Source organism: Nelumbo nucifera, chromosome 7 (genome assembly GCF_055504915.1).
Source record: "Nelumbo nucifera cultivar China Antique chromosome 7, China Antique-T2T, whole genome shotgun sequence".
NCBI classification, from domain to species: domain Eukaryota; kingdom Viridiplantae; phylum Streptophyta; class Magnoliopsida; order Proteales; family Nelumbonaceae; genus Nelumbo; species Nelumbo nucifera.
In genome coordinates, this window is record NC_142655.1 from 49,296,422 (window position 1) to 49,368,510 (window position 72,089).

Consider the following 72,089-nt stretch of genomic DNA (forward strand, 5'->3'; position numbering starts at 1 on the left):
AAGGCAACAAAAACAGCATGAATGGGCTCTGCCTTGATCTAAGCCGAACTCGAAATATACCATAGGTTAGGACTTAGGACTGCACCCAGTCTACGTCAGCCAAAATCCTCACCACCCATAACGCCCTAGCCCTAGCCTAGTGACATTGGGTCTGGTCCGGTGGGATTTGACCGCGATTATCTGGTACAATCAGCCAGAGACCTTTACCAACTGGAACTTCACTACCTAAACCATAAGAAGTTTCTGATCTCCACACTAGACCTGTTTATGAAGGGAATGAGGGATCCATCGTATGGACGCCCAGATCTTGCGGAATAAGGTGGGCGAATTTCAAAAAAATTTCTCTCCCTTCAACTGGGAATCGCATTCTCTATTTTAGAAAAAACATTTTTCAAGGATCAATCTTGAACCATGAATCGAAAACAGTAGGAGATGATGATACAGAGAAATAATATCTCCCAACGAAGGTGTTTACGCCCAAAGAAGGATCCAAAGACTGCTCCCACTGAAGATGGCGCAGTGTAGGATGGAACAGAATCAGCAGTGTTCTCTCCAATAACCTAATCCTTCGCAAAAAATAGTAGGATGGCACGTGAACACAACTTCTTATCAATCCCTTCACAAGGAACTGATGTCAAGATCGAATCTTGATTTCTCCCACTGAACTGGAGGTTGAACTGGCAGGTGAGGCGGCAGTAGGAAGGAGGCGGCAAGAAAGAATTTCGCAGGGTTGCTGAATTCTTCCTTCTATGATTTCAGCTCTGAAGAGGATGTGAAAGTATATCTTCTAAAGATTGCCACCCCCTCCTTCTTTTGTAACCTTGAAGGGATCAACTCCTAATCCCATTAGGAGTTGCTGATCCAAATCATATTTGGATCAAACATCCCTTTAAGTGATAAGGGTAAACCCTTATCTTATCTGCAGATTGGATCAGCCTTCTCCTAATCTCATTAGAAGGTTTCCAGATCTGAATCACATTCAGATCTGAACTCTCTGAGTGGATAGGGTTAAAACCCTATCCTTTCTGCCTATCCAATCCCAGAATTCGCCCCTTATTTAACTGATCAAATCAGCCCAGTTCGAAATGGGCTTTAGGCTTATTAAGGTTATGCGCTCACTTAGCCTTCCTAACTGCTGCCCAGTTGGGCTTCCTTGTATGGCGTGGGACCCAAACATTGATCTACACATCAGCTACATGGGTTCAGCCCAGCCTTTGTTACAAGGCCTGGCCGAATACACTGTTATGGATAGTGCACCCCTTGAAACCCATCACATGGGCTCTATGGGCCCAACACTTACCCTAAGTGGTCCCTGGGCCAAGCCACCTTGTAACACCCAGGGATTGTGGGCAGATGTAAGATTAGCTCATCAGGTATTACCCTCAATGGTCTTACACTTAACCTCTCAGCCCATAATGATCAAACACTGCCCGACAAGAGAGGATCCCTCCCTCGGCTGCAAGGAACAATGTTGCACTCTCTTCTTATATAGATCCCGGGAATTAAAATCTTTTGCAAACATTTTGGAAATCATAATATATATACTTTTATATCTCATATAAAATATATTTTGCAAAAACAAATCTCAACGATTGAAATCGGCTGCCGACAGTCTTGGTTTCCATCAGAGAGAGTGCATCCCTGATCATTACCTTTGTCCGACAAAGAGTCTGATTCTGTCACTATGATCACCCACTCAGATGAATTCTCAGACTGTCCCAACATACCCAGGTTTTGACCCTCGCTAAGGATCTCATTGATTGGTACATCAAAGACAGCCCAATCCGACACCTAGTGCGGTATCATAATTGAGTCTAGGGGTCAGGTGTAACTTTCCAGTTTTGCCCATTAATCTCCAAGGTACAGAGCAATACTGGAAATCTGGTCCGGTTCAAAGATTCAATTAATCACACACTACATGTGCCTTGGGTCTCACCCTGGCGGCTGAGACAGGCCACCCCAACCGACTTGGTGGCACATCAGTGTCAACCTTATCAGGATAGGTCTCCTAGACCGACCCACTAGCTGTGAACATTATAAACTAACACGAGTCTCATTAAGTGTCCAGTTTAAGGGCATACAAAAACTGTCAAACAGTTTATGGGTCGGGCTGGGCTTTTACACTTCATAAGCAGGATTTTGTTAGGCCCGAGCCCGGCTTGATAACGAGCCTACAACTTGGGCTCGAGCTTGTTCCTAATAAAAAGCCCGAAGCCCGACCTAATAGAAAGATGGTCGCCGGTGCTGAGTTTGCGTGACTGTGTTCGTCGGTGTTGATAAAGTTGAGCTAAGATTTTGACAGTGAAAAGGAAAAGTGAGTTCATGTTAGAGAGAGAGAGAGAGAGAGAGAGAGAGAGGACTCACCGTCGCCGTCGGTCCTTGTGTTCGCCACCTCGTCGGTGCCTGAGTTTGCATATGAGATTCTGAGAAAGAAGGAGAATTGAGAAGAGGAACGAGAGAGGGAGAGGGAGAGAGAGAGACTCATCGCCGGTTCGTCGGAGTTCACTTGTAAATTCGAACCGGGCTTTTAGGCCCGAGGTCAAACCCGCAGGCTCAAATCTGTATTCAAACCCATTCGGGAGCCAGGCCGGGCCAGGTTGGCCCGTCGGGCTATCCGGCTCATGAACAGGTCTACTCCGCACTCTCACGAGTGTATCAAAAAACTCTCCTCCTAAAACCATCCCTTCAAGAAAATGGTCATGTGTGCATCACGTGATTTATTAAAATTTTACCCACCTTACACGTATTTGCTTTTATCTACTTCATTCAGAGTTCGGATCTACCTATCCGCAGGACATTACAGCTGTACATTGGGAACATCTTCCCTATTTATACGTTACAATGGGGAGATGTTCCTAATTACAACTGTATTGTCCTGTGTGGTAGGATTATTGTGAGTAGGATATCCGATTGCTTCATTTGACATTTCAAGAGGAGAAAATGACTTGTTTTTTATTGAATTCAAAAAACCATTTTCCCACATTATTTATATGTCACCCTACCTCCCATTTCAACATTGTAATAAAGGTGGAAACTTCCCAAACATTAAACGTATATGATAATTAAAATATCAATTTATTTTGATATTTTAATAATTCATTATACATAGAATACATAAGTGTTTGAAAATTAATTTATTCATATCAATATTATTGAATATTCAAAACTTAATATTTAAATATTAGTTTAATATTATATGAAATTGATAATTATTATATAAACATTTAGTAATTTAAATGTATTTATTTATTTTTAAAATTTCAAAACTTAATTTTTAGCAATTTTCAGGTAAATTCAGAAAATTATTCATTTTGAAATTTAATTTTGTTAATACAATTTATTTATTGATATTTTCATTTACATTGGTTTTTGGCAATTGTTAAATATTAAATTGAAAAATTATTGGAAAATTTTAACTATATTTATAATTTTCATAACTATTTAAAAAATTTAATACTTTTTTGAAAATAAATAAATTGAAAACTTTTAATAATTTCCATAATTAACTATTAGTAATTTACATTGGTTTTGGTACTTATTAAATTGAAAAATTATTGAGGAATTTTAGCATTGATAATTTATATTTGGTAATTATTAATAATTTCTATAATTATCAGTAATTTACATTGCTTTTTGGTATTTATTGGGGATTTTTTTTAGTGATTTTCATAAACTAGTTTTCATGTTTTTGGTAATTTAATTTAGTGAAGGTTAATTTAAAAATCTAAATTACTAAAGTTTTTGTATTTTTAGTAATAATTATTCATAAATTCAAAATTTTTTGAAGATTAATTTATTCAAATATACAAATTTTGAAAATATTATTCATATGAATTTGGAAATTTATTCATATTTTTTTGAAAAGTAATTTACTTATATCAATATTTGTACTAAGGATTTTTAAGATATTCATTTTTTTCTTTCTTTTTTTATATTTTCTATTATGCAAACAATAATAAATTATAAATAGAATTAAATCTCTATTGTCTTCAAGATTTAAGCTTCATAAGGATTTTGTCATCTAGGTAATTGACTTTACACATCTTCTTCTCAGATACCAGGATGAGGACGATTTCCTAACTATCTGGCTCCGTGAAACTCTTCACATCAAGGGCTTCCTCTTTAGATTTTTTCAAGTGGTCACCGAATTTTCGTACAGGCGAAGACCCCTCAGTTCTTCCAATCTAGATATCTTTTCCTAAGTTGCCAATCATTTTGTTTGGAGAATCCTTCATTCGCTCTATTGCTGTAAACGTTGGAAGGGTGCTTAAAGTTCCTTTGGCTACGATCCATTGTACTACTGCAAAGGAGGCTCGTGTCTATGTTGAGCTCGATATTACCAAGCCATGACTTGAAAACATTCCACCCCTCTGTGATTCATGTCATCAGATAGGTCATGACGCAAATGCCTATAAGAAGAACTCTAGGAAAAAAGAATCCCTGCTACTGGACCAAATCTAGTAAAGGCTACTCCCACCAATGCTTCTACGTTAAATGTTCAAGATGAGTCCAGGATGCAGCACCAAGTTGCTGAGCCTATAATTTCTTTAACATAACCAGTTATTGACTAAACGGTGAAAGCTGCATTTAGAAAACAATCCATTGTTCGACAGGAATGGAGAGCTATTGGAGGGGTTAGTCGCTTTGGTCAAATCTCGCCAAATCATAACAAGCCGATTGTTGAGGTAACTGCTTCTCCCTCTCTTGTAAATATTACTTGTGAGGATGAATTGGTGGCTGAAAACAGATCCATGCGGCGGTAGAAGATGCTATTGAGTAAAAGAAAGAGGTTTAGGAGTAAACAGGACTTTTTCAAGGGTACAAGACTCAGCAACAATAGATGCAAATGATTTCTTTAAGCCAGGACGTAAAGACTCTGGTTGGGGATCAGCAGCGTCCCCCTGGAGACTTCTTTCAATAGTTGATCTTTGGGAGGGGTTGACTGGATGGCAACTAGACGAAAATTATTTGAAGCATGGTTTCATTTGCAGTCCATTGAGGAATTAGGAAGGAATGGAACTAGAGGTGTAAATCGAGTCGTGCCGCTCGCGGCCCAGCACGACACAACAGCCCATGGACCGTGCCAAATCCACCACGATGGTCCATACCGTGTTGGGCAAGGGGTTTGCAGTCCACGAGCCGGCACAGCACGACACGATTGTGCGTGCCATGCCGTCGTGGCCCGCGCTCGGTCCATGGCTAGTTTTAGCTTTTTAGGAGGTTTTTTACATAAATACCCCCTAACAGCTATAAACAACTATATAGGGGGTATTTATGTATTTTGCTTATGGAGGGGAGAAAAAATGATACAAATGCCCCCCAACAGCTATATAACAACTAGTTTAGGGGGCTTTTTGGGTAAAGTAATAAATAACTTTACAATGACCAAAATACCCCTCCCAACAACTAAAAAAACTAGATTTTAAGGTATTTTGGGCAATTGAATTATTTTCAATTCCTATAAATAGCCCTATCCTCCACCATTTTCATCACATCAATTCAACAATTCTCTTAATGTCTTCTCTCTCTCTCATTATTCTCTATAATTTGAGTGAACTCTAATAGTCCGATTGGTTGATTGGCTGATTCTCCAAAATTAAACTTTATTAAAGTTTCAACAAGAAGAAGGCTTACTCAACCAGTTCAAGTATCTCAAGTTAGCAATTTGGGAGGCTTGAACGTTGAAAGACTTTAACCGTTGAAATCAAGTTTGGATTCTGAACCGGCAATCCAAGTAAGTCCAATTAAATTAAGTTTTATTTTTTAGAATTTAAAAAAATGTCTGGCTCTTCCCAAAATGTTCACTATTGACGATATTCAATCGCATCATGATAGTGTTAGCACTGATGCTATTGATATTGATAGAAGTCGAACTTTACCCCTAGTACGGATACTAGGGGAAAGAAAAAGAGGGCCTCTAAGTTGAGTAACCCAGCTTGGAAAATATTTAAAGTAGAGGATGTTGAGGGGAAGGGAAAAAGAGCAGTTTGTCAAAAAGAACAGTTTGCCAAAAATGTAGAAACAACACAAACACAAATTGGGAGGGGGGTTTTTGGTACATTTAAATATTCACAAGAAAAAATGATACAAGAATTAGCAAAATACATCGTACATGCAAAGCAACCATTTTTGTTAGCTAAAGATACTAAGCTTGAAAAATGGTTGTGTAATTCTATAAATCCACAATATAAAAAAATTATAGGAATACTATTAGATTAGATGCTTTAAAAATTTTTTATTCATATAAACAAAATTTAATTTATTCATTATTAAATCTTAATTCTAAAGTTGCAATTACTTCTGATGTTTGAACTTTTAAATTTAACATAAGTTATATTTGTGTTACCAGCCGTCTTATTGATGAAAATTGGCTTTTAAATAAAAGAATTTTGAATTTTACTAGGCTTGAATGGCCACATATTGGCCCAACTAATGCTACAAGAATTTTAAATACTTTACATGCTTATGAAATTTAAAATAAATTATTTTCTATTAGTTTTGATAATGCCAGCAATAATGATTCTGCAAGAAATATTTCAAAATCTCAATTAAAACCATGTTTAAATGGTAAATTATTTCATATTAGATGTGCATGTCACATCTTAATTTTATGTATTCAAGATGCTTTAAATATTATTTCTACTCATATTTCTTAAATTAGAAATTGTATTATATATATATATATATATATATATATATATATATATATATTAAAAGTTCAGGGGCAAGAAAACATGAATTTAAATATTTATGTCAAAATTATATTAGATGTAAAACATAGATGGAATTCTACCTATGTTATGTTAGAAAGTTGTATTTCTCATAAACAAATTTTTACTGATTTTTATAATGCAAAAATACCTAATGATATTATATTTGAGGAAGACTAAGAACTGACAGTTTGTATAAGAGACTTTTAAAACATTTTTATGATGCAACTAATGAATTATCAGGTATTTATTATCCAACTTGTAATTTACCTTATCAATTAATGGTGTTTAGTGATTGTTTTGCAAAATATAGAAATAATCCACAATTTAAATGTATTGTTGAAATAATGGAAAATAAATTAAAAAATATTGGGAGAACATTTCTCCCCTTTATTGTTTAGCTACAATATTAGATCCTAGGATTAGGAAAGATGGTTTAGATATTTTACTTGAAACATATTGTGAAAACATGAATATTGAAATTGGAAATAAAAAAGAAGAAATTAAATAATTTATTATTTGAAATGTACAATTTATATGAATCTGAAGCAGTAGAAAATAATCCTACAATTTATACAACATCTTCTACTTCTGATCTTGAGCCCAGTAGTAGAATAGAAAAACTTTTTTATTTAAAAAGTAGAAGGCAGAAATCTACTACTTCCACAACAAGTTTATTTACTGAATTTAATTTTTATTTACAAGCAAATTTTTCTAGTTTAGGTGAGGGAACAAATAATTTTGATATTTTAGCCTGGTGGAGTGAACATTCAAAAAATTATCCAGTTCTCGCCGCCATGGCACGTGATCTACTAACCCCTTTGGTGTCTACAGTTCCATTGGAGTCTTGTTTTAGTGCAAATACCAGGGTGTTGGACGACAAGAGAATTTACATGAACGATAAAAGTATAGAGATGTGCATCTGCTTTAAGGATTGGCTAGATGCAGAAGATAGATTACAAGATAAATGAGGGCATGATACTACACCAGATATTTCACCTGAAGCAGATGATGAAAGTCATGATTCATGAAGTTGATTACTTGTATAGAATTTTTTTTTTCAAATTATTGTAAATTTTGTTTTAATTTTATTTAATTTATTTGCTATTTTTAACAATGTAATTTTGTATTTTCAATTTGTAAATATATTGTATTTTTGTATTTTATTAATTTATTCCATTTTCATATTTCATTCATCCAAGTAGCCAACCATTGTATGCTTTGTAATTTGTATCATTCAAATTTTAATGAAATAAAATTCCTATTTTTCTTCCAATTTGTTATTCCATCATTCTTATTTGGTTAAGTATTTTTTTTTCATTTATGTGTTATATATTTCTCATTCCTTAATTTTTCAAATAGTTCTCAAAGTTTAAAAGAAAGTTAAATATTTTAGTTTTAAACTTTTAATTAGAAACGAAATAAAAAATTTTAAAAAAAAAGTAAAAAAAAAAAACAGTCTAGCCCGATTAGGCCCAGGCCCAAGGCCTGCCCTGTGGCCCAGCCTGGCATAGCCTAAGCCCACGGCCCGACTTGCAGTCCGGCCTGGCCTAGGCCCACAGCATAGCACAACATGGGCCTGCATGGGCTTGGCCGTGAACCATGCCAGGCCGACCCCCAAAATTTTCACCGAAAAAGGCAGCACCGCCCACTTTACACCTCAAAGTGGAACCCAGCAAATTCTTCATAATTCTAAGGCCACACATGATCTGACGTTGCTACAAGAAGAAATTTTTCTTCGCCAAAAATCAAAGGAAAAGTGGCTACAAGAAGGTGATAAGAACTCTCGTTACTTTCATACCTCTATCCGTGCTGCCAACAATCACTCCATTATTAGGAAAATTCAGATAAAGGGGTCTGAGATGGATGATTTAAATTTTGTCGAATCCCAAGTGGTTGAATTTTTCAAAGGCCTGCTTACCACCGAAGCTTGTTACTAATGAAGCTAATGCAAACTTGACTCAAACCCTTGACATGGAAGAAATTAAAAAAACAGTTTTTGATATGAATGAGGATTCAGCCCCAGGTATTGACGACTTTGATGGCTATTTTTCACTCACTATTGGGGTATCGTTGGGGAAGATGTCAGAGCGATTTTTATTACAAAGACACTTCCCAGGTACTTTACATCCACTTTTATTATGTTAATTCCTAAAACGAAGAACCCAAAGAATTTTACAGATTTCAAACCCATTAGCCTTTCTGGTTTTTAGATTAAAATCATAATTTCCTAGGAACAAGGTGCTTTTGTGAAGGGTCATTTCATTGGGGGATAACATTTCTATTTCTGAAATCAACCGAAGAACTAAGGGTGGCAATATCATCTTTAAGTTGGATATGGCTAAGGCCTACGACAGACTAAGCTGGGATTTCTTGTTTAAGGCACTTCGCTATTTTGGGTTCAATGAGATTTGGATCAAATTAGTAAAACCCAATGTCTACAACTGTTGGTTTTCAATCTTAATTAATGGTTTTATCAGTACTTGATTTTTTCTCGGTCTGCCGCCTGAACATCCAAGGTACCCCTAAACACTCGATCAGACCCTTCTGATCCCTCCGAAACACCTAAAAACCCAAAAATCCCAACTTTTACCCTGAAATCCCTCAGATCCACCATAAAACCTACCCGATACCTATCCGATGGCCCCGATCGACCTCCACTTACACCTCAACCGTTGAATTGGACACAACTATCAAACCCAATACCTCCCAAAACACCCACCTGCGAAATCTCAACCCAAAATACCTTTGTTACCCTTTAATCGCTCCAAGATTCTATTTCAAGATTCCAGATTGACCGGATTACAAATCTGTCTGATCTGGGCCCAGTTGGCTCAATTTAACCTTACCAATCACACCAGACGGTCCAAAAACCATATCCTATGAAATTTCACCCAGAATAAACCTTGTTTGCCCCTTGATCGCACAAAGATACCATTCAGAAGCTCTAGATTAGCCGTATTAAGCCCTTTCTAGATCTGCATGATCTGGGCCTAGTTGGGCCAATCTGACCCCACTAATTAATCCAGAATCTCCAAAAACCCCACCTTGCCAAATTTTAGCGAAAAATACCCACATTTACCATTCCATCTAAAAAGATTCCATTTCGGTCAATCTCATTAGCCCATAGACACAAAACCCCCTTTGTAGTCAGACTCATCTCAATCCTCCATTTTTTTACCCAAAAATCCTCACCATTTAACCAGAAACCCGACTTGACCCCCTTAAACCCCTGACCCATTTTCCCAAATTACAAAAATACCCCTCCCACCAAATTACCGAAATGCCCTTAACCAAAGCTACCCAAATTACCTTCACCAAAGTTTACCAGAATATTCCTTACCCAAAATTACCAAAACACCCTTGACTAAAGTTACCCCTAACCTAATTTCCCAAAATGTTCGTCCTTTGAAAGTTCCCCTAAATTTCCAAAATACCCTTGACCAAAATTGCCCGAACTACCCCTTTGACCAATTCCCAAAATACCCCTAACCAAATTCCTAAATTACCCTCCATCCCAAATTCGCAAATTGCCCTTCTTACCAAAATTACAAAATTACCCTTTGGACCCCAAATTTCCTTTAAACCTAATTTGCTGAAACCCCTCTTCCATCTGGAAAGTTGACGAAACCTCCCCTCCCTCTTGTTATAAATAGGAAGCATCATTCCAAAGAGAGGGGGGGGGGGGGTCGAAAAGAAAAGAAGCGGGGAATCAGAGGGGTCTTGAATCTAGAAGAAGGGAGAGGCTTTCAGCGCTTTCCTCTTTGAGGAGTTGTCGAGTTAAGAAGAGAGGGAGAGAAAACGAGGAGAAGAGAGAGGGGTTTCGAGTTGAGTGAAGAAGAGAGATAAAGAGAGAGAAATCTGAGTCGAGAGGAAAAAGAGGTAGAAGGGGGAAGGAGCTCGAGTGAAAGAAGTTTGAGAAGGGGTTTGAGTGAGAAGAAAACAGAGAGAGTTGAGACCTAAGATTTTCGAGTAGAGAAAGAACGAGGGAGTTCAAGTAAAAGAAGGAAACAGAGAGAAGTGAGAGCTGAGAGTTTCGAGAGAAAGAAAGAACGAGAGAGAGAGAGAGAGTGCTGAAAGAAAGTAGAGAGGAAAAGAGAGAAACCTCTGTTGTCACTGCCGATTCATCTTCTTCTTCGTCTTCAGAACCAAGGTCAACCACCCTCTGATACATCCTTCTCTAGCTCGAGGTAGGATTTTTGGCGCCACCGAAACCCAATTTCATCCCAAGCTCTGTACACAAGTTCTGTAGCATCATCAACCTTAAGTTACAAGAGGTAAAACCCACTACCTCATCCTCTGGCTTGAAGTGTCTTAGCAATTCGTAAGTGTAGTTGTTGTTTATCTCTCTGTCTGCTTTTATTTTGTTATTTTCTTTTTATTTATCGACTTGTTTGCATCTGCGTTGCTTCTTGTTGGTTCAATTATGCAAATTGGTGGTTCTCCTGTGACTAGGAGGCTAGCGTGTTCCTTGACTCTTCATATCAGTTTACTGAGTCCGAAGGTGGAGGCACTGATAGAAAAGAGGCAAGGAATTCCTCATCCTTTTGCTCCGGCCCCTACAATTTACCCAGAATGTGGGGGCACTGAGTCTGAAGGTGGAAAATGATCTAGAAGAGAAGAAAGAAACACTAAACCCCTCTGAATTACTGGAGAACCCGTTCATTGAACCTATCTTGAGCACAGAAGGGATTTCGGTATTCACATTAACAAGAGAGAGGGGTGTCTAACCCCTTCTCTCTCTCCCTCTCAATTTACCCAGAATGTCCTTGTCCAGGCTGATAGGTAAGGAGTCTTTAATTTTAAATGATTTCATAAAATTTAAATGTGGAAGACCCATCACTCCCCATTATTAATTCCTGATGGGTGGCGATTCCATAACCTCAGCCATGAAGTGAATTGCCGGTTTTCCCAACATTTACATGTTCCCCCTCTGGCTACTTTAAATCTACAAGAGGTCTCTAACAAGGGGATCCCCTCTCTCCTAGTCTCTTTATCATTGCCAAGGAAGTGCTTTGTAGAGGTTTATCTACTATATTTAGCACGGTTATGTTGACTACTATCACATGCCAAGAGGAACTATCCCCCTATCTCATAGCTTGTTCTCAAATGACACCATTATAATTGCAAGGGTTGTAAAAAGGGATTTGAAAATTCTAATGGAGTTCCTAAAAGTTTATAAAGAAGCTTCGGGTCAGTTAATAAATAAATAGAAGTCATGTTTCATCATCTTTCCAAAGGCTCCAACTCGGAAAACAGATATGATTGCTAGTGTAACCGGTTATTCTAGAAAATTTCTTCCTTTCATTTACTTGGGTGCTCTAATTGGCAAAAAACATCTTACATGTAGAGATTTTGACTTCCTTATCACAAAAGTTAGAAGACATCTGGAAGGCTAGACCTGTTAACCATATTTATAGAGAAGTGAATAGACCTATAGACTTTCTTGCAAAACATGGAGTTGACCTAGAGAATCCCAACTATTATACTCAGTTTTTAGAGCTCTTAGGTCAACTTAAAACCCTAATGTTTGAAGATGCTACTAGACTTCCTGTACTAAGAGTCTTTTAATGCTTTGGGTGGGTCCGAGAGGTTCAAAGAGAGCTTATTGTTATTGAGATTTAGGGTAAGGCGGGCTATATCCTCCCCTATAATTTTTACAACATTTCTAGTAATGATTAATAAAATTTAATGGTGGGCACCCCTTCACCTGGAGTAAATTTTGGGGTTAAAAAAATAGCAACATGCCACAGCCCACTTGAGTAGTGCTATGAAAGGAGATTGGATGCTAGAGGTTTCATGGACTTTCTAGAGATTTTTAATCAATGCCAGCAGATTCTAGAGCCTTCTAAAACCATCTTGAAAAGTATGGAGTTCTATGTGTATAGAACTTTCTAGAGTTATTTTCAATCTTCTTGTATTGTGTAGAATGTTGTATGATAGTCTTGACTCTAGAACATTCTAGGCTTATCTTTGTAAATATCTAGAAAATGATTATTCTAGAAAGATTCCTACAAGATTTCAATTGAGGATATGGAATATGTAGTTGATATGAGGTGTAAATGTGTGACTAGAATAAAGAAATGCAATTCAATGGTTAAATTAAAGAGGTGAAAATTAAAAGAATGATTGGGTTTGCACCTAAGGAGGTGGGAGTTCCTATAAATAATACCCTTTTTCCATTTTGCAAAATCATTTAAGTCTCCTTAGGAGAGTGAGTAAAGTGTCCAAGAGTGAAACTTATGCCCTTATTATTGAGCTAATAAAGAGTGCTTTTGAGCTAAACCCTTGTAAGTTCCTTTGTCTCTTAAGGCTTTTAGCTTTACCTTTGTGGGAGAGTTATGAATGGGCCACTTGATCTAAGAGTCAAAAAGAGTGTTTAAGGTTTTATGATAACTTGTGAACGTAAAAAGTGTAACCGCAAGACCGCACATGGTTAGTGACTAAATGCACTACAAATGGTTAAAAAAATAAAAAAGATATCAAATTACACATTTTCTCAAATCATGTCTTCTCGAGTTCTAAGGCATAACATTTTCCACTATTTTAGAAAAATATCAAACAAAACATAATATCTTTTAACAAAACATTAATTGTTTAGTACTATGGCTATTTATTTCAATAATTGTTTTGTATTTTTTTATCTTGAAAAACAAGAAAGTGTGTGCTAAACATTTTGTGCTTTTTTATTTAATGTTGTTTAATAGCTAGGCACCACATATGCTTAATAGTAAATAAATGGTTGGGTGTTAAGGGAAACATTAAAAATGGTATTTCTCCCAATGGTTGGCTATCACACAAACCAACAAAATTTTTACTTAATAAATGGTGCTATCAAATAATGTTGTTTTCCCCAATGCCTACATGATAATGACATAACACCGTTTTTAAAATAAAAAACCATACAACTAAAAACCATCTTAGTTTTTTGCTTTAAATTTGTTGCACCAATAACTATAATACTATAAGATGTGAGTTACTCAAGAGTTATAAATTTAAAGATATAAAATATTAGAGAGATGTTTAAATAATTGTTAATAAATCTTAATAAAATAACTATTATATACCATACATAAATTTGCTTATTATATTTATCTAAATATATTGTTTTTACAATACTAAGTTTTTTATTAATCTAATATATCTTCAATTGTTTGAAATCATTTTAAGAGCAAAAATAGATGCATGGAATGACACAACTATTATATATATTTATAGGTTTCTAATAAAAAATATATATTCAAGATGTAATATTTATAGATAATAAACACTTTTAAAAGTATATTGATGTTTGTTTTTAAAATAAAGTTTTATCTAATGACTTGTAAAATTATAAAACCAAATAAACGTTATGATGTAACTGGTGAAATGCTAATCTTGCTAATCTTTCAATTAAAACTAAACCCTCATCATAACCATTTAAGCATTTTATTTAAAATATGTATATAATTCAAATACATAATAAGTTTCTCTTTTATATAAGCAATTGTTTATAATATTCTTTTTTTATTTTATATTAGATAACAATGATCATGGTTGATTACCAATAAAATTCCCATGAAAGTTATGTATACATTTGGTTTGTGTGTTTTAGCATTTTTATATAATATTTATCAAAAAAAAATATAATATAATTTAACCTGAAATAAAAAATAATTGTTAATTTAGTTAATCAAAAAATGGCTAATTTTTATGAACTATTAATCAAAATATAAAATTAAAAAAATCAAATAGATATATAGGAAGTTATGTAAATGGTATAAATTATTTATAATAAAGATGCAACTATTCATGTGGTAATTGATTCATTATACACATGATCCATTAAATATATTTTATGAATGATATAACAAAAATATAAATATATATTATAAAAGAAATATAAATATTCTTAACGAAATAAAAAAAAGATTATCGAAATTAGATGAAACTTCATTAACATGATAACTTAAAATATAAGACAATACGGTTAGAACCTCACTCACCCAAGAGAGTCATTTCTTAATTCTCTCCGAAAAAGCTCTACTTTTCTCAAAACAAACGCAAGAACTTAAAATCTCTAATTTGATAATGCAAAGCTTTATATAGAGAACAAAAATTAATAGTCGAAGCATTAAATGAAAATTTAATTGGTAGAGCTTTTAATGAAAACTAGACATTAGAAATCCACTAACAACTAACCATATGTTTCAATATTTTCTTATATTATAATTATAAATTACATCTCTATGACTATAGACTACATTAATAAACTGTAAGGGTATAATAACATAATTACAACATTTTTAAGAATTTATATACATCATAAGGCAACAAAACATTATTCTTTATTAATGTTTAAACATTTATACTTATTATTCATACCATTTTTAAAAATTAAATAACTGATATTATTATCGAATTTTCATTAAGAGATACTTGAATATTTACTTCCTTTATTGTACCATCTATTTGACAATAAAATGAATAAGGTTAAGATATTGTTGAATATTAAATGCTATTCATTTGTACAAGTATCTATAAAAAACAATAAAATACATTGAAATGTGGTGTGCTTTACTTTTAGGTTATTCGACTCTAATATGGTGTATTTGAAATGATAGGATTTATAACTTATTACTCACATTCTATATTATGATAGTTTAATATATTTTAAAATATTAGGATTTAAAATATTAATATTAATTAAAATATATTAAATTAATATTTATTATATATAATAAAATATAGTGTACTTGGTAATATGAGATTTTATTTTATCTTAAAATTTATAATATTTTGCATTTTAAAACTAACTATAACTAATTTAAAAATATGTTATAAATTTTAAAAAATATAAATTTAAGCATGACACATTTCATAATTAAATAAAATGAGCACTTATTACAATACTAAACATCATCGCTTTAAGTTAATATTAATATAAAAAACATAAAGCTAGAAGCAACCTTAAAAAGAAAAATGTTCTCTCATCTTTTTTGTTCAAAAAATAGTAGTGGAGTCCTAAATAATTTTATTAATAATAAAAATATTTTTTTTCATCTTAATCTTTGAACAATTGAATATTGGAAAAACATATTATAATCAATATACAGGAACGGAAACATACTATCTAATAAAGTACTTAATTCAGTTCCAATGTTCCAAGTTTCAACTTCAAATTTTTAATCTATTAAAATTTACAAATTAAACATTTGAATCCCAAAGTGTAGGTATTGTATGGTCCCTTGTGAAGAAAAACCTTTGATCATTTGTTTTCTTCAAGTTTGTATCTTCTAAGTGTTGAGGTATTTTGTAGGAAGTTTTGAAATATCAATACATCCCTCTCAACACGTCAAAGATCGTATCTTGGATTGGTGGAGCCTTTGTAACAAAAAACTCACAGCGTTGCCAAGTGCTCATGATTTTGCCATCAATGTTATTATGGAAAGAATTGATTGAAAGATGTAGAAGGACTTTTGATGGTAAATTCCTCTTAGCAAATAAGATTATTCAGCACATTGGGAATTAGCTATTTTACCTTAATAATGTTGTGTCCTCTCCAAAATCTAGGAATGACAATAGAAAATGGGCAATTACCTTCCTAACTTCCCTCTTAGATCTTACAAATGAGTAATTGGTCTCCTCCTCCTTGTGGAAATTCAAATTTAATACTGATTATGCGTTTATGGGAAAGTTCTCAAGTTAGCTTAAAACCCTAGTGTTTGAAGACACTATCGGTGTTCTTGTATTATGAGTCTTTTAATGGTTTAGGTGGGTTCGAAAGGTTTAGTTAGAGCTTATTGTTATTGGGATTTGGGGCAAAGTGGGCTATGTCCTCCCCTATAATTTTTATAGTATTTTTTAGAATGATTAATAAAATTTTAAGGTGGGCAACTCTTCACCTGGAGTAATTTTGGGGTTAAAAAAATAATGTCATAGCCCACTTAAGTAGTGCTACGGAAGAAGATTAAAGGCTACAGATTTCATGGGATTTCTAAAGATTAGTCAAGGCTAGAAAATTCTTAACCCTTCTAAAGTTATCTTGAAGAGTAAATCTTATACCCTTATTATTGAGCTAATAAATAGTACTTTTAAACTAAGCCTTTTTAAGTTCCTTTGTCTCTTAAGTCTTTTAACTTTACCTTTTTAGGAGAATTATAAGTGAGTCATTTGATCTAAGAGCCAAAGAGAGTACTCAAGGTTTTAGGATAACTTGTGGATGCAAAAAGTGTAACCGCAAGACCACACATGGTTAGAAAAGAGACTAAACGCATGACAAATGGTTAAGAAAACAAAAAAGACATTGAACTACACATTTTCTCAAACAATGTCTTCTCGAGTTCCAAGGCATAGTCATTTTTCCACTTTTTTTGTAAAATATCAAACAAAACACAATCTCTTTTCTCAAAACGTTATTTGTTTAGTATTATGGCTATTTATTTTAATGATTTTTTTGTACCTTTATATCTTGAAAAATGAAAAAGTGTGTGATAAACATTTTATACATTTTTATTTAATGTTATTTGACAGGTAGACACCACATATGCTCAATAGTAAATAAACGGTTGGGTGTTAGGGAAAACATTAAAAATGGTGTTTCTCCCAATGATTGGATACCGCACAAATCAAGAAAATCTTTATTTAATAAATGGTCTTACCAAATAATTGTGTTTCCCCCAATGCCTATATGATGATGACCTAACAATGTTTTTTAAATAAACGACCATTGAACCAAAAATCATTTTAGGTTTATGCTTTAAATTTGTGGCACCAATAATCATAATACTATAAGATGTGAGTTATTTAAGAATTGTAAGTGTAAATATATAAAATAAAATGGTATTATTAAAAATATTAGAGAGATGTTTAAAAAATTGTTAATAAATTCTAATAAAATAACTATTATATATCACACATAAGTTTACTTATTATATTTATCTGAATATATTATTTTTATAATACTAAGTTTTTTGTTAATCTAATCAATGTTGAATTGTTTGAAATCATTTTAAAAGCAAAAAGATAAACATGGAATGACACAACTATTATATATTTATATGTTTCTAATAAAAAGTATATATTCAAGATGTAATATTTATACATAATAAATACTTCTGAAAATATATATTGATGTTTGTTTTTAATAATAATTTTTTTAATGACTTATAAAATTATAAAACCAAATAAATACTATGATATCACTTATAAAATTTTAATCATTCAATTAATATTAAACTCTCATCACAATCATTTAAACATTTTATTTAAAATATATTTATAATTCAAATACATAATAAGTTTCTCTTTTATATAAGCAAGTATTTATAATATTATTTTTTAATTTATGTTATACAACAATGGTCATGGTTGGTTACCAATAAAATTCCCTTTAAAGTTGTGTATACATTTGATTTGTGCGTTTTAGAATTTTTATATAATATTTATCTAATAAATGTATAATATAATTTAATTTGAAATAAATATAATTTTTAATTTAATTATATATCAAATAAATATATAAGAAATTATGTAAATGGTATAAATTATTTATAATAAATATGCAACTATTCAAATGATAATTGATTTTATATCAATGAATACGAGAATTTAGATAGATTTATTATACTCATGATTCATTAAATATAGTTTATGAGTAATATAACTCAAATATAAAAAAAAAATATATTCTAAAAGAAATATTCTCAGCGAAATAATAAAAAAAAAGATTGAAATTGGATAGAACTTCATTAACATGAGATGACTTATAATATAAGGCAACAAGGTTAGAGACTCATTCACCAAGACATGACTCTCTTAACTCTCTCAAAAAAAGTTGTATGTTTCTCAAAATAAATGAAAGAATTTGAAGCCTCTAATTTGATATTACAAAGTTTTATATAAAGAACAAAAATTAGTTGTTAAAGCATTAAATGAAAAACTAATTGGTAAAGCTTCTAATGTAAAGTAGATATTATAAATCCACTAACAACTAGTCATATGGTTTTATATTTTTATATTATAATTATATATTGCATCTCTATGACTATAGGCTACTTTAATGAACCTTGAGGTATGATAACGTAACTATGTCATTTTTAAGAATTTATATACATCATAAGGCAATAGAATATTATTCTTTATTATTGTTTAAACATTTATACTTAATGTTCATATCATTTTTAAAAAATTAAATAACTAATATTATTATCAAATTTTCATTAAGAAATACTTAAATATTTACTTCATTTATTGTTTCATCTATTTGGCAATAAGATAAATAAGGTTAAGATATTGTTAAATATTAAGTATCCTTCATTTGGAGTGTTTTACTTTTACGTTACTATGCTCTACTATGGTATGTTTGAAATGATAGGCTTTAGAACTTATTACACATTCTATATTATGATAGTTTAATGTATTTTAAAATATTGGGATTTGAAATATAAATATTAATTAAAATGTATAGAATTAATGTTTATTATGTATAATAAAATATAGTGTACTTTGTAAAATGAAATTTTAGTGTATCTTAAAATTTATAATATTTTGCATTTTAAAACTAATTATAACTAATTCAAAAATATGTTATAAATTTTAAAATATATATTTAAGCATGATTTAATAAGTAAATGAAATGAGAAATTATTACAGTACCAAACAATATTTCTTTAAGTTAATATTAATATAAAAAACATAAAGCTAGAAGCAAACTTAATTAGAAAAATGTTTTCTCATCTTTTTTGTTCAAAAAATAGTAGTGGGCTTCTAAATAATTTTATTAATAATAAAAATATTTTCTCATTTAATCTTTGAACAATTGAATATTGGAAGGTCATAAATATTCTGTTACATTTGTTTTAAATCTCAAACCCTTCATGTGAAAATTTTTCTAACTGGACCATAATCCACCTCAAAAATTTGAAATTGCAGCCCCCTCCTATCCTACTAACAGCCCCCTATAAACTGCATCCTGCTCGTGAATTTGGCATCAACCCATAGGCAGGATACAATCCACCCCTAGAAACCCTAGCTCCACCCTAGGAGTGGACTGAACTATAAAAACCCCAAAATAAAAAGAGTAATTAAGAAAAAATACAAAAATACAAGGGTTTACATGATTTGATAAATTATTTATATCCACAAACAAAAATGAAACAAAATCATTCTACTAAAAATCTAAGCCAAAATTTCAGAGGATGTAAAAATAAAATTTAAAAACCAACCCTATTTTTCACAATAAAACACCTTTTTATTGTAGCAAAAAAAAGAGAATGCTCTTTTGACCTCAAACATGTCTATTATAAGAGCTCAAGATATAAAGTCAAAAAAAAAGAATACTAAAAGTTAAAATATCTTGTTCTTTACACAAAACTCTATTACACTTTTATATAAAAATACCCTTAAGTGATGTACACGTGCCTAAGAAATAATTAGAAAAATAGCCCCAAAAGTGATGTACTTATAATAATTGATGTAGCTCAAGTATAAAAAGAAAAAAGAATTTGCTCAAAGAAGAAATAAAAAAGAATGACAAAAATTGGACAAAACTCCATTAATGTAAAGTGAATTACAAAGAGGCAATTAGGTTAAAGACCCACTTGTAAACAATGTTTTTTCAGTATTTTTCCTCTCTCCCCCAGAAGGCCTCACCCCCTTTTCTTTCTCTCTTTCTCCCCGTCACTCCCTCTCCTCACCTCCCATATCTCCGCCCAATCTCTTTCCCCAATTTTTGCCACACATCTTTCTCCTCCTCCCCGTTATCATCTTTCCCCTTTCATTTTGGTTTTCTTCCCTTTTCTGTCCCTCCTATGTCCCCACCTTCCATTCCAAGAGGAGGGCCCAACGTCTTCCTCTTGGGAGAACCCTTTAAAGTAAAAAAATAAAAAAAAAAACCATAGGGCGGATTCTTCAAAAATCTTCTTCAAAAGGTTTTACATGAGTCAAAAGTGAGTAGACCCTCAATCAATTTCATTGAAAGGGACAACAAGAAATACAATCTTCCACCTTGGTTTCACAACAAGGCTGCTATCAGCCCACCTCTAACCATAGAGGCAAATTGGTGATGCAAGTAAGCTTTACATTAAGCCTCAAGGTTGCAATCATTAATTTCTCCAAACAAAGGAAAGTTCTAAACTCCCTTTACTTCTTTGATTTTTATTGATAATACTATTGAATCAGATATTCTTAGTAAAATAAAATAAAATAAAATCTTGTTTGTTTGTTTACCTCTATTTAAGTCCCCAATCATCAATATCTGAATGTATGTATTTCCACCCGATCATATAAAAAACCTTTCTGCATAATACATGTCCTTTCTGCATAATACCTATCTTTATTAGAATACTTACATCCATATTTAGATCTTTTTTTTATGTGCATAACTGAATTTACTTACATGATTCCTCTTTTTTTTTCATTGGTTATCTTGTATGCCTACTTCAATGTTGCATGACATCATCAGGATCAACAATGAATACACCTCTTGTCGGTTGCATTTTTAACCCCTTACATTACTTTAATTTTTCTTCTTTTTTGTAAATCATATCATAACATTTAATACAATAATTAAGTCTTTTTGTCTTATGTCCAACCAATTTTAGTTCATTAGGCTCTATTTGGTTAGTTATACACGACTTTGAATTTCTTGCCTTCATGTATTATGAATAAAAAAACCCTATAATTGTGTATTTAAATCTATAGTTCCTACACTTCAAGGAAACTCACTCAATATATATATATATATATATATATATTATAATTGAAATTTCATTACCTAGATACATTGGTTGGCTTGCTTTTCATCTTTAATATCCTTTGCCAGGAAGTTTGCATTCACTATCTTACTTCATTCTTTTAACATACTTTACCCTTTTTTATATTTCTTTTATATACCCTCTTGTGTTTTCACCAGCCACCCAAAGGAATTAAAGACCCATTCACCCATGAAATGACTATCAATTCGTAAAAAAAAATTCTCAAACCTTCACAAAACAATAAAAAGAACTTGATGCCTCTAACTTAAGATTACAAGGCCTTATATAAGGAACAACAACTAATTGTCAGAGCATTAAATGTAAAACTAACTAATAGAGCATTTAATAATTAGAAACTTGGTAAAAAAACTAGTTAGACAATCCAATAACAAATTAGCTATTAGAAACCTACTAACCAAAATGGCTATTAGAATCCCATTAGTGAGTTTAAATGTAGGTCCATATATCTTATTCTTTGAAAATGATTTGATGCTTTTTAAAGTAATTTTAAATTGCATCAATAATTTACTCAATAAAGTTTATTATAAAAAGGGCACCATTCCCCAAAAGACATTTCTCTCATTGATTTTCTTTTTATTCTTACTTATATCTCCCATAAAGACACTTACTTGCGTCTACCATAACATGTTCAATAATGTATTCAAACCATATAATTGGTTTAATATTATTATTAACATATATAAATTTCTAATCGGTCTTTCCAATATAACAATAATTACACATTTCTAAACCTTTATAATTTTATACTGAACAAAAAAAATATAACTTTTAGAGTTTAAAATGCCTATAAAAATCAATTTTTTCTTTAAATTAGGCATATGTTTTTAAGTTCCATCAATAACACAACACCACCATACATCTTAATTTTAATTGCTCCTATCTCAAAATTTTTACATGGTAAATCATCTCCATCGAGACATTTCCACTATTAACTAAAGTATAAGTGGCAAACTAGTTCCTAGTTACATATGTTAGAGGCTTTTTTTCTATTATTTTTTCTTTGAGTTTACAATATGTTTTTTGTATACCCCAATTATAGAAATAATTGCATTTATATTTTTATATTTATGCAAATACCTTAAATTATTATAATTTTAGAAACATTATCTTTTATTGGATCTTGGACAAAAATAGCTTCATTTTTCAAATCATTAACAATGTTAAAATACTGGTCACTATATGCAAAATATTAAAAAACATATATAAAGTTTGTATTGGTTGAATCTAAAAATACATGAGCACTTATAAAACAAGAATTCTTAATTCTACTAAAACTCTATCCTAACACCTCTCTCTCTCTCTCATCATAACAGGATAATCACATCCCAATTTTATCTTACATAATATTCCCTAATACACCCCCCAAACATGAAAGTCATATATATGCATGTGTTTGACAAACCTCCAACGTAATGATGTCTCAAAATCATTAAATCAACTATATTAATAATGTGGCAAAGCGAAAAATACAAGTTAGTATAGTAGTCCTTCAAAAGAAGAGCCCCCATGGTTTGAAACCAAAAATTGAAAATGGGCCAAAACAAGCCATCAATAATTTCATTAGATTAGCCAAAATGTTTCTACAATATGACTTATCGAATCAATCCAATAATGAGCTACATCACGCCAATAAAAAAATTGGTCAACAAGGGCCAAGAAATACCATAGTAAATCAATCAAATGCCTTAATATGCTAAAGCAAAAATGGGTCACTAAGAACTAAACTGAAAATGTCACAATGGGCTTTTCATTTTTGTGTTTTTCTAAAATAGAAAATTAGGCTTCAATGGGCCATATTGGAAAAGGACATCAGGTTTATCAAGTATTTTAAACTAATCAATTTGGACTAATTTAATCAAATAAACATGAGCCACTTTCTTTAACATAAAAGAACAATAAATGCAAATGATAAAAGATTCAAATGCATTAATAGTGTACTATACGAGAATGAACAAATGGTAATAATAGTCAATGGGAATTAACTCTACAACTTACTCATGTGGTCCTCAACTCTTGTTGTTGATATAGACAGTAAGAGATGAATATGCTTCATAAGCTTCACTACTAGAAAAATCACTACAAAGGCAACAAAAAATGCCTTTAAAAATAGAAAAAAAAATGCCTCTAAAAAGAATGAGAGGCACTCAAGTGATTGCCTCTAAATGCCTATCCTCCAAACGTTATAGAAGCATTTGACTGATAATTAGAGGCACATTTGGTAAATGCCTCCAAAAATAAGATATTAAAGCACATAGTCATGCCTCTAAAGCATTGTCGCTAAAAGCATCGTATAGAAGCATGTATGAATGCCACCAAATGTACATTTTTATAGGCATTTTAATTAAATGTGAGGCACACTTATTTGCCTCTGAAAGTAATTTTAAGAATTCTAATTATGTTTTATAGTAGCATTTGCAATTGCCACTAAAAGTATAGGTTGCTCTTATTTATTTGTATTTTATAAAATTATTTAATCATATGTAAAGGTTATGTAAACTTATATAAAAACATTTAATTTGCTATTTAAAATAATTCATTGACAAATTTATTAAAAGATAGTAATTGTTTCTAAGTATTTTTTCATATTAATTGATACAAATTCAAAGAAAAGTATCAATCCTTTTACAAAAACATATGGAATAAAAAATACAAAAAATAATTCACTTCCTACTCTAAAAAAAAGAAAAAAGTATTACCATCTACATTATTTTTCTTTTACAACTTGCAAGAAAAAAATATTACAACAAATAGCAAAAAATTAGTCAAATTAGTAACTATAATTTTTCAAAAATAAAAAATCTTTAACCATCTAATTATATGTTGCATGCTTCTTACCTTAAAAACAGCCTTGGCTGGGTAGCCTCTTCCTAGTCTTGCACCAAAACACTACATTTTGTAACTTAATACATATTTACGATTTCAAGGTATCACATAGTTTTGTCTTTTTTGTGAATAGATATATATACCAAGATGGGAAAATGGTGATGATCTCAAGCCATTGATGACTAAATAGGTATACCAAGATAAAGTAGTTGAAATCTTAGTTTTTTAATGAGAAAGCAACTTAATGTGTTCAAAAGGAAAGAATATGAAATTGTTTAATATTATTAATCATTAAAGCTTTTATATTATTGTAATTGATTAATAAAATGTGCCTAAATCAGTCCCCTAAAGAAAACATTATACTTTCATCAGTAGTTCATCCAAGGTTCAACATAAAATATTTGCACTCACAGTATTAGCAAATGTATTCTAAGCTGGAAAGTTTAATCTTGTCAATCTCCAAATAGACTTATAGATGTGCTACAAAATTCTAGGGCTTATATTTAGTTTATCCTAGTTTACACTATAGAATTCATATGATCATATCGTGATCCCCTATAAATTTACTTTCATCTGATTTAGTTTGCCCTAATTTACTCATAAGGTTATGCTTGGTTACAATGCAAATAAATTTGCACTGTTGCAGAACCATGGCAGTGCTGATTTGAGTGTAATTTTATTTTTCAAATTTTAGCTTATTTTGTTTGATTGCAGTACAAAATGAAGTAAATTAAGACATGAAGCAGAATAAAATAAAATACAAAACAAAATTAAACAAGAATTTGCATTTTTTACATTTGCACCCCGATGTATTTGTACTAGTGCAAATAAAATTGCACTGCAACCAAACATAGATCACATTCAAACAAGCAAACAGGGGAAAATGTTAAGCTTCTATTTCCTTGCTTGACTAACACTTTCTACTCAAATTTATACTTACATTTGTATTTGAAATACACATGGATCCATTATAGCTTATAAAAATTTATAATGTATTTTCTTCTGTAAACAGAAATTTCATTAAGAAACCAAATGAGAATGAATCAACAGTACTATAAAATAGAACCATCACACTTCAGATGCCAAAAGACTTTGATCCATGAGGGGAAAAATGAAAAAACCAATTCCCTAGTGTCCCACAAGCTTCATTGGGTAGGCATGACTCATGATTCATGAGCAACTTTAGGATGGCATTAGTCCTCTACCTCTTTAATCATCCAATATATAGTGCCCATAAAATCCATCAATGACTTACCATCTGTCTTTCCTAAAAACTAAAACAAAACTCAAGCTCAAGGTTGCCCCATTGGGATGATTAAAACTCCATACTAGAGAGAGGATGGCATTAGTTTTTTGCCTCTTTAATCATCCAATGTATGGTGTCCATAAAATCCATATCAACCAATGCAAATTTTAAAATTGGTTAAGAGAGGGGTCATGATTGTCAACAATCATAATCTTATTTTAAAGTTTAAATCCTGAATTTTAGGATTGTGGTTTGTGCTGCCTAATCATGAATACCAGGCTCATTTCAATCAAATTAATGCAAAGATCATTGTTATTACCTCTTTGTCATATTTCTACAAAGTCAATAAGATCTACCCTTCTACTCTAAGGTTTGCATGGGTTTCCATTCCATAGAAATCTGAAAAGTCAACCATAGAAATTTTTTGTGTGATATATACATTGTTCAAAATGATATGCTGGTTTCATATCTTCCCACTAATACAAGGAGTGAGTGACATGAAAAGATTGGAAATACCAACCTCAAAAAAATAGAAGACAATTAAATCATCAAGCATTAATAAGTAGATATATTTGGAAATCTGGTTTGTAGCTGACCTTGAATCCAACTGGGTTATCTAGACAAGCATGCCAATCAGCTTTCATTTTTTTCATGGGAATTCAGTCATGAGGACTACAAAGAAGAGAATTGAAAATTCCTATGAATTGAAGATACCAGAATGGAAACTGCTGAAACCACTTTGCCTTAGTAGATTAGAATATAAAATACCGTTTTGGTCCTGAAATACAAGGCTAAACATCTAAAAGATCTAATTCCAAAGGGGATTAGTACACCCTTTTTGGTTGAGGCTGGATCAAGAAACAAACTCCATTACATTTCATACATAAAAGTAATAATTGAATATTCGGAAGATAAAGAGTTCTACTTCATTGTAGTCAACAAACATTTTGTTTGCACGTAGATAGGCTTCTATTGATGGTGCACGATCTGGATGCTTTCTAGATGGAGGGCAGCTCGGGCATTAGTTGCTTAGCTAGTCGGTCGAACCACAAGAAAGGGATGCTCAATGGACCCAGGGTGGCTTACCTAGTGTGGGCGCTCTGATGCTTATGTTAGTACTTGGTAGTGCGAACTGAAAGCTTGTATACTAGTAGGTTAGTGAGAAAATAACCGCGCGTACCTTATGTCGTTGGGGTAGATGCCCTTATATAGGTGAGTTATCATAGGTCTCATGAAATACCTCCGAGATCTTCAGCTCATGCTGTTAGGAGCCCATTCGCACCAGGAGGTGGACTTCGTGCTAGCCGATAAGGCTTATCGAGTCTGTCCGATCCAGGCGGGATAAGGATAAGACCTATAGACGTGCAGCGTGATCCCGAAGAGCTCAGAGATAACTGGCTTGCTTCTAGAAGTTGGCTATGTGTTACCTCGGTAGGTCAGGCCATCACGAGCTACTCGAACCTCGGTCTTGGCCGAGGTGCCCAAGGTACCCAAGGTGGCCTGGCCTGCTGAGGTGGTAGGAAGTGTCAAGTCAATATCCAATCAGTAGGTCGCATCCACGTGTCTGTGTGTGAGTAGGTCGGGCCAAATCACCCCTCATCATCTTGAAAGAATGGTAGGATCCATCTAATGGATGCCAAAAAGGTTGCGGAATGAGTGGACAAATTTCAAAAATTTTCCTACCTTCTCCCAACTGGGAATCACATTCCCTAAATTTAGAATACAATATTCAAGGATCCTACTTGAACCATAATCGAACCAGATCTGAACCAAAAGCAAAAGGGAGGAATATACCTGATCCGGAGAAGCAATATCTCCCAAAGTTGGTGTTCACGGCCAAAGAAGAAACCAAGATCCGCTCCTGCTGAAGATGACACAGCTGTGGATGGAATGGAACCAGCAGGGTGCGTCCTACACACTGGATCCTCCGCAAGAATCCTCTGAAAACTTTGAACATCGAACCTTTTCAGTCTTTCCTGCAAGACTGATGTCAAGAACTGATTTCTTAACTTCCTATTGCTGCAAAGATCAAATCTTGCAAGAGGGAATGGCGGCGGTTGGAGGAGAACTCCTGGGATGAAGATGGCTGAACTGCTTCTCTTCTCTCTAGAGTATGAATGAGATCTAATCTCTATTCGCAGGATGTATCCTTGCACAAAAAACCCTTGTTCGAAATCTGATGTATTTCTCTTAGGGTTTCTCCTCTTTTCTTCTTGATTAAGAAACCTCCTAATTAGGAGTTATCCCAATCCAAATCAGTATTTGGATAGGGGATTATCTTAATCCCATCTATAGATTAAGTTAGATTACTCCTGATCTTATCAGGAGGTTACCAGATTCAAATCTAATTTGAATTTGGTCTCCCAGAGTGGATAAGGTTAAAGGCCCAATCCTTTTACTAACATTAATCTCAGATTCGCCCCATAGATGGGTGATTATATCAGCCCAGCTCGAGATGGGCTTTTGACCCATTTAGTGTTCAGTGTTTAACTAGTTTCCAACCTGCTGCCCAGTTGGGCTTCTTTCTATGGTGTGGGACCCAAGCATTGATCTACACACCAGCCACATGGATTCGGCCCAGCCTTTATTACAAGGCCCAGCCGAATTCACTAAAAAAACTCAATGAACCCCTAAGCCCATCACATGGACCCTATGGGCCCAACACTTACATTAAGTGGTCCCTGGGCCAAGCCATCTTATAAAAACCCAGGGACTGCGTGCAGGTGTAAGATTAGCCCATCAGGTACTATCCTAAATGGTCTTACACTTAACCTCTCAGCCCTTAATGATCAAGCACTGCCCGACAAGAGAGGACCTCTCCCTCGGCTGCAAGGAACAGTGCCGCACTCTCTACTCACATAGATCCCGGGAATTAAAACCATTTGCAAACATTTTGAAACCGTGCATATATATATATATATATATATATATATATATATATATATATATATATATATATATATTAATTTTGCAAAACAAAATTCCAACGATTGAAATCAACTGCCGGCAGTTTGGTTTCCATCAGAGAGAGTGCCTTTCCCGATCATTACCCTTGTCCGACAAAGGGGCTGATCCTGTCACTATGATCACTCACTCAAATGAATTTTCGGACTGTCCCAACATACCCAGGTTTTGATCCCTGCTAAGGATCTCACTGATTGGCATATCAAAGACAGCCCGATCCGACACCTAGTGAAGTGTCATAATCGAGTTTAGGGGTCAGGTGTAACTTTCCAGTTTTGCCCATCTGTCTCCAAGGTCCAGGGCAACACTGGAAATCTGGTCCGGTTCAAAGATTCAAGTAATCCCACACTGCATATGCCTTGGGTCTTACCCTGGTAGCCGAGACAGGCCATCCCAACACTTGGTGGCACACCAGTATCAGCCTTGGCAGGATAAATCTCCCCAGACTTATCCAATGGCTGTGAACATTTAAAACTAACACGAGTCTCTATAAGTGTCCAGTTTTAGGGTCTTACACAGAATTATACCAAACAACATGAATCAAACATACACTTTAATTATTTCCACTAAATAACAAAAGTACATCAAAAACGGATTGAAGCTAAGGGCATACAAAACTGTCTAACACATCTATCATTGCCACCTAATGCATAAAAGAAGCAAGGCACACTTCTCTAAGAACTTCAATTTATAATTCCACTCCTCTTTTCACTTTATGTATGTATTAATGTGTGGGTGGGGAGTTTTAAATACTCATTGTTTCATCACTTCTTCCGGTCAATTTATGTATGTATTAGTCTACTTTATCATTACTTCCATTATTTTCAAACAATATTAAAATTACTACAGAACTCCACAAACTTTCCAACAACACCATGAGTTCAAATCAGCCCCTCACAGCACATCCCGCCGTATATTACAAATATCTCTCAATGATAATACCAAAAATGATGATGTCATGATGAGAAGATGTATCCAATACACAGCGGGGATGTGCTGTGGGACGTTGGGGGGACTGATTTGATCTCCAACACCATGCTTCCTCAATATTTGTGTCACAGTAAACATTTGGTAGAATGTATTTATCGATGGTGGACATCAATTTTCCCCCAAATAGATGATCAATTACATTTGGTAGAATGTATTTATCGATGGTGGATATCAATCTCACAGTCAACATTTGGTAGAATGTAATTGATCATCTCATAATCAATTTTCTGATTTTTATTATGAGATGATCAATTACATTTAACTAGTTGGGGGTAACTCTGCTCCCCTTAATCCTCCTCTCTTCCCTTTCAATATGAGATCACTAAAGCTCAATTTGGGAAAAGTGCAAACATGAATATGTACAGTGCAAATATAAGGTTTAGAAATATTATATACAAGGTTTTGCACAGTACATATTTGTATTTGCACTGTTTCCAATTGGTCGTTTAATAACATAGCTGAATTGGCAAAATTGGACGTCTTATAGATTTGACTTTTAGTGAACATGATTTTAAGCAGGTTCTGAATTTGGATAGATTACTGTTCTCTTGAATATTTTATTATTTAGTTATTTTATCCATTAAAAGAGTAAACAAAGGTTTCAGTTCAACAACTTCAACCATTACCAAACAGCTCCTAAGTTATACCCTAGAACTGATTGAACATGACAAATCCAATCACTCAACATTTAAGGCCATAACATACAACAATGCTGCTACACAAGTAACCCTTCTTGTGATGGTTTCACTCTACATAAACTAGCCTCCTCCCAAGTAACCCTTTCCCTGCTTCAAACCTACGATGTGATGACAATCCTTGATGCTACCTTACCTATGTATGAAAAGCCCTAGGACTGATACAATTCAAACTCCTATATCAAAGAACCCATTCACCAATCACCAACATGAAAGCAAAACTAGAGAGAAATTTCAGATGGGAAAAGAATCAGATCCCCTCCCCTTATAGAGAATCTATAACTACTCCCACCTCCTCTTCATTCACCAATCAGAAAATCATTGTGTATGCCTTGCAGTAGATCCTTCCCCTTCATATACAAATTCAACATGAGAAATTAGAAAAATAGAAAAATATAGTAAATATCCCAAAATACAACATGAGAAATTAGAAACTTATTACATTTACTATAAGCCTCCTCAGCATGAAGTATCATTAGCCATTAACATACCACTTGCAAATCATTACTTCAGTATTCACAAGTGTCTCATCTCACAATATTAATTTAAATTGCATAACATTAACATAAACAAGTGTCTCATATCATATTCAAATGAATGTAGAACATTGAAAGCAACCAAAACAAGTGTTTCAGGTGAAGCACACTGAAACCTTGCTGTTAAATACTTAGGATATACACAAACCATGAGGAGGGTTTGATGTTTGATTACAGCCAGTAGGTCTAAACACAAAGTCTCAAGACCACCATCCACCTCCTTTTCCACAGTTGCCACCTTCTTCTCTTTATCTAGTACAACCTACTAAAGAACAGAAAAAGGTCATAAAAATAAAACATCCTTTCAACTCCAACAGTAAGTTTCATTTAAGGATCTATAAAACCCAATGATCATCATTTGGCTCTTTTATAGATAAAAAAATGATCATCATTTGGCTCTTTTATAGATAAAAAAATGATCATCATGTTGCTATTAAGGAAAAGAGAAACTTATAGACATGGTTGCTAAAGCATCAACAGACACACATATAGAGAGAGAGAGGGATTATTATAAATAATATTACCTAGCATAATATAATGACACCAATTTTTACCCCTAGGCAACCACCTTCTGCACTAGGTGATATTTGTCGACACATGCACATACAAAATTTGAACTTTGAATTCTGTCTTATACGAGTAATCCAGAAAAAGAAAAAGTATGTATATATGAGTAATCCAAAAAAAAATATATGTACATAATTATCTTACCATCCCTTTTCAATGATCTCAACTACCTAACAACCAAATTTGAATATCTTTCCACCACCACTATGTCCAAACAAATGGATGGATATTGCCTAAGCCCATGGACAGGCACCAATAACTCATCCCGGAAGAATCTTTTCCCCATTGTCCAGAGAAGACAAGCAGCATATTACCTTCACTTTCCCTAAATATGCTGCCAATGTCAGTGTCATTTTCTTATAAGTATCTCCCCACTATCCGTAAATGTGGATAGTTGAGTACAACAGAGCAATATTTAACTGGCCCTCCTTTTTCATTCTATGTCAACTAATTGCAACTCTCCCCATGGCCCTAATTCACCCCACAATAGAATATCCATTGGGCTCAGTTTAGAAAGAGTACAAATGCAAACATATACAGTGCAAATACATATAAAATAATACAAAATACAAGATTTTGCACTCTACATATTTGCATTTGTACTCCTTCTAAACTGAGCCTTGGAAGTTGATCTTGCTAGAGGTAGAATCTCCCATACTGTATGTTGCTTTAGGGATCTCCTTGGAAAAAGAAATCAATGACATTGTTTCCCTCACCAAGTACCATAGACATCAGCATATTTCCTATTCTAACAACAGTGAGTTTATCATCATTTAATTTTGTCTGTCTCTCTAAGTCAAAGACACCAATCCTGATATGTATCCCTGTTGCACAAAGAAAAACGCGCTTTTAAAACTTTCAAGATATTCTTAACTTCCTCAGTTTTAGAAAAACAAAAAAAAAATGATATTATTTTTATGAATAGACAAGCAAAGGCACTAGGGTATAAAAGGTACAAAGGTAACTCACCCCATCAAACCTCTTCCCAAAATTCCACCCTCCATCCCACAATAGGATCATATATAATGGCCAATGTCAATTTGCCACGCTAAAAGATATTTGCCAATGCAAATCCAGCTAATACCAATCAAAAAGTAAGAAAATGAAATCATTCGGGGTTTTCAAGAACAAAGATATTTAGTAAGGTGCAACGTGTAATCTTATATATATCTATTAAAAGGAAAGGGGTGGTCTCCCCATTCGCCAAATGGCAGTAATACCCTTTAATATATATATATATATAAATATATTAAAGATTTCTTATTGAAAATTCTCAAATTACAAGAAACAAATATAAGAAATCTTATATATCTTATCTGCCACCTGGTTTTTGGGTCGATGGTCCGATCATTTGGTTCAAACAAACTGCTAGACAGTTTTGTATGCCCTTAATTTCAATCTGATTTGATGTACTTTTGACATTTAGTGTAAATAAATAAAGTGCATGTTTGATTCATGTTGTTTGGTATAATTCTGTGTAAGACCCTAGAACTGGACACTTATTGAAACTCGTATTAGTTTTAAATGTTCACAATCATGGGATAAGTCTGGGGAGATTTATCCTGCCAAGGCTGATACTGGTGTGCTGCCAAGTGTTGGGATGGCCTGTCTCGGCCACCAAGGTAAGACCCAAGGCATATGCAGTATGGGATTACTCGATTCCTTGAACCAGACCAAATTTCCAGTATTGCCCTGGACCTTTGAGACAAATGGGCAAAACTAGAAAGTTACACCTGACCCCTAGACTCGATTATAATACTTCACTAGGTGTCGGATCGGGCTACTTTGATATGCCAATCAGTAAGATCCTTAGCGGGGGTCAAAACCTGGGCATGTTGGGGCAGTCTGAGAATTCATCTGAGTGGGTGATCATAGTGATAGGATCAGCCCCTTTGTCGGACAAAGGTAATGATCGGGAATGCACTCTCTCTGATGGAAACCAAACTGCCAGCAGTTGATTTCAATCGTTGGAATTTTGTTTTGCAAAATTTGTATATAAAATATATATATACGGTTTCAAAATTTTTGCAAATGGTTTTAATTCCCAGGATCCATGTGAGTGGAGAAAGCATCACTGTTCCTTGCAGCCGAGGGAGAGATCCTCTCTTGCCCGGTAGTGCTTGATCATTAAGGGCTGAGAGGTTAAGTGTAAGGCCATTTAGGATAATACCTGATGGGCTAATCTTGCACCTGCCCACAGTCCCTAGGTTTTTATAAGATGGCTTGGCCCAAGGACCACTTAATGTAAGTGTTGGGCCCATAGGGTCCATATGATGGGCTCAGGGGTTCACTGAACTTCTCAGTGAATTTGGCTAGGCCTTGTAATAAAGGCTGGGCTGAACCCATGTGGCTAGTGTGTAGATCAATGCTTGGGTCCCACGCCATACAAAGAAGCCCAACTGAGCCGCAGATTGGAAACTAGTTAAGCACTGAACACTTAATGGGCCAAAAGCCCATTTCGAACTGGGCTGATATGATCACCCACTTAAGGGGCAAATCTGAGATTAAAGTTAGAAAAAGGATTGGGCCTTTAACCTAATCCACTCTGGGATACCAAATTCAAATCAGATTTGAATCTGGTAACCTCCTGATAAGATCAGGGGTAAGCTAACATAATCTGTAGATAGGATTAAGATCATCCCCTATCCAAATACTGATTTGGATTGGTATAACTCCTAATTAGGAGGTTTCTTAATCAAGAAGAAAAAGAGGAGAAACCCTAAGCGAACATAATCAGAATTCAAACCTAGGGTTTGTGCGCAAAAAATCATCCTGCGAATTGAGATTGGATCTCATACACAGTCCAAAGAGAAGATAAGCAATTTCAGCCATCTTCATCTCAGGAGTTCTCCTCCAGCTGCCGCCATTTTTCTGACAAGATTCGATCTTTGAAGGAAAGAAATCAAGAAATCAGTTCTTGATATCAGTTTTGCATAAAGAACTAAAAAGATTTGGTGTTCAGAGTTTCCAGAGGATTCTTGCGAATGATTCAGCAGGAGCGAATCTTGGTGTCCTCTTTGGGCGTGAACACCAACTTTGGGAGATATTGCTTCTCCGGATCAAGTATAATCCCTCCCTTTGTTTTTGGTTTAGATCTGGTTCAATTATGGTTCAAGTAGGATCTTTGAATATTGTATTCTAAAATTAGGGAATATGATTCCCAATTGGAAGAAGGTAGGAAAATTTTTGAAATTCGCCCACCCATTCCGCAATCTTTATGGCGTCCATATGATGGATCCTACCATTCTTTCACAAATGGCCCGTTCTAACAACAAAAATTACAAGTAAAAAATCGTGGAACCATTATGACCACCAATTTTCGGGTCAAAGGTTTGACCATCCAATTCGAACGGACGGCCCATTCTAACAACAAAAATTACAAGCAAAAAATTGAGTGTGTAAGGCCCATTAAGCAGTATCATACATGTTATGTCATTCGAACGTGTAACTCATGCGACCCGAGAATGGAACCGTTCTTGCCACTGGTTTTTGGGTCAATGGTTCGATTGTCCGGTTCAAATGGATGGCCTGTTCTAACAACAAAAATTAAAAAAAAATAGTAAAAACGGCAAAAAACCATTAAACATGTCAATGATGGTTTGACCATCCAGTTTGAATGGACGACTTGTTCTACAACAAAAATTACAAGCAAAAACTTATGGAACCGTTCTAGTCGATGGTTCGACCGTCTGATTTGAACGGACAGCCTGTTCTTACAACAAAAATTACAAGCAAAAAATTGAGTGTGTGTGGTCCATTAAGTAGTATTATACGTGTTATGTCATTTGAGCATGTGACTCATACGACCCAAAAATGGAACCATTTTGGCCACCAATTTTCGGGTCGATGGTTTGACCATCTGGTTCGAATGAACGGCCTGTTCTGACAATAAAAATTAAAAAAAAATAAAAAACAACCAAAAACCATTGAATGGGTCAACAAGTCGACAATTCAACTACTCGGGGCAATGGGTCGTTGATTGATTCAATGGTTTTTTGCCAAGGACCGGGATTGGGGTAAAACAGAACTGGTTGCCTAGACGATTCCCAATTAAAAAAATAAAAAACGGCGGTTCGACCATCCGTTTCGAATGGATGGCCCATTATGACAACAAAAATTACAAGCAAAAAATCGAGTGTGTGATGTCCATTAAGCAGTATCATGCATGTTATGTCATTCGAGTGTGTGACTTATACGACCCAAAAATGGAACCATTCTGGCCACTGGTTTTTGGGTCAATGGTTTGACCATCCGGTTCGAACGAACGACCCGTTTTGACAATAAAAATTAAAAAACGGCCAAAAACCATTGAACAAGTCAATGGGTCATTGATTGATTCAATGGTTTTTGGCCAGGAACCAAGATTGGGATAAACTGTAACCGGTTACCTAGGCAATTCCCAACTAAAAATAAATAAAAAAGGCCAAAAACCATTGAACGGTTCAACGAGTTGATGGTTCGACCACCCGAGTCAATGGGTCATTGACCGGTTCAATGGTTTTTGGCCAGGTACCAAGATTGGAGTAAAATGGAACCAGTTCCTTGGACGGTTCCTAGGCCAAAATGTCTATCCATCCAAGTCAACGGTGATTCGAAAACCATGGTTTTTTATGCTTTTGGATTTTCACTATTCAAAGGTTTCTTCTACTGTGGGGTTTATTCAAGTGTGTGTGGTATGTTCCTTTTTTTTCATTTTCTGCTTTTTTTTGTGTGTTTGGTTTTCTTCTTCAAGATCCTCCAAAATAGTCTAGGGTTTACTACCATTTTATTTCTTCCCTTTTGTTTTTTCTTTGGGTTTTCTTGTGTAATGTTTTTTTTTTATTTTCTTAGAAGACGACTTGCTTTTTCTCTTTCTTTAATTGCATATATGTTTAGCTCCGTCTCAAAGCGGAACTTTAGACTCGATTTTCTAATTTTTTTTCCATGGTTTTTCCAGTTTGGTGGATTTACTACCAATTTGTTTCTCTGTTTAAGGTCACTTTGGATTTATTTTTCAAGGTTTTGGAATCCCTTGCTATGTCCACCCTTTCCATGACTATGACTACAAAGTTATTTCGTCTAATTATTGACATCTAGAAAAAATGACTCGGAAACAGAACCATTCTAGCCATTGGTTTCCAAGTCACCAGTTCGACCATCCAGTTTGAATTGATGGTCCATCTGACAACAAAAATTAAAAATTAAAAATAAAAAATCGCCAAAAACTATTGAACGGGTCAATGGGTCGACGATTCGACTGCCCCGGGTCAACAGGTCATTGATTGATTCAACGATTTTTGGCCAGGGACCGGGTTTGGGGTAAAATAGAACCAGTTGCCTAGACGGTTCCTGAGTCGAATGGTCCTACCATCCAGGCCAACTAGGAGTTCTCGATATGAATCAAATGACAGCTATGAAGTAGAACTCAAAACTATCACTATATGATCATGTTCATTTATATGAGATGCTTTACTGAAACAATATTTAAAAAAACGATCACATGAAGATCTCTTTTAAATCTTTATATAAGTTTCAAGACTTCAATACATAAAATTTCAAATTTCTTATTAAGAAACCATTATCTTTTTTAATGTAGCAAAAATAACAATATTAAGAAACCATTGTATAGGACTACATGAATAGCCAACATCATCATGTCATCATGCAACAAGGAAAACAGATAAAAGAAAGAAAACAAACCAACGACTTTGGTGAAGCAAGAGCACCCCCGTGTACTTTGTCTGGTTTAAATGTCAGCCGACGGTTTGACTAAGAGCAAAAAGCAATGGATTATGGATATGCACATCTGTTTGAGAATTTATTCTCACTCAAAAGTGAAGATAGAAAAAGGAGGACAAATAGGAACAATTAAACAACAGTATATAATAGCCTGCTTCTTTTTCTAAGTTACAATTTTTTGCTCAAGTCTAATGGCAATACAATTTGAATTTCACTTACTTGTATCCACTATCCAGGATTCACCAAATTCATAGGAAGTCTACAGTCTTCTCTTACTCGCACAAACAGGAGCGCCTGAGTTCCCAATTTGGGCTTGTGTCCTCTGTACAAGCATATATAGAGGATTATTTGGAGGAACTCACGAACGAATGAAGGAGAATTGAAGGAACTCAAGAAGCTTTTCGGAGCTGTGCATTGAAACAGATGTGAAGGAGAATTTGGGCTTGTGTCCTCTGTACAAGCATATATAGAGGATTATTTGGAGGAACTCACGAACGAATGAAGGAGAATTGAAGGAACTCAAGAAGCTTTTCGGAGCTGTGCATTGAAACAGATGTGAAGTCTGTGGATTAAGACTTGGAATCCTAAACCAACGCGACCGTCCATTCTTTCAATCTAAGAAAGCTATTGTCGTTCTTCTTGTCTGCTACAGATGTAGCTTGCTGCTCTACAATATTAGAGCTTCTGATCTAATAAATCATTCGGAATAGAGTGGGAGGAGGCGAGCATCAGAAAGACTATTTAGAGAAGAAGGGATTAGAATCAATTTCTTGTTTATTTAAATAGAAAAAAGAGCTCAAATGAATTGGATTTGAAAGAAAAAGCTAAAATCTCAAAGCCCTAACCTGTTGCAGTGGAATTATTGGTGTTCTTCTTATCAGCTACTTCATTCTTTATCTGGTTCGATGGGTAAGTGGAGAAGGAGAAAACGAAGTTGCTACTGTAGTAATTTGTATTTGGGTGTTGAAAGGAAAGAAAAAATATTGGTATGCCATAAATTATGGTCAATACCAAAAATACCCTTAGTGGCACGAAGTATAATACCTCATCAACAAGAGAAATAAACCATACTTGTTGTCCTCATATCATAATCCTTCAACTCTTCTTTTATTCCAACCTTTTCCTTTCCCTTATAAACCTTGTATAGACCTTGTTAGATCAACGAATCATGAATTTTGAATTGAATTTCCACAAATCAAAAAGTCTTATTTCCATCAAATTTATCTATCTTAAACCATGCATTTAAATCTTTGACAAATCCATACTCCAAAATTCTTGATTCCCACTACAAACCCAACACTCTAATACCACTTTTCTTCAACAATAATAACAAATCAAAGAAATGATAGCACCATAAGGATTTACATTATTCCATAAATTGCCTACATCAACCAGGGAAGACGAAACAAAATCAATTTGTGGAAAGGTCTTGATAGGAACTTTGTGGAGGAGAATAGTGGTTACAGGGAGGATGGAGCTTAGGTCTCAGATCTAAGATCTGGGTGAGAACTATATATGGCAGGAAGAATCTCTAAAAGCAAGAACCATTACAACTACTTCAGGGACTCACAAGGTGTGTGTGGTTATCGTCTTGTGTGCAGATCTCTTCAAGGACTCACAACTACTTCTAGAAAGTTCCTTTCTAGACTTACTTTTAGAAGGTTAACTTGATTTGTACCACCTGAATTGGTTAATGTGTCATCACATGTCCCTACGGAGGGCACAAACCATGACACCCTTTCCTAAGTTCTATGTGAGCATGCTTTAGTAATAGTAGCTTTGGAGACCTTTGATGGTTAGACATAGATAGTTCATTGCCTTTTGTTTCTTTTAAATTTGGATCTTGTCTATTAATCTTTAAAAATAAATGAGTTGTAAAGGTTACTTGTTCATCTCTTATTGTATTTTTTTTTTTTTTTTGTGATGTACAAGCTCTAATTAGTAAATTAGTTCAATATATTATATTATTTGTGCACCTTTTCTTTTAGAAAGTTTTGTGGTGCATGGATTTTGGCAATTGGTTATAGAAAATTGAATATTATATAGTGGAACTATGAGATAAATGTATATGAAAGATGCATGGGTTAAGTGATTGTACATGTTTTTGGAACCCAAATAATCCACTATTTCAATTGAATTTCCAAATAACTTGTGAGATATAATTAACTTTTAGATCCGAATATGTAAGTTCATTTTAAACTTTGTTTTATATAGCCTATTTTAACATATTTTCTCTCAATTATTTTCCAATAAACTAAACATAGGAAAAGGAATATTCCCACTGTTTTTTATTATATAACCAAATAACAAAAAAAATGAAAATTTTACACTTTCATTCAAATCTTCCCACAAATCAAATGGAGCTTCAAAGTATATCAAATCAATTGATATAATTTGATTTAATGCATAACTTAAATGCTAAAATGAAATATGAAATTATAAATCCTAAAAGTCTCATCAATTAATTCCACTAATTTTGCCAAAGCCCTTACTACTTTTTTTGTAAGACCCTTGTTACCTTAAAGTATGATAATATAATGCTAATTGTTGTTTTTGTATACATGATTATCGAATATCACAATTTTTTTAACTTTCCTTTATTTTAAATGCTATTATTCATTTCGAAGTTGTTTAACAATGACTATAATCACTTCTATTATATGTATAAAATATGTATGGACTTTTTAATACAAACTATATAACTTTTTAGCTTAAAAATATTAAGGATACTCACAATAGGGCATTTTATTGCCACTATTTTTTAGCTTGAATAAATTTAAAAGCTTATGCTTTATTTTAATTACATGATCTTAAATAAACTTCTTCAATATTGATAATTTATTAAAGATTGATCAACTAAAAATCAAGCAAATCACCAACATTGATTTTTTATGCAGCGTGATCAGGACTCATAGTTGGCGGGAACCTACCTCCTAGCTGGTGACGGATGGTACCTGAGACGAAGAGGAAAGTGAAGAATTCCCGGGGAACTCGCCCGGTGGGAACACTTCGATGCCTAAGTTAGAACTCTAAGAGAGCTGTAGAGAATGCAAAGAGAAGAGCTAAGAGTGTAGATGGCGCAAGTTCAGTACCTTTGCTCCTTGGGGATCGGGGTCCTTTTATATTAGAGATCTACCAAATCAGGCGTAACCGCCTCTGCCGCAGTTGTTACTGCCAGGGCCGAGGTGGCAGATGCAGGCAGTCGTTGCAGGGTACGGACCTGACAGGCGTGCCACATCTTGCAAAAATAGCAGGCACGACGCCGCCTGACGAGGGACGTGGGAATAGCCTCCAGATTCGGCAGGTACTGTTGTCAGGTAGATCTTTCCTACAGGTTGCCGAGCTACCCTATACCAGGGTGCTGGGGGTGAGCCGAGGTGCTTATGCTTGAGGCGAGCCTTAGGCAAGTATGGGTAGGAGTATTAATGGTGCTGATCCGAAGTGCTTCCACTTCGGAATACTTAGCCACAGATCGGGGTGTTCCCTTCTCAGGAAGAGTTCAGGGCTCACTGGGAGGAGCTCGGGTCTTAGGAGGAGTTCGGGACTCCTCACTTGGAGGGAGCTCGGGGCGCTCCTCCCTTAGAGAGAATTCGGGGTGAGCTGGTTGTTACTTCCTGGCAAGTTCGTTACGCCGAGTTACGGCCAGGCTGTCACGCTGAGTTGTCACTTATGCCAGGTTGTGTCCACGTGTGCCGGGTGGATTTGGCTCGGAGCTCAAGCCTTCTTGTCAGGCAGCTTATTGGTCGGACCAGTTCACTGCTCGGCTCAATCAAGGGCAACCCAGGTCGCGTACAGTACACACGCAGACGTCACGCAATCTATGGACTCCGCGGACGTCAAAAAATGCGCTAAACCAATTTTACCTCGGGGGTTGCATAGCCGGTTTTCTTGAGAGCCGTCAGATCATCTTGATCTTGACCGTTGATGCCCGAGTACAGTGGCTATAAATAGTGGGGGTCCTGGTCATTTTTCCCTCGCCATAAGTTCTCAGCATTCATCTTGAGCTCGCGTCTAAGGTCTCCAGCTCGGGTCAATTCTTTCCAATTCGGTTGCTTTCCTTGGTGAGTCCCTGTAGCTTTTCTTTTAGTTTCCTTCTTCCAGTTCGTTTCTTTCCTTCACTATGTCTAGTTTCGATAATCAACTGGATGAGCCCGAGGTGGGCACCTCGGCTCAGGGTGACCCCACCGAAGTCTAGTCTCACAAGGTGCGGGAAGCCTCGGGTAATCTGGCGTCCACCTCTCACCGAGGTCGGATGCCGGATAGGTTCGGTCCTTATACCATGACCCTGGAGAGACTCCGACACCTCATCCGGCAATACAACCTACCTAGGGAGTATACCTGCAGTCTACCTGTGGGTAACTTCCCATGGGAGCACGGTCCTGACGAGATCGTGATCTTCCAAGAGCAGTTCATAGCCGGGCTCCGTCTTCCTTTCCACCCCCTTATCATAGAGGTTCTGAACCACTTCAACGTCACAATAGACTAGCATCACCCGAACTCCATTCGTAATGTGGTCGGGACCATTTCCCTCTGTTTTGAGTACGTCCTCCCCTTAGACTTAGATATTTTTTGTTCAATTCTCTCAAAAAAGAAGAGCGCTTCAAACGTTCTCCCCGAGCACAGGCGAGCCTACTACCTGTCCCCTCGCCCAAGTTTCAAGTTATTGTACAAGCTTCCCAGCAAAGTCTCGGCTTGGAAGTAGGACTACTTTGTAGTCCGGAAAACCGCAGGGTGGCCCTTCCTCACTCAATGGAGGGCGACTATTCAAGACCCCGGCGTTATCCTGGACAAGAAGACAAGGGAGACACTTCAGTCATTGGCTAAGCTCAGGTTTAATTACAAGGATTATATCGCCGAGAGCAAGCTCATACAGGCCGGCTTGAGCCCGGGTAGGTCATCCTACCTAGAGTTGAACATTTTACCTTAGTAGCTTGTCCCTTTGGGTTGCTAACACCGAGCTTTGTTGCAGGTCCCATGGAGGAAGAGAAGCTCAAGGGGGAGAGGCTTTTTAGCCATATGAAGGGGAGGAAGAAGTGAGCTGCCAAGAGAGCTCGTGTCGAGTCCCCGCAGGCCCCCACCTCCGAGCCCGAGCTTCCACAGGTTCCTACTTCTAAGCCTGAGATCCCTGATGTACCTCCGATCATTGATTTAGAGGAGGTCTTACCACCTCGGGAGCCCAAGACATCGGTAGAGCCAGCTCCAAAGGCAGCTGTGGAGCTCGAGGTCACCACCGAGGCCGCTGATGCAGCAGCTGAAGCTTCCGTCGAACCCCTTCGCACAGCCGAGAAGGCGATTTCCAGCTCGGGGAGTCAAGAGGGAGCCTAGAGTATCCTGATCCCACACTGCAGCCTTCAGAAGAGTAAGGGGGCTGTTTACGCTGAAGAGGTTTCCGAATAGGCCGACCACACTCCTGGTCAGCTCAGGGCCCGGGCTACCACCCACTCTATGGTGGTAAGATCTAAAGACTTCTTTTCTCCCCTCTTTTTTTTTGTTACCTCTTCGGTGCTAACTGACCTCCTCTTGTCAGGTGAACTCCGTTGTGCACGCCTTGACCCTTCAGTCCGAGAGGCACCTGAAGCAGGCTCTAGCTGCCAAGGACTCAGCTCGCGTAGTCCATACCGATCTGAGGGCAGCTTGCGACCAAATCTATCGGCTGGAGAGCGATGCTTCAGCTTAGAAGAACGTCATCGAAGCACTGATGGCGGAGAAAGAAGAGTTGGCACGCGAGAGGGATGGGCTGAGGAGCGAGGTGAACACGCTCAAGGCAGACAAGGGGGCCTTAGAGCTCAAGGTGAAAGGCCTCAAGGAGGATAAGGGAACCCTGGAGCACGAGGTGGAGTTCCTCAAGGCTGATATTGAGGAGAAAACCGAGATCTTCACCCAGGCCATAGAGGAGACAAAGGTCAAGGCCGTCATGGACTATGTCAACTCGGACAGGTTTGATACCGTGCTGAGGGAGACCTATCGTAAGGGCTTCAAGCTTAGCAGGTGGTTGATAAGGCACACGTACCTCGAGCTCGACACAAGTGCAACCACCACTTCATGGATCACGAATGACATAGCCCGACAAGCTACAGAGGATCCGGATTCCGAAGAAGAGGGTGGCGACGACGAGGTAGATGTCACCGACCTGGCCGAAGCTCCCGAGGAGGTCCCGAGTAGAAACGACGAGCCAAAATAGTTGTCCTTGTACTATGAGCCTGCAAGCTCAGCTTTAGTTTCTTCTTTCTTTTTTTTTATCAAGCTCATTGTATAGAACTCGCCATTAATGAAATTCGTTTTTTGCCAAGTGTTGTTACTTGCCGAAATGATTGTTTTATTCAAGCTATTAGAGTTAAGTGTTGTCGCTTTCCGAACTGTCGTCACCCCGAACTGTCTCCTAGTACTTTGTAGGGGTGGTTTTTATAATGTACACCGAGGTGAGCGACATAGTAAGGCATATGCCCGACCTGTCTACTCCTAGGTTACTTGATTTGCTAGTTTTCCCTAGCGGGTCCAACCTGTTGTATGCCGAGGTGGGCTATGCACCGTAGGGTCCAAACCCGAGCTGCTTGCGTCCTAGGCATACTAAGCCTACGCTGATGAGGCGGTTAGGTCATATGTAGTGTTGAGGCCCTTAGTTAGCTCGGTGTTTTAGCCCTTTGGCTGGGGGAGTGACTTAGTCACACCCTCCAAGAGTCTGCCCATGTCGAAGACGCGATTGGGTCTTATAGTGTCAAGGCCATCATTAGCTCGGCATTTCAGCCCTTAGGCTCTGGGAGCGACTATGGTTCACCCCTTCCTGGAGTTTGCCCATGCCGAAGAGGCGACTGGGTCTTATAGTGCCGAGGTCTTTTTCTTAGCTCGGCATTTTGGCCCTTAGGCTCAGAGAGCGACTTGTAGTTCACTCAGCTCGGCGATCATGGGTAATATTGCCTTAAGTTGACAATGTTTCATGCCCGAGGTACTTGTTTCCCTTCTAGGGTTTCTAGCTCATATGTACCTTCCCCGAGCACCCACTTTACTCGGTAGGGCCCTTCCCAATTTGGCCCGAGCCTACCAACGTCAGGCTCAGGCACCATAACTTTACGAAGAACCAAGTCTCCGACGCAGAAGTTCCGCTTTTTTACCTTGGCGTTATAGTACCGAGCTACTCTCTGCTGGTAGGCCGCGGTCCTGATATATGCGAGGTCCCGTACCACATCAAGTAGGTCGAGGTTGGTGCGTAGCTCATCTTCATTTGCCTTGTCATCATATGCTTCTAGTCGTAGTGTGGGGACCTCGATCTCGGCTGGGATGACTACTTCAGTGCCGTAAATGAGGTTGAAGGAAGTCTCGCCTGTTGCGGTCTTTACTGTGGTCCGATAAGCCCATAATACGCTAGGCAGCCCGTCTGCCCATAGTCCCATCGCTCTCTCCAGGTGTGCCTTTAGTCCGTGGAGGATAGCTCTGTTTGTGACTTCCGCTTGACCGTTTGCTTGAGGGTGTGCCACTGAGGTGAAGTTCTGTTGAATTCCCAAGTCTTGGCACCAGTTCTGGAATTTAATGTCCTCGAAATGCTTACCGTTGTTAGAGATCAGAACCCGAGGTAGTCTGAAACGGCACATTATGCTCTTCCAGAAGAAGTTCTGCACATTCCGAGTTGTGATCATTGTGAGGGGTTCAGCCTCAACCCACTTAGTAAAATAATCAATTGCCACCACTAGGAACCTTCTTTGCCCTGTTGCTGGTGGGAACGGCCCGAGTATGTCAATCCCCCACTGTGCGAATGGCCACGGGCTAGTAAGGTATTTTAGGTCAGCGGCAGGCTGGTGGTGGATGTTGGCATGCTTCTGACACTTGTCGCATTTTTTGACGAGCTCGGTCGTCTGCCTTCATCATTGGCCAGTAATACCCATGTCGCAATGCTTTCTGGGTGAGGGCCCTGCCCCCCAAGTGTCTGCCGCACAGGCCCTCATGAGTATCGCGGAGGACAAGCTTGGCCTCAGAGGGTCACATGAAGCACAGATAGGGGAGCATTTAGAATCTTCGGTACAGTCGTTCTTCTATCATGACGTATTTGGCTGCCTGACGCTCTACCCTTCTGGCGGCATTACGATTTGCAGGGAGGGTTCCGTATAGCAGGAACCTTCTTCAATTTCCGGGGTGGTCTCATTTCTAGGATAGCCTTAATTTTGTCCGGGTTAGCCTCAATGTCGTGCTGGTTAACGATGTACCCTATGAATTTACCCGAGGTGACACCGAAGACACACTTATTCGGGTTCAATTTCATGTTAAACTTACGTAGAATTTCAAAAACTGAATGCAAATCTTGTATTAAATCATGTGAAAATTGGGTTTTGACGACCATGTCGTCTACATAACATTCTATTTTTCTACCAATCATTGGCTCAAATAACTTATTTACAAGTCTCTGAAAGGTTGCCCCAGCATTTTTTAACCCAAAGGGCATGACCTTGTAACAGTACAGGCCGAGCTCGGTTATGAAGGCAGTCTTTTGTTTGTCAACTGGGTCCATCCTGATATGGTTGTAGACCGAATAGGCGTCTAAGAAACTCAGCAACTCATGCCCTGAGGTCGCGTCCACCAGACGGTCAATCCTGGGGAGTGGGAAGCATTCCTTTGGGCAAGCTCAGTTCAGGTCGGTATAATCGATGCACATTCGCCATTTATCGTTAGCCTTCTTTACCAGAACGGGGTTGGCCACCCAGCTCGGGTAATGGACTTCTCTTATAAAGTCGGCAGCGAGGAGCTTCCCGACCTCCTCGTCAACTGCTCTCCTTAGTTCTGGGGCTAAGTTGTGTTTCTTCTGTCTAACGGACCTAACTACAGGATCAGTATTAAGCTTGTGAGTTATGATGCTAGGGTATATATCGAGCATCTCTTCCGCGGACCATGCAAAAACATCTAAATTTTCAAGTAAGAAACTTACCGGTTGGGATCGCAGAGGCTCCTCAATAGAAGCGCCGATCTGTACTGCCTGAGTTGGTTCCTCTGTCGATGCCAGGATGGAGACAATCTCTTCGGTGGGTGTAGCTCGCTCCTCACACTGCTCCGCAGGTCGCTCCAACTCGAGGTCGTCTACCACCTTGGCTTTTCCTTTGAGGGCGGAAATGTAGCACTTGTGGGACTCAAGTTGATTGCCTCGCGCCACCCCGACTCCGAAGTCCATGGGGAACTTCATCGCTAGATAGTAGGTGGAGACCACTGCGCGTAAGGCGTGGGTGATGGGCCGACCGACTATGGCATTGTACGGGGAGGGAGTCGCGACCACCAAGAAGTCATGGTTGAGCCTTACCATGCTAGGCCAGGTGCCGACCTCCATAGGTACGATGACTCTTCCCAGGGGCTTGACTTCCTCTCCACTGAAACCTACCAAGGGAGTGCTTGCAGGTTTGAAATCACTCTCCCATAGCTGAAGTTTGTCGAATGCTACTTTGAAGAGGATATCTGTCGAGCTACCAAAGTCAATGAGGACACGCCTGACTTCAAAGTCATTAATCTTTATCTTTATGACGAGCGCGTCATCATGGGGGTAGTGAACCCCGCGCGCATCATCCTCTGTGAAGAAGATTGGGTCTTCCGTCCTTGGCTGCTTCAGGGGATTCTGTTCTTTCCTGGCAGCCTCGCGAGCTAATGTCTGAGCTGCAGCCGAGGTGCAGCCCACGACGATTGAACCTCCAACAATCACATGAATAGTTCCCCGAACTGGTCTTTCTTCAGGGAGCTGCCTCTGCGGTTGCTCTGCGTGCCTGCTGGATTCGGGAGCATCTCTGCTCTGCTCCCCCTGCCAATCTGCTTTATTATTATTATTATTCTGTACAAAATTTTTTAAGTATCCGCGACGGATGAGCTCCTCTATCTCGTCGCGGAGGTTTTTACAATTTTCGGTACTAGGACTGGGGTCTTTAGGAAAATTACAATACAAATTTTTATTTCTTACACTAGGATCCGCCTACAGCCGAGGTGGCCACTTCACATATGGGGCGTCCTCGATCACCATAAGGATCTCGGCCTACTTCGCATTCAGGGGCGTATAGTCCGTCCTCTCTGCCGCTGGAGCTCGGAGAGGCTGTCCTGGCCATGCCCCCCGAGCTTGGTCCTGCTTCCTCTTGCTATCACCCTGAGTTGAGGGCTCTGTTTCCCTTTTTCTTTTCTCAAAGGCCTATTCACCTTTCTGGTTGATCTCCTCCTCCATCCCTATAAACTGATCCACGAACTTGAGGAACTCGGTCACAGTCTTGGGCTGATTAACAACTACGTGCCACTTGAATTCCTTGTGCGTGATGCCCCTCTTGGCCGCGGTGAGCCGAACTGCGGGGTCCAGGTTGGTTATCTGTAGACAAGCGTCATTGAACCGCTTGACATAACTCCGGATGGACTCTCCCTCCCTCTGAACTATGCCAAGGAGGCTCTCTTGGGTTCTGGGGCACCGCTTGCTGGTGACAAAATGAGAAGTGAAGACTTGCACGAACTGCGCCCAGCTTCTTATTGATCCGGGCGCAAGGTTCCGGTACCATGTGCGAGCCACCCCTTTGAAGGTGGTGGAGAAAGCCATCCACATGCAGGACTCGCTGGCCCTCGCCAAGTGCATTTGGGACTGGAAGGCATCAACATGGTCATTCGGATCGAATGATCCGTCATACTTATCCAACGGGGGAACTTTAATGTCCTTGGGCATAGGAACAACAAGGAGTTCTGGAGATAGGGAGGATGGAACTGAGAGAAGTGGGGTGGCTTTTACTTCACCCGAACTTACCTCTTCCTTACCCTTGAGCTCGGGCAGGTCGTGAGTGGTAGCTCGGCGAGCTCGACAATGCCTTCACTGCTTCTTTGCTGGTTCGGCGTTAGTACTACTGGCCTCCGTGTTACCGAGCTCGATGGGCCCGGACTCGGACTGCTGCTGGTAGCTGCGAACTGAGGGGCCTTGCCTGAAATCCGCGGTCAGTACCTCAAACTGATTTTCTGCGAGCGGGATCTCGAACTGCAAATGCTGAGGCGACGCGGACCTAACAGGTTGGGAGGCCCCCGACCTGACTGCAGACTGCGAAGCAGGGGTAGCTGGTCTCTCTTTCCTGCCATGAGACGATGCCGAGGTCTCTCCCCAGCGAGAAGGAAGTTTGTTCCGGTGGCGAGGCTTGGCTTGCTGCGTGGCTGGATGCCGATGAGGGAGCGGGTGTTGGGCCTGAGGCAATGGAGGAAACTGTTGTTGATACTGATACTAGGAAACTTGATGCAGCACTTGCTGCTGATAGAGTTGAAACTGCTGGAACTGTTGCATTTGAGCTTGCATAGCTCGCATGCATTGCATCAGGTCTTCAAGCTGGCTTTGGCTGGCCACCGGAGGAATGATGGAGGGTTCAGTGAAGGTTGTCCCAATCGTGGAAGGAAGTGGAACGTTCACAGGTGCCACTGTCTGAGGCACATTCAGACTGGGAACCCCGTCCGCAGAGAGGGGGACGGTGAACTGTCCAATGCAGACAGTGAGAAGCTGGGGTTACTCCTCAGAGGCATTTCGGTTTGCACCCCGTCCGGCATTGCTGGAGGAAGCCATGGATGTTGAGTTCTGAGAGTTGTAGAGATTAGAGGAAGGCTTTTTGAAGCGTTCCCACAGACGGCGCCAAATGATGCAGCGCAATCCGGACACTCATAGCTGGCGGGAACTTGACTCCTAGCTGGTGATGGACGGTACCTGAGACAAAGAGGAAAGTGAAGAATTCCCGGGGAGCTCGCCCGGCGGTAACACTCCCATGCCTAAGTTAGAACTCTGAGAGAGATGTAGAGAATGCGAAGAGAAGAGCTAAGAGTGCAGATGGTGCAAGTTCAGTACCTTTGCTCCTTGGGGATCGGGGTCCTTTTATATAAGAGATCTGTCAAATCAAGCGTAATCGCCTCTGCCAAGCCAAGCGTAACCGCCTCTACCGCAGCCATTACTGCCAGGGCTGAGGTGGCGGATGCAGGCAGTCGTTGCAGGGTACGGACCTATCATGCGTGCCACATCTTGTAGAAATGGCAGGCACAATGCCGCCTGACGAGGGACGTGGGCACAGCCTCCAGATTCGGCAGGTACTGTTGTCAGGCAGATCTTTCCTGCAGGTTGCTGAGCTACTTTGCACCGAGCTACCTTGGGCCGAGCTACCCTATACCGGGGTGCTAGGGGTGCGCCGAGGTGCTTATGCTTGAGGCGAGCCTTAGGCAAGTATGGGCAGGAGTATTAATGGTGTTGATCCGAAGTGCTTCCACTTCGGGATACTTAGCGGCAAACCGAGGTGTACCCTTTTCAGGAAGAGTTCAGGGCTCACTGGGAGGAGCTCGGGTCTTAGGAGGAGTTCAGGACTCCTCGCTTGGAGGGAGCTCGGGGCACTCCTCCCTTAGAGAGAATTCGGGGTGAGTTGGTTGTTACTTTCCGGCGAGTTGCCACATCCACCGAGTTGTCCGCCTGGGCTCCGGCAAGTTCATTACGCCAAGTTACGGCCAGGCTATCACGCTAAGTTGTCACTTATACCAGATTGTGTCCACGTGTCCCCGTACTACGAGGTCGGGCCAAATCACCCTCATTAATTTTAGTATTACCATCACCAACAGTGTGATCTTTAGGCTCTACACATTATATATTAGCATTAAAGTAGTACTCATTAATAAATCTTAATTAAAATCATTTTATTAACATGCTTCTTGCATTTTTATTTCTTGTTACACATCTATAATTTTTTTCATAATTGAAGTCATCTTTTTTCATGATTTTTGTAAAATTAGTTGTAACTGAAACACTATTAGGTGTTTAGTTCTTATTGGCTTAAAATAAAATTGAATTTCATTTTTTGGTTTTTTATTTCTGGTTAGCTTATTAATATATGATTGGATTGCTCTTATATAATGAATTCCTATTACTTAGAAAAATAAAGAAAATAAATTACAAATAATTAACAAAAATGTTAAATAGCTATTTATTTAAACAGTATACCTGAAGAGTGACAAGGGAACAAAAAATATATTAGATCATATTTCAATTATTTGAGATATGTTGTGCAAACCTTTATAGGGCCTTCCCTGCATGGACCCACCAATTTTTACTACATGGAGGAATCTGGTGGCTAATCCAAACCATTTATCAAACCGGATTTGGCCACATGCAAAGTTTGAAGTTTTAGAAAAGTAAAAAGCATAAAAAAGGCAACCTGCTGTGTTTGATTTGAAGGAAAAGGTAGGAAAAGGAAGGGAAAATTAGGAAAATCCATACAAGGTTCGTATAAGTTTCTTCATCTTTCCCTTCTTTTCCCTACTTTTTCCTTCAAATCAAACACAACGTAAGAGACAATGGATACAATGGAAAAATTATCTTTGGGAACTTAGATAAATCCCAAAAATCATTAAAACACTAAATTTAAGGATCAAATAACTATAAATAAAGTGTAAACATATAAGAAATGCTTACTATCATAGTTTATATGAAGCGTGAACCTCCAGGATGCACTTAGCTTTAGAAAATAGTAGATAAATTAAACAATATAAATATCAATGTTACTTAAAGATTATAAATTTTAATTAACATTAATGAAGTTATTTTTTTTACTTTCTTTTTGAACATTTTGGTTGATAGAGGGAGCCTCATACTTCAATGCTCGCACAGACCTCCCTTTCCTCTCATTTTTCATACATGTGACTATTTATTTTTAACTTAAATTAATATAAATATAAAAAGTTACAATAAAAACTTTTTTTAATTTTAATTTTCTCTAATAAAATCTATCATTACTCTCTAATAATAACATTCTTAAGACTTTTTCTCTCCAAGAATAATCTGTGTGCCATGGCTAAATGGTTAAATTGGTTTGGGCTTCTCCTCATATTGATCTTGGCCTTGGGCCGTGTATCAAACTAACTAGGTTGGGCTTATACTAGCCCTAGGGCAGGACTAACCCATCCACCCAAGTTGAACCTTTCAAGGTATATTGGTACTATTAAATTGTAATTGTGATGCCAGGTAGGAGTGGCCACGAGTCGAGCTATTCACGTACTGCTCGAGCTCAGCTCGGTTCAATTTTAACCGAAATTCGAGCCAAGTTCGAACCTAATTTACAAGCTCGATTAATAAACAAGCTGAGCTCGAGCCTAATAGAGATCGGCTCGTGAGGCTCGCGAGCCAAGCTCAAATATATACATATATATATATATATATATATATATATATATATATATAGAGAGAGAGAGAGAGAGAGAGAGAATATATAATAAAAATATTATAATTCTTAATTTTTAAAATATCAAATAAAAAATATTTTTATATATAATTTTTTTTATTTTTTTTAAACATTTTTGCTAAAATTGAGCTCGAGGTCAATGTTATAGCTCGAAGCAAGCTCAAGACTTGTACTACATTGGCGAGCTAAACTCGGGCCTCGTATTATTTGGCTCGGCTCGGCTCAAATCCACCCCTAGTGCCAAGTAAAGCTCATAATAAATGGTTGGTAGATAAATTATAAAAGAAAGCGCCTTCTCCCCGGAAGTTTGCTCCACTCAACGGAGCAGGGTGATGTGAAAATGGGTAATTAATTGCACTCGAAATTCTTATCCCTCGCCCTTAAGAGCTTCAGAATTACTATTTGCACTCTGATTCTCAAATCGCATGCCAATATTGAATTTGGTAGTGCTAATTCCTAGATTAATTTATTATTGCTTACACTATGAGTGTGCATATTCCATCACTTGGGGGTGTTAGACAAAATCAACCAGGTTGTCGAACACCCCCTTAATTATAAGCTTTCGGTCCGTAGTAAGTAGTAAGAGAAAAAAGGAAAAAAGGACAATATATACCCCAATCCCAATGTCGATTGATCCCAGCTATATGGTTGTCTGGCCCCGGACACCAATGACCAAGCCATCTGGGATCTTGGGAAGCTAGATGGTAGAATGGGTAAGGTCAAAAACCTTTGGCATTTTTTTTCACAAACCGCTATATGGGGTCTTAGTAGACAGCAACTAGGATCAAATTCCAAGACAAACAACCCAAACTCCATGGGGATTATTTTACAAATAGATTCAACTGTTGTAAGTCGAAAGTCCCAAACTGGAATGTCGAAGCTTGAGGCAACCAAAACATCCCATATTTCATTAGTAACCAACCCAACCTTGTTGGGTTTGGGGCGGAGACCCCTGTTAATGGCAGCAAAGTTTGATTTCCCGAAATGGATGGGCCTGGGTTGGAACCTCAGAAAACACTTAAAAAGATGCTTTAGGCTACATGTTGGCATTGTTCTCTCATTCACTGATTGAAAATTACTTGACAAATACCATTTATCCAACACACATGGTAAAAACTCGAATAATGTCCATAAGAAAACAAAACCACGTTAAACATCTCTGGCGTAACACAAAAGCAAATTGTTCAAGAAACAAACTACCTAGTACAAAATATCAAAACGTTTATGACCTTCAAGCTCATGTAAATCCTAAACGAAAAACTGGGCAACAATTGCTGCCCAGGACTCAAAAACCAAAAACGACATTGAAGAAATTAAAAATCAGCAAGTAAATGCTGAAGTCCTCGTACATGATCAGACAACTTATAGCTTGTCCTCGTACTCTGAGAGTGGAGTCATCTGCTCCTTCAAGCCCTTTCTCTTTCTGATGTCAGCAACCAACTGTGCTGCTTGGGTTCCAGGCTCCAACGGGTCGGAGGACATCATGTCCCAATGGTCAAATACACACTGGGGGAAAGCCTGCCCTGATGTTGCAGCCCTAAGAGTACCAGAGAACCCGAAAGACTCTATGACAGGCAGGTAGGCCTTGATATTGTAGAGTGGGGTACCTGGCCTCTGCATTTCCTCAAAGACATGGCCACGCTTCTGGTTGAGAACACCATAAATGCCACCAAGAGCCTGCTCTGGAGCCTGAATCTCGACCAGATACACAGGCTCCAAAAGCCTTGGCTTGGCAGTGAGCTGAGAAGCATAGAAGACCCTCCTGGCAGTTGGGATGATCTGTCCACCTCCTCTGTGAATGGCATCAGCATGTAGAACCACATCACACACCTCAAAGCAAATACCCCTCATGTTCTCTTCAGCTAAAGCTCCCTCCTTTGAAGCCCACTGGAACCCAGCAACGACAGAGTCCTTAATTTCATTTAGATACTGTACTCCCTTACACATATCAACAACCATGTTGGGTCCAATGGTCTCAGGACCAAAACACCAGATCTTCTTGGCAATATCCTTGTCCCATCCAAACTCTTCAGACAAAATCTTTCCTCGAACCTTGGGATCATCTCTTGGACCAATGCGGCCATCATCAATGGCCTCAGCAAGTCCCTCCTCCATAGGTCGTGCCTCCATGTATAAACGGTTATGCTTGTTTGGTGACTTGCTCATCACAGTCCTGCATGACTTCTCATGAACAGTCTCTCTGAAAGACACAACTGGGTCAGATTGTATGATCTCAGCCCCACCCATGAAATCATCTTGCAGATCCTTCAAACAAATCTCAAGGTGGAGTTCTCCAGCACCAGCAATGATGTGCTCACCAGATTCTTCAATTGTACACACCACCATAGGATCAGACTTGGCTAGACGTTTTAGACCCTCAACAAGCTTAGGAAGGTCAGAGGCAACTTTACACTGCACAGCAACACGAACAACAGGAGAGACAGAGAACTTCATGGCACGAATAGGATGGGCATCAACTTCCTTCTCATTGGTCAGTGTTGCATTCTTGGTGATAAATTGGTCAAGACCAACCATGGCAACTGTGTTACCACAGGGAACATCTTCAACTGACTCCTGCCTCTTTCCCATCCAAATAACAGTTCTCTGCACACTCTTAACATACAAGTCCTTCTTCTGACCAGGAACATAGTTTGGTCCCATGATTCTGACCTTCAAACCAGTTGAGACCCTTCCAGAGAAGACACGGCCAAAAGCAAAAAACCTACCTTTGTCAGATGCCGGAATCATTTTTGATACGTAGAGCATCAGAGGCCCCTCAGGATCACAGTTCCTAATGGCAGTAGCATAGATATCATCAAGAGGACCTTCATACAAGTTCTCAACACGATATTTCTGAGCTTTGGCAGGTGAAGGAAGGTGAAAGATCATCATTTCCAAGAGGGCACTACTGGCAGGCAGCCAAGTTTGCATCACACGCTTCATCAAAGCCTTTCCAACCAACTCCTTCTCTTCAGTCTTCATAGTGACACCAAGTTTCTGCAACATAGGCCACAGCTTGTCCTTCTGATCATTCATGCAAGTATTGATGATCTGCTTTATGGGTTCATAACAAAATTGAACAAAACCTCGCTTGCAGGTAGGAGAGCCAGTGTTCTTACTGGTCCACTTCTTGGTAGCAGGATCAAAGAAGTTCTCACCCCAGAGTCTCTCCATCATCTTTGCCTCATCAACCCCAAACTTGGAAGCATACATCTTGGCAAAGTTGGTAAGTGTAAAAGCCCAGCCATGCAGACCAGCAGAAAATGCAACTGTTCCTTTCTCTGGGTAAACCTGAACATCGCCAAGGAGAGGATCTTCATATGTAGCCATAATAACATTGGCATTCTCAATCACTCTTTGAAAAGTCTGATAAGCCTCTTCCCCATCAACCTGGAGCTCAAGGAAGCACCTGTCCATCTTGTTTACAGTCAAGACAGGTCTAATCCTCTCACCAAGGGCCTGTCGGAGGACAGTTTCGGTCTGGACACATACACCCTCAACACAATCAACCACCACCAGTGCACCATCAGTAATTCGGAGAGCAGCCGTGACCTCAGATGAGAAATCAACATGCCCAGGGGAATCAATGAGGTTTATAAGGTACTCATTCCCTTGTCTTTCACCCTTGTAGTTCTTCAGAGATTCATATGTCATCTCATAATACAGAGAAATACCAGTAGATTTAATAGTAATGCCACGCTCTGCTTCATCTTGGCGTGTATCTGTCATCCGAACATCTCCTGCAACTTCCTGAGCAATGATACCGGCTGCCGCCACAAGAGAATCGGTGAGTGTAGACTTCCCTGCCAATTGCCAGGAGACAGAGAGAATAAACATCAGTAATATCTCCAAGAGATATAACATTAAAGGACTTTTTAAATCTTTTTTGGGGGGAAGGAGAGGGGCTTTGTCTAAGGGTGAAACCAAGTCATGACAGAAGGTCTCTTCCAACCTTAAATATATCTGAACCATCAGGGAAATAAATTTAAAACTTTCATAAGTTGACAACTGTAGGCACTATCACTTATGTCAATATGAAAAGGTTTCTTTCATAAGGTCCACATCCATCAAAGAAGGAAAATAACAGTAATGCATGCATCCCATGTTTATGAGTTGCACGATCCAAAGACCACTGTAGAAAAACAATTTGCTTAACAGATACCAAACCATTAAAAGAAAGGACCTCTTTCCTCAATAAACAGCAGGCTAGGATTCTTTAGTTGGAAATACATTCAAAACTTGAAAGAAAATTACAATAAAACACTATACCATGATCAACGTGAGCAATCACAGACATATTACGGATGTTGTGTTTCAGGTCCATAATCCTGCGAAGCTCCTCTACTGTAAATTTCACCTGCAGATACCCAAAGAATACCATCAATGCAGATCAAGAAATAAATAACATGCATCAAAGCAAATATAACTTGATTAAAGGCTTTCACAGAGGTATATAGATAATTGTTTTACCATCTTGATGGATTTTTGTTATCACCCTTTGAAGAACCTGCAATGTTTAAAGAGGAAAAACCATCTGTTATCCATCAAAACATCTTAAACAAACTTATAAACGAACAACCAATAAGAGAATAGAGATTGAAGATACTCTAAAAATGAGAGAACTTCAGTAATATCTGAGAAAATCCCATATAGATGCCTAAGGTTAAATGAGTCCCATTTGAAATGATCACATCCTCATTTAACAAAGTATACACAAATAGATGGACAATAAAGTATGTTAAACCTGTATAATAATTATTCATAGAGATTATTAACCTCTTTTTGCTCATGGGAAATAAAGTACCAGAAGATGGTTAGTGCAGCACAACGAGCAAAATCATAAGAAGCTGTTTCATACTGGTGACATCTATTGTACTAATCTATACTTCTGAAACATCAACACCGCCCATTAATAAACCACCAGTATGAACCAACCAATAGAACTTTTAAAAATCACCACAGGAAGAGAGAAGCTGAAGGACACTGCAACATCATGGGCCCAACTACTCTAGATTCCACAAAACCTATTAAATAATATTTTCTGACAGTTCTACGTGATATCTAATACATTAAACTACTGCAACTGCTAAGCCACAGGAAGTGATAATGCCCGTAGATATTAGTATATCGCGTATCATTTGCAACATGCATGTACACCCACAAATATGCAGTGCCCAGATGATAAAAAGATAGATACGAAAGATATTTCGTGTTTTTGATGGGTAAGAATGATATCATTTAATCATAATGCAATTAATCATATCAAGTATTATTGGCAGTAATTAGTAACTATATCATATTGAAATTCCATGTAAAACATTAATTGGCGTCAAAGAAAAAAGCAACCCTAGAATTTTAAAATCCAATCATTAAACCAACATATGCTTCACGGACACAAATAATTGTTGGATGCAGTCATCACTCCTGAGATTCTTGTTCTTTAATTATAATAGCTTTTCTTTCACATTTCATATAAAAAGCAGATACAGTCTAACAATCTATACTAATAAATGTTTGGATCATCTTCAATGAATTGTCACTTGCATGATGAGTACATAAAACTACATCAACTACTAAGATCTAAAGCTGTAAAAGGCGTCCACATCATCGGAAAAAGGACCATTACCCAATAATGGTTACACCGATCTACAGTCTTGCGAGGAATTCAAACCCAGAAACGAAAAGTTAAACGGATAAATTCTAAAGACACCCACCAGATCTACATCATCATATTCAACCAAAAAGGTAGAACCCACATCAACAACAACAACAGGACATAAGAAACCAAAGCCAAAGTAAATGAACTGCAGTCCTTCGACCAATCAAATCAAGAAAAAACGATCGGCAAACGCACAGAGGAGACTAACAGAAGGAAATAGATGGAAGAACATCTGAAAACGGTGTCAGAGTTTTACCTGGAAGGAGGAGGAAGAGAGGGGCGAAAAGCAGACGAGGAGCTCTGAGTCACCTTTGCGGGAAGCTGAGAGTGGATGTGAGGGGAAACGAGAGATGAGAAACCCTACGACTAATAACTAATCTAAACTCCCACTAGTGTTCACCGTTGGATGCTAATGAAGATTTTTTAGCCGTTGATGGAAAAAGATATTTAATGCGCACCTTTGAGAAATATCAATGTGCGAGGAGAATGCTACCGAAACTCGAGTATCGGGGCATTTTGGTCAATGTATGAATGAAAGGACAATATTCTAGCGATACATTAGTAATAAAAGTATCTGCACTTTTGTCCTCATTTCCGCGTACGTAAACTTTCGTTACGGTGTAATACTTGTAGGAATCCGCTGCTTAGGAAAACCTACGATGCTGGAAAGGGATGGTACAGTAAGAGTTTTTGACAAATCAAAACCCTCCCATAAATTCTGATAAATATCATCTGATTGGTTGGCACATTTATCATACCGGTTGATTGGTGACAGTGGTCACAAGTTTTTTTCTGAATATAATATCTTTTCTGTATCATGGTCGAACCTTAAAAATAAAATATTGGGTGGGTTTGGGTTGAGCTTCAACCCAATTTACTTGATCTGCTAATCCATTAATGACCCATTATGAAAAGTTAAATGGATTGGGTTCAACTCAAACCCTCCATAATCCAACCCAATTTATCTAATACATTAATTTTTCATTCATTAAATGAGGCATACATAAATTTTAGAAAAATATAACTTAAAGTATAAAAAATACAGAATATATATAAAATAGAAAATGCAAAAAAAGTGGTATAAATTAAAGAAAAATAAATATTGTAAAGAAATTAATAGAAGAAACTTAGAAAATGAAGAAAAAAAAACATAAATTACTAAAAACGAAAAAATACACAGAAAATAACAATTACAAAATGAAGAAAAATAACATAAATTACATACCTGAACTTTAGGTGGTGGATCTATGTTTATTTGGAACTTGTATTGTCTTGCCAAGGTGAAGAGCTTATTGAACACTTAAAGGTAAGAATTCCACTGACCCATATGTGCTTCCTAATTCCTAATTTCCAATATTCTTAATTAGGTACCAGAAATAACAATATTATTAAGGGAAACTCATTATGATATAATGAGGCTCCGAGAGTAATTTTTATACATTGATTTCTTTTCTTGTGCTATCTAAGAAACCCTCACTCCCCATTCCCCTTTCTAACTCCCATACAGATTTCCTATAGAGAGTAAAAGTTGTACATGTATGCAGTTCTAAACCAAATTGCCTAACTAAATGGAAAATCAACCTAACACAAACTGACTTCCCAAAAACCAATATGTATCAACTCAACCATGATTAAATAAATCCTTCATCCATGTTTTCATAATCCATTTCCAGCATTGCAACAAGAAGGAAGATGCATTTCAAATAGGGTTGTAATCGAATCAGATTCAGAGAAGGTTCAGCAAAATCTTACTTTGATCCAATTAGGGAAAGCTTGCATCCAAATCCAATTCGAAATCTAATCAGATTTAAAGACTTCATATTCAAATTCAAATCTTAATGGACTCGGATCGGATTCGGATTTAATCCGACTTTGATTTAATTTTTAAAATACAAAAAAAAATAAAAAGTTAATTACTTTTCAACCTTTGTATATAATAAATTAATGTAAATATACATATTGAATTTATTATTATTGTTATTATTATTATTATTATTTATTATTATTATTATTATTATTATTATTATTATTATTATTATTATTATATATGTTCATATATAATATAACTAATAATTAAGCACATGCGTTGCACGTGAAAAAATTTTCTTATATCAATTACTTAAATTATAAATATATCATATTTAAGATAGAAATTGAAAATTAGCAAACATAACAATATGATTAAAAATAAACTTTAAATGCATGTAGTTTTACTTGCATAATGTCATAAAAATTGTGTAGAACTAAAGTCAAAATAATTGTGATGTCTTCTGAGATAAATTTTGTCTTGACTAAATTGCAATACTATTTTACTTTTGAAGGTTCACATCATGGTTCACATCCATGATGTTGTTGAGGTGTGTAGTATCCATGTTTCCTTTCTCCATAGCCTTTCCCAATTCTTTCTTGCAAACATGTCTAACTTTGACCTTTTTAGTGTTGTTGTTTTCATATTCATATATAGGTGAATTCTTGATCTATTTGTTAGCATACTAAAAATGACTTCTGATATTCATTTATAGGTGAATTCTTGATCTATTTGTTTTCATATTCGTATCAATGGCTTCCCGACACACCTATTTACAGGTGTTTTGGGAACCCCACCCCTTTTTAATAAAAAATATGATTAAAAATAGGCCCAAAACCCAAATTTTGAAAATAAAAACTAAAAAAACATAAAAGCGTGTTATTTTAAGTATTGGTACACCCCTGCTAATACACAAGGCCATATCAATATTTTGAACCTTGCCAGTAATAGGACCTTAAGAAGGTAATTCTTGATCCATTTATTGTGGTTGCATTAAAAGCAAACATTGAACTAATATGGTTATGATTCTTTAGTCAAAAGGTAATAGGACCTTAAGAAAGTTTTTCTGTTGTAGGAAAAAAAAAAGGATATTTAGGAAAAAATAGGCTTACAAATATGCTATTTCATGACATCATTCAAAATTTCAACTTTCATTAAGAAAAATAAAGTTACCACATGAAACACTAAAGCAAATACTTACAAATTTAGACACAACACTACCAGAACCACCACCTCCATTAAAAACAAACATAAACAAAACTCCTTGGAACACTAAAACCAATACCACAAGACATTAAGATATTGATAAAAAAGACATTGTGTATTGTTAATTCATGTCAACACTACAAAAATTTTCTAATTGCCACCAATCGAATAGTCTTCTTTTTCAAGATCAACTTCCCCCTGTATCACTTATTCCATTTCAAGTTGAGCAAACCTATTTTTTAGGTTTAAAATCCCAACCCTTAGTACTTCAACATGATTTTCAAATTGTCTACACTTCCAATGATAATTCTCTAACTACTCATAATTGACATAAAAAATTCTTATGTTGATGTAATCAATTATTTTTCTTCACTACTTCCAAAGATGTATCTTGTTCTAATTCTTTCTTGTTAGGTGTTATTTTTCCATAAAACCTCCATGTGTCTTCTTCAAGTCTAATAATAACTATAGCTCTAAAGTCTTTACCAACATCTTCAACAATCATTCTTGGAGGTGGAATTCGTAATTGGGTACTCAACTCATTCAATAAGTTCTTGAAGGCAACACTGACTTCAAATGATCCAACCATTATTCTGCAATACGTAACAAGAATATAATGCACAACATGGTTTTGAAAACTAGACCAGACAGGATGTTCATACTGGTTGACCTAGGAACCGATCAAGTAACCAGTTCCATTTCCCTTAAAACCGCTCTTGGGCCAAAAACTTTGATTTGATCAGTAACCCGCTGATTCAAGCGGTTGAACCGTCAACCCAAACAATGGTTTTGGCCATTTTTATTTTAATTATTTTTTAATTTTTATTTTGTTAAGTTAGAATGGGTTGTTCATTCGAATCGGACAGTTAGATCATTTCAACCCGAGAACCGGTCCCCAAAATGGTTCCATGTCTAGTCCGATTTTTAGAACCTTGATGCACAACAAATTCCCCTATTTCTCACATATGGAAAAATCTTAGGTTTGTGCACACAATACCCAAGTTTGGACCCTAACTTTCCATCTAGCCTACATTAAGATGAAGAGATTAATGTATTCAACGGATCCCACCTGAAATATTATTAATTGGGTCAAAAACCATTTAAAATTCATAATCGCTTTTTATCTTCTTTTATCAAAACTTGTGCTTTTAAAGAAAATAATTGAACAAGATTAAAAGTAATGATGAACTTTGGAGTTTATAAATAAGAGTATAAACCATAAAAGCCCTATAAATGATGCATAAATCAGATGATTCAAGATGCTTGTTTACTATGTGGGTGGGGCTCATTAGACTGGTCACAAATAAGATATATGAATTTGATCAACAGTTAACATATTATGGTGTCCAGACTGGTTATGGGTCCTACCTCCTTGAATCCATACTTTTACATCAATGTATATTCAGAATCAAGAGCATCTTGGCTCTATGGCACATACATAATTTGCAACTTGTACCGGTCTTTGAAGAATAATTAAACTCTATGTTACTGGGCCAAACAAAAGTTAAGACATTAGGTGTACCAAAAGTCAATATAATCGTGCATATCTTTTGTGAATTCTATATAGAACTGCTTTTTAAGCAAAACTTTTCCAATTGTCGATCCATGAATTCTGATGCATTTCAACTACACAATGTATTAGTCTTCACTCAAAAGTAGTGTTCAAATGAAACAACATATTCGGATTTATCCGTGTTAGTTCCACACCATCATCACTCCATTGACTACTATTTTATTTTCACCAATGTAATGAGTAATGACCAAGTGTGAGCCTCGCACCCGCTTGTGTACTGTAAAAGAAGAATTGGGTTTGGGTCAATCGGGTTGCACTGATTCTTTCTTGGTTACTAAAGTGAAAATTATTGGAATCGATTCCGATACCACTATGAGGCCCTATTTCCTAACAATGGCACTAGTTCATGTTAACAAAACCACCTAAATTGTCTCCTACGTGCTACGTCTATGACAATGCCAATGATGGCAAGTTTACTTGTTTGTTTCTCTTTTCGTTGTAGCACCATAAAAACCTTTCTATGCATGCACCATACATCTAGAACATCGTCAGCCCAAATGAAGATGGGACCATCATCTCTTCAGCATTTACCAAACCTAGCTACCTATCCAAATTATCTTTATTTTCTTCTTCACTATCCAATTCAGCAAAGCCTTGTCTGAAGTCACATAGACCTGAATTGGGAGGTGCTGCAACCTGAAGCTTGTGGGTTCACAAATTGAATAAAGTGAGTCTTGTGATCATATATTATAGATGGTAGGCACCAATGGCTATGGAGTTACATAATTGGACAATATTTAATTTTTGGCCCTTTGTAGAATTTCAACAAGAAACTTGAAAAACAAAAGAGTAGAAGAGACTGAAGAGGAGACACAAGCCCGTACAATTTCATGAATAAATTTCAGTTAAAACACATATGCTCAGTTTTGGATCTCCCATGAATTGAATAACTGAAACTTAATAGTTGTTCTTAAAAGCAACCACACATTACTTTTTCACCCTAACATGACATTCAAGAAGAAGTTAAACAGAGGGCAATAGATGTCTTCAAATTTACCTATTTTTCAACTCATTTATTATCAATAACCGATTGTCCTAACTGCCCTCATTTTCATATCAATAAATTTAAAATAAAGGGGTAAATTTTGTCATAAAAAATCTAGAAATATTCTGAAGCTATTTGTGTTTTTTAAAGTAGTATAGATATATAAAAATATATTTTATATTTTAAATATGATTACATAAAATTTATATATTAAATCAATAAATATTATAATATAATTGGATTTAGATTTTAGTCAAATAGAATGGAGTCAAATCCGAATCTGATATAATTATTTAATTGGATGTAGATTATAAAATCCGAATCCGAGATAATTGGATCAAATGGATCAGGTCTCAAATTTTTTAATATCATTGGCAAGCCTAATTTCAAATAGAACCAGCTTTTTTAAACACCCACAGTCAAAGTACGATGGGAAATTGAGAATTCTCTCCAAACTGAAAAGAAAAATAGATTGATGACCTTATTGGATGCCCATTGGATACCCATGATCCAACCCACCCAATCCATTAAAATTTTTTATTGGGTATGACCTGCTTGCCAACGACCCAAGATTAACAAATATGACCCAACCCACTACTAAAATGGGTGGGTTGGGTTGTAAATTGCCACCACTAGATATTGCATAATAATTTTGTCATACACATTTTGTAGTACCAAATGTGAAGTCAAGTCTAGTGGTTTTGGTTTTTGGATTGTGGATAAATCAGGTTTCTTTTTGTTTGCAAAATGTGGGCCGTGCAAGGTTGTGCTTTTTAGATTATGTTAAAGTATTGGCTATTTTGAAGTGTTATTTATCTGTTATAAACTTGGGGGCTTCAAGTACCTTAGTATTGAATATGACTATCAATATTGTGAATGTTATTAATCAGAAATTGTTTGCCTATTTGCCTATAATGTGGCTATTACTACAAATGGTGCAAATGGTGCAACTCATGAGCTGTTAGCAAAAGGAATTGTTGATTGGAGGAGTCTTCCATTGTGGCTTGTTCTTTATTTGTTTGAGGGTGCAAAAGAGTTAGAATGTGAGGTTTCAAAGCCTCAGGGTTTATGTTGTGTTTTTTGTTCTTTTTGCTTGTCTTTTATTTTTTTCGTTTAAAAGAATGTAGAGTCATATCCATTAGTAATAACTAATAAATAATTAATAATACAAATAATAATTACTATAAATAACTTTATAAATAGTACACATCACAAATAACAAAAAACAATATGAATTGGAAACACATATGTTTTCCTAAGAACAATATTTTTTAATTTACATTAATTTGAAATTTGAATTAAATTGTTGACTTACATTAATTTATGTTTTCTTCCATTATGTGTTTTTCTTGTGAGAAATGATGTAATATTACATTTTTTAATGTAAGTTTTCTATATATGTATATCTCTTTTCCATGTTGATGCCCGATTAGGTTCTCTCAACATTAGTTTTGAAACCTTGTTACTAAAAAAATTGAAACCATGATATATTTAAGTAGTTTGGTGAAACCATAGGCATCATAGATTTTGTCTTATTTTTATAATGCTAACACAAATATTGTATAAAAAGTAAACAACGATTATGGATTAATGCAAAAATACCCACAAATGAATATATACCATTGTTCTACAAAATAACTTGTATATAGTATAATGGATTAAATTATACCATTCTATACAAGTATTATCCTTGTTTATTACCAAGATATTCTAATGGCCATGATTCTATAGGATTAGGGCTATAAACAATTTGCTATATTGTTGTTTTAAAAGAGGGCCAATGTAAGACTCGATTTCATTGTCTTCATTTTTCTCAATAAATTGTTGGCATATGAATTTGAAAATGTAAAAAGTAAATTAATATTGAAATGGAATTTATGATATGAGCACATAATATTACATTTCAAATATGCACACAATTAAATTCAAAGTGTTAGACATTAATACATATGCATATGTGCTAACGTATAAGAACTTTTCATTTTCATCATTATCCAACTTTTAACGTTCCCTTTCAATTAAAAGGCACCTATACACATTTATTACTTATAAAAATAAAACAAAAAATAATTGTGTACATATTATAAAGAATATATAATTATCCCAACCTAGAAAAAATTATGTTTCAAGATTTATATACAACATTGCATATCCAACCACCTTCAAGTAATTAATGAATACAAGTGTACTCCATACAAAGTATAGTCCCATCACTCCGGATAGTTTCACTATATATTTGAAAATCATATTAATAAATTAAAAAATGAAGCTAGATTATTTAATAAAGCTCAATGAGCATTTAACAACATTGTAATTGGTGTGATAAATCATTTTAATAATTTTATGTTGGCTCTGAACCAAATGGCCTTTATAGTTACATGCCCACCATAATCCTTTCCTATTGATGAACTTGACTATAAAATGTTAAAAATTTGTTTTACAAAATCATTATTCCAATTAATAAAAATGTTATGAAAATATGCCTCATTCTCCAATGTTGGTGTTATACTATTCACATTAATTATGGGAATTTCCTCATTTTCTTTGTTACTTTACTAACAAATGATGGGCATAAAGCAGAACCTTTCTTTCTCTCCTCGCCTAGACCAAACATTCCTAACAATATTGATATCATCCCCTACATGATCATCGGGCTCAAAAACCATTTGTTTATATTGATTTTTCCTTCCATTGGTGCTGGTAACAAAGAATGAAGAGAATTATTATCTTTAGTTAATTGTGTCACCTTTGCCCTAAGATTTTTAACTTTTGATAATAACTCTATATATTAAAAAACTTCATGCTACTCATCATTTTCATCATTTAGTAGATCATATTCTTCCCCAGATAGGGATGCAAATGGATTGGATCGAATTCGAGTCAAGGTATATCCAAATCTGATATAGTACCATAACAATAAATCCAATCCGATCAGATCTCATAAACATTGATTTGAATTTGAATTTGATGATGAAGTTGGATATTTGGATATGATCCGATCCAATTCAATTTAAAAAATTAATAAATCCTTAAAAGAAATATAAAATTTAACAATTTGAATAAAGAAAAACAAAAATGTACTACACAAAACGAGGGGTAGTACGTCCCCAAAATTCAGCAGAACAAATATGAAGAAGAGAAGAGGGAAGAGATGAGATGCTAAAATCTAGAAAAGAAGAAGAAGAAAGGGCCTCATGAGCCAACCACTCAGCCACCTGATTTGCTTCTCTGAAAACATGTTGATAATGAAGACCTCCTTCGAAAAGATCTCTCCTCTGCAAGCAGTTTGAGATAGTACCGTTCAGCTTCCAAGGAACATCCACCTTTCTTCTGAGGCAGGAGATGACAAGAGACGAATCTCCCTCTATGATGATAGGAAACTCCCTATAGTTTAGCTTGGACATGGGCTTCACATGCATCATAAGCTTCAGCCTGGTTGATAGAATAGGAACCAAGTTTATAAGCTTTGACCGCTAGTACCTTACCAAGATGGTCCTAGACTATACATGCCACTAAACATTTTCCATCACTATTGCGAGTGGCATCAAAATTTATTTTAATAAAACCATACTTTGGAGCATTCCAACTAATTTGTTTCCAAATCTTATGAGATGTGGTAGAAGTACTAAATTTATTCCCATCAAAAGTCTCCATAAACATATTGAGAGCTCTATCTAACATTATTGGAATGGGAGTAGTACCTTCATTAAAGGTTTTGGAGTTCCTATTTTTCCAGACCACCCATAAAACAAAAGTTAGTTTTTCCTTTAGGAATAGTGTTTTGCTTTCTTTTTCAATGCACATTCTTGTTGACCAATAACTGAGATTTTCATTTTCATTTGGGCCCTCCAAGGGTGTGTTTAAAGTAAGCCAAAATTGCTTTGTGTGATCACAAATTTTAAAGATATGTTCCATATCTTCCTCAAACCCACAAAAACCGCAAGAGCCATCAATATTAAATCATCTTTTCCTCAAATGTCTTTTAGTAGTCAGTCTATTATTAAACAGAAAAAATAGAAATAATTTAATCTTTGGAGGGCATTTCTCTTTTCAACTATTTTCATCATATATATACACATTTTTATAAACAAATAAATAATATACCAAATTACAAAAATATAATATAAATAAGATATTTTAAAATAAATAACATATATATCAGATCGGATCCTCTCATATCGGATAGGGTGACCCAAATTCGATTCAATTTCTGATTGGATCATATTGTTCGATCTAATCCGAAGATCTGGAATGGGATATCCAAATTTGACAAAATATGATCGAACTTTAGATCGGATTGGATCATGACTTGATCCATTTGCACCCCTACCGTAGAGATAGGAACTAAAATTTCAACAACCTAAAAAAACTCCTTTCAAAACAATCATTTATTTTATATAAGTATAAAATGACATTATAAATAAATCCTCTTTATATTACCCCAACACTAGTAAACATGGCAATAGCTTCACAATATGTTCTCCAATGATGATATGTTATGTAAGACCATTTTGCAATCCTTAGCAATTTATCATTCACTAAAGTAATCCATATAATTGAATGTTTGAACAACCAAACCTGCATGTACAAAGTACAAGACAATGCCTTTAATATGTGCATATATAAGAGTTATTAAATGAGAGTAATTTTTATTTAAAAATGTGAACAAATTTCTTTAACATTGACATGGTGAGATCATTCAAGCTATATATATATAGCTAAGGTTGTAACCGAATCAAGCTCTAAACAAATAGTTCAGGCTCAAATTTGATTAAGCTTGAATCAAGTTCAAACCTTAGAGTAAGCTCGATTAGTTATTTGAGCTCAACCTCGACCAATAAAAAGTTCAGCTTGTAAGCTCGTGGTCTTGGCTTGCTTAATGCATACATACATACATACATACACATATATTATAGAATATAAAAATATATTATATGTAAAAAATATTTTTATATTCTATATATAACATAAGAGTATACTATATATATTATAAAAAATATATCACATATAAAATTAAAAATATATTCATTTTTGAGCTTTCAAGATGAACTCAAGCTCATCGAATATTTAATCAAACCAAGATCAAACCAAAAAAACATAGTTCGAATCGAACTCAAGCTCAAACTCAAACCTAGTAGAACTTTAGTTGAGTCAAGCCAAGACAAGTCAAAATTCAGCTTGACTCGATTGCAACCCTATATATAGTGCTTGTCCAATCATAATCTTTCAATTCTTCAATTTTATCTGCATATTCAAACCACTTACAATCAATAACATGGTATGACATTGTTAAAAGGAATTGACCAAATACATATAAGACAAGCAACTTTGGCACATATTCTCTTTTTGCCTTATTTTCTTTGCCTAACAATTCTTCAATTTTGCTTTCTAAGCCCACCACCTCCCACCAAATATTTTAGTTTGACAATCTATTATGTATGAGGCCATATACAAATCTATAAGATTACCCTCATTAACAAACCTAAAATCAAGGTAACATCAGCCACTATGAATGGGACAAGCTTCCTCCCAAGTCTAAAGGAAGATACTTGCATGTCTTAGCAATGCACAAGTTTACATAAAAGCAACTTATCCAATTTTACATCTATAAATCTAAGAAAATGTGCAAAGGGAATTTTTTCCTGAAGAAATAGTTGGTTAGCCACGAGTGTGGGGTTCCATACCCACACTCAGGCTCTAGTGAGTGTGGTTTCATACCCACACCTAGTTGTTTCTAATTTCTTTTATTAGTAGTTTCTAATTTCTTTCTAGTAGTTCTAATTTATTTAGTTTCTAATTTCTGTTATTAGAAGTTTCTAATTTCTATTAAGTTGGGTCAGCTGGCCTTATTGTTTCTAATTTTTGTTTATTTCCTATTCTTGTAAGGATCATAAAATCTATAAATAAAGGAGTGCATGGGGCAGCAGATCATTCACCACTGAACCCCTTCTTTCTTTTCTCCCCTCTTCACTCTCTCTCTCTCTCTCTCTCTCTCTCTCTCTCTCTCTCTCTTTTCTTCTCTTCAAACTTGTAATACAGTAAACAATTCTTCTTCTTCTTCTTCTTCTTCTTCTTCTTCTTTCAAGTTGGTATCAGAGCAACGGATAGGAGAATTCTGATAGTATTCATTTTTGCAACAGGTGCAAAGGTTTTTGTATAATCTATGCCATAAGTTTGTGTGAATCCCTTTGCAACCAATCTGGCCTTATACCTCTCTACAGTATCATTAGCATTATATTTCACAGAAAACATCAGCATCCAACAGGTTTCTTCCCTTCAGGCTGGTTAACTAGTTCCCATGTGTTGTTTTTGACAAGAGCATCCATCTCTACTTGCATTGCTTCCTTCCATTCTGGTATCAAAAGAGCTTCTTGCACTTTTTTGGGTATAGGAATAGAAGAAATAAATGCCAAGTACGATCTGTAGGATTCTAAGAGACAATTATAGGAAAGGAACTTGGAGATGCAATGGGCAATAGATGTAATGACGCTTCCCTTTACGAATAGCAATTGGAAGATCAAGGTCATCTGTCGGTGAAGGCTTAACCTCTGTAACAGTGGGATCAACGGTGGGAGCAGTAGTAATGTCTAGATCTGGAGCTATAGAAGATGTTGGAACTGGCCTGGATTGTTGTTGAGTATGATAATCAACTTGCCTCTACCACTTTCTGTGATACACCCTCAACTCCTTGCATTTTTGACAACCTTCTTCGCAACTCCCCCACTTAGTAACCAGGACAGGTAAAGGAACTCTTGGAGCTGAAACTGAAATCCCTTCCTCACTATTCTCCCTCTGAAGAGAAGCCTTATGATAGTAGGGCATATCCTCAAAGAATGTGACCTCCATGGACACAAAGCGTTTCCCTGAAACTGGCTCATAACAGCAATATCCCTTTTGATTTTGTGCATGCCCAAGGAAAATACACTTAGTGGCTTTGGGATCAAACTTGGAGCGATGAGGTCCAAGCATATGAACAAAACAAGTACACCCAAAAGTTTTGAGGGGAATAGTGAATACGCTCTTATCTGGATATAGAAGACTGAACAAGGTTTGCATGTTTACGACCCGTGAAAGAACCCTATTAATAAGGTATATGGCTGTACGGATTGCAACTCCCCAGAAGCGTGTGGGAACATTGGAGTTGAGCATGATGCTTCTGGCTACCTCTAAAATATGTCTGTTTTTTTCTCTCAGCAACCCCGTTTTGCTGAGGTGTGTGAGGACAAGTGCTTTGATGAATGATCCCATGATTAAGGAGATAGGATGCCATGGGTTTTGCAAAGTATTCCTTGGCATTATCAAATCTAAGAATCTTGATCTTGGTTTCAAATTGAGTGAGGATCATCTGATGGAAAGCTTGGGGCAGAGAGGGGACCTCATCTCGAGATTGCATAAGATAGACCCATGAAAAACGGGTATAGTCATCAACAAATAATAAGAAATATCTGTACCCCCACATGGTGGGAGTATGGTAGGGCCCCAAACATTGGTATCCACAATCTCAAAAGGAAGGTTGTTTCTTTTATTACTTAAAGGATAAGATTATCTACTATATTCTGCAAGTTCACAAATTTCATGTTTTAACCCAAACACTTCTACTAACTCAAACAAGTTTGGAAAAAGACTCTTTAAAAACCCAAAAAATAAATAACCTAAGCGGTTGTGCCAAAGCATAATCTTACTACAAGATTGAGAAACAAACAATTTTCCTACTTCACTCTACTCCCCTTGTGAATGTTCTACCAAGAAAACTCCATTCATCTCACGACCAATCCCAATCACCTTCTTCGTTTCCAGATCCTGAAAAATACATTGATCAGGGAAAAAAGTTACCAAACACGTTTGATTTTTAGTAATACTACTAACTGAAAGTAAATTAGCACTAAGCTTGGGAACATGCAAAGTTGAGGATAGGGTGATGGTATCTAAAAATCTGATGTCTCCCTAGCCAGAAATTGGTACAAGAGAGCCATCAGCAATAGAAACTTTGTCTCTCTCCAGAGGATAAACAATAGGTGCTAAATAGAGTAGATATGCCGGTCATATAATCTGAAGTACGTGAATCTATTACACAGGAAGGTCTAGTATTACCTGGGACAGAAGCATGACAAGTAGTAGCTCTTGTACCTGTATGAGCAAGGGTTGAAGTAAGCTGAGCTGAATTACTAAATTCATTTTCTAGTTGAGTCAGAACAGCTCGGACTGCAATTAGGGTATCTAGAGGAGTGCCTCTTGTGCCAGATGAAGTTGTATTATCAGCGTTGACAGTCATATTAGTATTACCTTTCTTATTTCTGAGCTTTGCTAGAACTAGATAAGGGTGCAACTTCCAACAGGTGTCTTTAGTATATTTAGGTTTCTTGTAGTCTTCACATACTAAGTCCTACTTAGCTTCCTTTTTCTCCTTATCCCCCCCAGATTTAGGTTTAACTGCTACCAAGGCGAATTCAGAGGGTTATTGTTGCAACATAACCTTTCTCCTACTTTCTTCACTATGCACTAGGGAATAGGCCTGTGATAAAGTCACACTATCTCTTGTCAACAACTATTGTCTCACAATGTCATATTCAGAGTTCAAACCAACTAAGAACTCAAAAACTCTATTAGTTTCAACCTTCTTTCTATATGTTTGTGCATCTTTTTTACTCTTACACTCAATTGTTTCAAGATGGTCAATTTTTTGCCACAGGGATTTTAAGGTTGAAAAGTAAACAAAGACCTGCTTCTCTCCTTGCCTCATTTTTTAATCACGTTTTAGCTCATAAGCCTTAGCAACATTAAGAGGCTAAGAGTAAGTTTCCTTCATAACATCCCATATTTCCTTAGTTGTTTTAGCCCACAAGTAGTTTCGGTTGATGTCTGGCTGCACAGAGTTGCATAGACATGTCATCACCAAAAAATTTTCTTGGACCCACTTAGCATAAGTAAGGTCCTCCTTAGAGGGTTCCTTTACATCCCCTAATAAAAATTCAATTCTCCTCTACCCCCAATAGCCATAATGGCTGATTGGGCCCATTCCAACTAGTTTGATCCATCAAACTTAACAGTTGTAATATGAAAGGTGTTTTCATTCATGTGACCCGAACCACCAGTCCCAAAAGCACCTTCTCCTTGGTTCTTATACTCCATTCTAAGTTAAGAAGAGGCTTTAAACTATTGTGACAAGAAAAAACTGTATTTCAAGGCTGATAACAGCCGACCTAAACAATGATTTTATAGTTAGATAACAATCAACTACTATCTTATGATTGATATTAGTCCTAAGATTTTCTATCTGTACCTCTCTGATTGAATAACAAAGTCATTTTAAGTATCAAGGAGAGATGTCCAGGGAGAGGTATACTCTTCAAGAATAATGGTCATATGAAAATAGAAGTGTATACAGATGCGGATTGGGCTGGATGTGTTGATGATAGGATGTCCACCTCTGGATATTGTGCATTTGTGGGGGGAAATCTTGTTTCCTAGAGAAGCAAACAAAATGTTGTTGCTCGCTCCAGTGCAAAAGCGAAATACAGATCCATGGCCAATGGTGTAGCAGAAGTGTTATGGCTGAGATCCTTGCTTAATGAGTTGGAGGTTTATTATGAGAAGCCTCTAATTCTGTATTATGATAATCAAGCTGCAATTAATATTACTCACAACCCAATACAGCATGATAGGACTAAACATAT

General features: G+C 36.5%; 1 protein-coding gene and 1 long non-coding RNA gene across 3 annotated transcripts; both read right to left on the reverse strand.

The window, feature by feature from the left end:
• Positions 1–30,126: 30,126 nt before the first annotated feature.
• LOC104608104 (uncharacterized) lies at positions 30,127–38,089 on the reverse strand. 2 transcript variants are annotated; one of them, XR_016078477.1, is made up of 4 exons: positions 37,851–38,089; positions 37,225–37,742; positions 36,967–37,035; positions 30,127–30,982 (listed from the first exon to the last, which is right to left on the reverse strand). It is a non-coding gene; the product is annotated as an uncharacterized LOC104608104 (long non-coding RNA). The 2 variants fall into 2 exon arrangements; XR_737049.2 differs by having other exon boundaries at positions 30,128–30,985.
• A 14,203-nt stretch (positions 38,090–52,292) lies between these two features.
• On the reverse strand, positions 52,293–57,227 carry LOC104608105 (elongation factor 2). Its single transcript, XM_010273985.2, has 4 exons — positions 57,101–57,227; positions 55,656–55,692; positions 55,455–55,542; positions 52,293–54,988 (listed from the first exon to the last, which is right to left on the reverse strand). The coding sequence occupies exons 2-4, from the start codon at positions 55,656–55,658 to the stop codon at positions 52,548–52,550; spliced, it is 2,532 nt and encodes an 843-aa protein (XP_010272287.1). The 5' UTR covers positions 55,659–55,692; positions 57,101–57,227; the 3' UTR covers positions 52,293–52,547.
• Positions 57,228–72,089: the final 14,862 nt, after the last annotated feature.

What these genes read in the sequence shown, in the direction of transcription:
- LOC104608105 (XM_010273985.2), bottom strand. An exon ending in GATTGCTCACGTTGATCATG is followed by an intron (nt 54,989 to 55,454) that starts GTATAGTGTTTT and finishes GGCAATTGGCAG; the next exon opens with GGAAGTCTACACTCACCGAT.